The sequence below is a fragment of the Mus musculus genome, chromosome 8 (genome assembly GCF_000001635.26).
Source record: "Mus musculus strain C57BL/6J chromosome 8, GRCm38.p6 C57BL/6J".
In the NCBI taxonomy this organism is placed as follows: Eukaryota; Metazoa; Chordata; class Mammalia; order Rodentia; family Muridae; genus Mus; species Mus musculus.
Genome location: NC_000074.6, coordinates 90,700,707 through 90,772,795, shown reverse-complemented (window position 1 = coordinate 90,772,795; position 72,089 = coordinate 90,700,707). Strand labels below are relative to the sequence as shown.

The 72,089-nt window shown below is 42.7% G+C and overlaps 2 long non-coding RNA genes across 11 annotated transcripts, besides 1 other annotated feature; both read left to right on the top strand.

Annotated features, from left to right (window-relative positions):
• The first annotated feature begins 10,180 nt into the window (after nt 1-10,180).
• Nucleotides 10,181-13,583, top strand: Gm35963. 2 transcript variants are annotated; one of them, XR_387900.3, is made up of 3 exons: nt 10,181-10,264; nt 11,067-11,139; nt 12,047-13,583. It is a non-coding gene; the product is annotated as a predicted gene, 35963 (long non-coding RNA). The 2 variants fall into 2 exon arrangements; XR_387901.2 differs by having other exon boundaries at nt 10,197-10,264; nt 11,044-11,139.
• Nucleotides 30,385-34,192: an enhancer, noted in NCBI's record as "VISTA enhancer mm871". NCBI's record gives its function as "enhancer in: hindbrain (rhombencephalon)[7/7] | midbrain (mesencephalon)[7/7] | forebrain[7/7] | nose[5/7]" and the evidence as "EXISTENCE:transgenic organism evidence [ECO:0001131][PMID:17130149]".
• Gm35850 lies at nt 32,027-63,337 on the top strand. 9 transcript variants are annotated; one of them, XR_387899.2, is made up of 5 exons: nt 32,027-32,158; nt 33,749-36,222; nt 57,082-57,179; nt 58,411-58,573; nt 61,647-63,337. It is a non-coding gene; the product is annotated as a predicted gene, 35850 (long non-coding RNA). The 9 variants fall into 9 exon arrangements; XR_879078.1 differs by having other exon boundaries at nt 58,411-61,241; XR_001778618.1 differs by lacking the exon at nt 61,647-63,337 and having other exon boundaries at nt 33,749-33,899; nt 35,772-36,222; nt 58,411-61,399.
• The last annotated feature ends 8,752 nt before the right edge of the window (nt 63,338-72,089 follow it).

Sequence of the window (72,089 nt, the reverse complement as noted above, 5' to 3'; positions counted from 1 at the left end):
GGGTGGCCTATTGCTCTTATTAAAAGGAAAGGGGGAGATGTGGGGAGCCACCCTCACCTTTGCCATTATAAGATGGCGCTGACAGCTGTGTTCTAAGTAGTAAATAATCTGCACACGTGCAGGGGCAGTTTTCCCGCCACGTGTTCTGCCTTTCTTGTGATGACAACTGGGCCGATGGGCTGCAGCCAATCAGGGAGTGACACGTCCTGGGCGGAGGATAATTCTCCTTAAAAGGGACGGGGTTTCGCCATTCTCTCTTGCTCTTGCTCTTGCTCCTGAAGATGTAAGCAATAAAGCTTTTGCCGCAGAAGATTCCGGTTTGTTGCGTCTTTCCTGGCCGGTTGCGAACGTGTGTAAGAACCCAGCATGCCCCAAAGCTGGCCCTGTCCCTCCTGACCAATGTCTGACCTTTGCCTCCTCACTCCTCAATGCAGTCAAGCTGGCAGCTTCTGAGAACCTGGATCATCACTCATTCGCAACTTACACTATGGGTCGGAATCACTTCCTGGCTGCTTCTAGTAGTTATACCAACCATCTAGCTGTTAGGCTCATTGTGAGGGGACAAATGAGAAGGTGACGCCTCCTACCAGAGTGTCACCTTCCATCAGGAGGCTGGGTCTGGGGCGGGGTTAAACTCAGTACCCTCCTTCCTGCTGCTATCATTTGACTGGTGTTAAGGAGTTAGCTCTGCCCTCGTCCTGACTCCAATGAAGGCGAGCCAGCCCCTCGCACCCCGCACAAAGGGCTAATGCCATCCACCAGATTCAGAAGAACATTCTGTGTGTACACCCCTAGATCCCGGTGTCAGCCCCAGCTTCTCCTGGGCTGGCTTCCAGTTACTGGGGATCCCACAAGTAGTTTCAGGAGGGAGACTGAGTGTCAGTTGGCCGCCAGGGTCAGTGCTGGCTCCTGTGTGGTCCTCCTCCATTTGGGTTCCTCCCTGCCCTCCTAGAGTTTGCCTGAAAAGCCTGGAGCTCTGTAGAGAAGGGATGTATTGTGATGTAAGGAGCACTGTGCTAGTTTTTGGTGTGAAGTTTTCATGACATACACAGGAGTCATTAAACTCATTAAAGAGATTTAAACCAGTTTTTTTAAAGTACGTTTGTCAAGGATCTCCTAATTAATTAAACCAGCAACAACAATACAAAACAAAACAAAAACAAAACCCAAAACAAACAAAAATGAGGAGCCCAGAAAGACTGCTCAACTGTTAAGGGTACTTAGTGCTCTTGCAGAGGGCTTGGGTTTGATTTCCAGGACCCACCTGGTAGCTCACAACTGTCTGTAACTCCAGTTCAGGGGATCTGATGTCTCTTAAGGTCTCCCCCAGCTTCTGCACGCACATGGTGCATGCGTGCGGTGCACACGTGTACACCGAGGCACATGTAAAGCTAAGTAAATATTTAAAAAGAGGGTTTGAAGTGAGGAGGGAGACAGAGGGGGGGGCACTAAGTGAAGATGGAGGAGACAATGAACTGATACAGTGGCTCACAGTGGTCATTCCAGCGTTTAGGAAGCTTGGAGCAGTAGTCTAAGCAGCAGGTTTCCCACCAGCCTGAGCTGCATAATAAGTTCCAGGCCAGTTCAGGTACAGAGTGAGACCCTGTCTCAAAACTAAAAAAACAAATAAAAGCTTCAGCACTTGAACTTGGGAGGGGACACATTCAAACGTTTTAGCAAAAAGTAAATGAAAAAAAATGGAACATACACATAAATACCTATCTAATTCAGCAGAAATATATATAAAATACACATATATATATGTATGATATATATATATATATATATATATATATATATATATATATATATATATATATATATATATAAAATAAATCTTCACCTTGAGAAAGGAAGGGAATCCTCCAATTGTGACAAGAGGGATTTGTAATTTTATTTTTTTAATGTTTATTTTTAATGATGTTTTAAAAATGCTTTTAGCCCAGCACCCACCATAAGGAGTGGAAAAGAAAGGATACAGGGAAGTGGACCTGTTTAGAAAAGTTCTTTGAAGCAACTCTTGCCTGCGTTGTCTGGAAATCGGCAGTTCTGTTCACAGGTCAGCCGCAGCAGTTCAATCCATTCGCAAGCACTTTATGGATACATCAGTAGTTCGTTAGAGTCAGAATAGCAAACATGGATTAGTAGTGATGATACTACTTAGCAGAGACAAGTCAGCAGAAGGGACCAGGGCCAACAAGAACACCAGAAAAAGTTCTTGGCTGGGTGTCTTTCAGCAAAGCAAAGGTGATGTGAGACCAACCAGCACTGTACAGTCAGCTCTATTGGCAAGCGAGTTCTATTTATATCCCTCCAAACAACATGTGTCCTCTGTGGGTCTTGTCTCAGTATGTGTGTCTGTCTTAGTTGACATCTCTCTGCCAATCAGCCTGAGCCCGTGGAAGTGGCAAGAAACTGCAGCACACCACCAGAAACACAGAAACACGCAGGGAAGCAGGGATGGAAACACTTTTGAGATGGGCAGATACTAGTTTCTACTTGTATGCTTGAACAAGCAACTGGGTCCTTCATGGAATGTCACGCTAAAGACCCTTTACATGCTCCGACTGAGCGACCTGGCCATACCCCGTTTTTTCCATTTCAAAAACGTTTCGGATTTCCATTGCTCCGTGAAATGCATGAAAGCCCAGTCTGACCACAGAGACTAATGTGCTGTCTCCTCTATCACCAAAGAGAAGTCCTGATTGGTTCCAGGGAAAGTGATTTCCTCAAACTTGGCTGCCAGCTGTAATTGGCTTATATGTGACCCATCCATTTCAATATGCTCATTAGAGTAGGATGCTGGGGTCTTTAGTTTCTGGCTGGCACCTTTTCCAGCTCCCACATGCTGCTCCTGCTCCTTGGCTCTTTTTCACACATTCGGATTTCTGATTCTCTGATCACATCTCTGACTCTCTTGCTTTCTTTTCCCCACAGAAAGATCTTTGCAATTACATTGGATGTGCGTGAGTAATCTAGGCTCATTTCTTCAAGATCCTTGGCATAGCCCTGGTTGGTGGTACATGCCTGTCATTCTAGCACTTCCGGAGTCTGGGGCAGGAGGATCATAGGTTTGAAGCCCATATGGATTGCGTAATAATATAGGATTAAAGAGAAGATTCTCGATTTGATCATGTTGTGCAATGACCCCTTTGCTTTTCTTTCTGTGCATTCCATGTGAGGTGCCTGCAGAGGCCAGAGGCATGTGTTGGATCTGGATCTGGAGTTACCAGTGGTTGTGAGCTGCCTGATGAGGCTTCATCCTGCCTCAATTCAGGATGGTTGGTGCTATAACTCTACCACCCCACCCACCACAAGCCGGCACCTCTTGAGCTGCAGATTCCTAAGCAAGCCACAGAGGGCCCTGCAAAGCACATAGGCTGTTTCTCCTGGTGATCAAGAGGCTTGAAAGGAGCTGCAGTTCACGGCCCATGCCCAGCATCACAACTGAAGATCCTACTGAACACAGCTAGCCAGGAATAAATAAAAACCCAGAGTGCAAAGTGTCGTTTTCTCTGACTGTCTCTTGCTTTCACAGCATTGTAAAGACAAATGGGGCCATTGTAATTAGGGGTGTCTGTATAGTAGCAGTTCATAAATGTAGTAGACCCCTGAGGGGGAGGGCATTTTGCTGCCTGTCACCCCCTCATTCATTCTCTCTCTCTTAAAGATTTATTTATTTAATTTATATGAGTACACTGTAGCTGTCTTCAGACACACCAGAAGAGGGCATCAGATCCCATTACAGACAGTTGTGGGCTACTATGTGGTTGGTGGGAGTTGAACTCAGGACCTCTGGAAGAGCAGTCAGTGCTCTTAACAGCTGAGCCGCCCCTGCAACTCCCCCATTCTCTTTCTTTTAAAAATAATTAATTTAGAGATTGTATCCCAGTATGTTTCCTGGCTGGCCTTGAACTTCTGGGCCCAAACAATTGTCCTGCCTTCAGCTTCAGTAGCTAGGGGTAGGCGTGTGGAATCCATGCTTGGCCTGGTGAGTTCTTTTCTACTTCAGATCTGGGGTCATGGACCAAGAGCCTTGCACCTACTAAGCATGCACTTCACCACTCACACACAAGCCCAGAGCCTCTTACAGATCGAAGTATTAACAAATCTTTGCCGTGAAGAATTCTCATCTTGTATTCTGCAGTGCTTCTGGGTTTCTTAGAGCAGAGATCAAATAGGTTAGAGTTTTAGACCCACCTCCACTTCAACCAGGGCAGCTGTTCTGCTGTGAGTTTTATGTATTGGTTCTGTGGTTAAAAAGTGTTTGAGCTGGCTGTGGTGGCCCACACCATTTATCTCAGCCCTTGGGAGGCAGAGGCAGAGGCAGAGGCAGAGGCAGAGGCAGAGGCAGAGGCAGAGGCAGAGGCAGAGGCAGAGGCAGAGGCAGAGGCAGAGGCAGAGGCAGAGGCAGAGGCAGAGGCAGAAGCAGGTGGGTCTCTAAGAAAACAAGGCATAGTTTGAAAGCTCTGCAGTACTGATCTGTGAGATGCAGTGGGGGCTGAGATGTAGAATTCGTCTACATTCCAGCAAAGTCAGCAGACGCAGGAAGAATTCACTCACTCTCTGGTTTCTGGATTTTTAGCTAGCCTCCCCCCACCCCCCGTTGATATGGAATGTACCCATGGCACAGTATCCTTTGTTTGTAATCCAGTCCCTGACCTTGGAAAGCAAGGTGTTTGAGTGTTGTATCTCCTAATCATTAAAGATACTCCTTAGACCTGAAATTGGTTCATCAAAGGGGCAAACATTTATACATCGCAGAACATGCCCACACACATCCATCTATAAATACGTGTGTTACATGTCGTCGGCATCAGACCTCTCTATTGGAAAGCCCTACAATTACGGTTCAACCAACTTCGGATCAAAACTAGCTGAGAGAAAGAAAAAGAGATTGAACTTATCATGTATGGATTTTTCTCCTTTTCATTACTCTGTAAATGGCATCAGATAATGCCACAAACATTTGCCTAGTATTAGATATTATAAACAATCTAGAAATGACCTGAGGTAAATAAAAGGTTGTGCATAGATTAGATGCAAATACCAGAAGTATTTAATGTAAACATCCTCAATTTGGTATCCTTCAGGGCTCTTGGGACCATGCCTCTGTAATACTAAGAAAGGATTATGTTTTAAATGATAAAAATGCATGGTAATGAAACAGTAATAGCAGAAGAAAATGAAGACGATATGTAATCCCTGATTGTTCATTATTCACTTTTAGGATTTCCCATCCACCCATCCATCCATCCATCCATCCATCCATCCATCCATCCATCCATCCATCCATCCATCCATCCAGTCTATCTGTCTATCTACCTTCTGTATCTTTATATATCTTTATTTATACAGAGTCTTACCATATAGCCCCAGGTGGCTTGGAACTTGCTACATTGAGTAGGCTGGCTGCAAACTCATAGAAATCTACCTCCCTCTGCCTCCCAAGTGCTGGGATTAAAGGCCTGTGCTACTACTATTTGCTCCGCCCTGTATTTAAACACTACTCCTGTATTTGTAGCGTGTACCGATAATTTGAGCGGTTGGCAGGCAGGAGGATTACCGTAAGTTCACAGTCAGCTTTGTGTACATAGTTCTAGGTCATCCAGAGCGACATAGAAAGACCCTGTTTCAAAATACAAAAGGAAATCTTAAAAATGTCATTCAAAACATGTATGAAAAAGTGTTAGTGCAAGATAGGGAATGTGGTATATTTTGAATCTTACATGTTTAGTGTTTCTTGTGTTATTCCATGAACATCCTTCTTTGTCTTTAATTGAAAATATGATTTTAATGGTTATGTAAGACCATATATAGATATATTGTGATTTCCTTACCACCCAACATGTTGGACGTCTTAAATGTTTCTAATTGGTCATAATTATCAGTAAGATTCTGAGGACCTGTCTGTCCTCAGAAAAACTACTTGAGGTATAGTCAAAGGTGCCAATTACTGAACCAGGAGGTAGGAACATTTCTGCAGAGCCTCTTGACACATTTTACAAAAGTATCTTCCAAAATTTCTACTACTTTATATTTTCATCATCTCTACTGGAGTTGTTATTAATAGTACCATTACACTTTCGCTAAAAGTTAGGTGAGATGTTTAGTGCCATCTGGAACTGACTTTCATTCCTTAAAAAGTGATAATATAGCTTTTAAAGTAATCAAATATGCTATCTTCCCAAATAGAGATTTTTTTTCTGAAGAAAAACAAAAGGTGTAGAACTAAAAACAGGGTTAAAATAAGACAGAGTATTTACATATAAAAAGGAAGATGTGTTAAAAGAAGCCTTGCAGTTCAGATGTGACCTGACCTAAATGTGTTGCCCCAAAGCCACATATTAAAACTTAACTGCCCACGTGTAGTGTTCAGAGACAGAGCCTTTGGGACCTGATTATGTCATCATGGCAGAGCCCACAGCTGAGGGTCAGGGAGCAGAAAAAAGGAGGAGAGAAAGTTTGCTCTCTTCTGTTGCCTAGCCATGTGAGGACACATGGCTTCTCACCTCCAGAGGATACAACAGCAAGTGCCATCTTGGATACAGGGGTAGGCCCGAGCTAGCCTTTGTACCTCCTGATACCTTTCTCTGAGATGTCTCTGCCTCCAGAATCCAGGAAAAGCAAATATGTTTCTACTATTTATCAGTTAACCAGTCTGTAGTATTTTGTTACAGTAGCACAAATGGCCGGAGACATTCACTTTCCAACAACCCATGTTCTGTAATTTAATATGTAACAGAGCCAGTGTTTGGGGCTAGGCTAGTGGAAATATCAGGAGATGTATGGTTAGGGATGCCCCTAAAGTGCCTATGTTCAGAACATAAGCAGTAGTAAGCCATTTCTTAGCTCAAGGGTTGAAGCAGCTGGATCTACAAGTTCAGAGCTTTCCCCAAATCCTGTGGCAGAAAAATATTGACGTCATGTTTCTTTAGTAGAAAGAGGTCCCCAGGTCCCTTCCCACTTTTTCATTAGTTCTTAGATCCTCAGAAGGGCTACAACGACAGTTTTTTTTCTTGCTGTTATGACTCGGTGACCCTAGACTTACAGAGTAGAGATGATCCTGAGGCTTCTGTTATCCTATCTGCTCTGCTCAATAGTCACAGACATTTTTCCTCAGAGCATATTACAATACCTACAATTTCTTTGGAAATGCTTTATCATAACTGGTCATGGAGATTCATGATTATAATTCCAGTTCTTAGGAGCCTAAGACGGTAGAATATTGAGTTTAAGACAAGTTTGACCTAGAGAGCAAGTTTCACACAGATGGTTAAAAGCACTTGCTATTCAAGCCTGGCAACCTGAGTACTACTAGCCCTGTCGCCAACCTTAAGTCTATGATTTTCTTCATTTCTTTCTGTGGTCCCAGGATTGAAGCTAGGGCTTGGCATGTGCTAAGTTAGTGCCCTATCCATCAGCTACACCCTCAGTCTTTCCCTAGATTGGGTGTTTTATTTGAACCTAAGTAGTCAGCCTATCTCTAGAACCCCATGTTTTAAAACCAAATTCAGGGGGCTGGAGAGATGGCTCACATGTTATGAGCACTGTTTGCTTTTCCAGAGGACCTGGGTTTAGTTCCCAGCATCCACAAGTTCGAGACAGTTCACAACTGTCTGGAACACTGGCTCCAGGAGATCTGACACAATCACACAGATATTCATGCAGGCAGAACACCAATGCCTATGAATAAAAATAAATAAGTCATTTAAAATTTACTAAAAAGCAAAATTACTCTTAGTGTTAGGGAGTCAGAGGGCAGGTAGATCTTTGTGAGTTTGAGGGTAGCCTGACCTACAGAGCTAGTTCCAGGGCAGCCAGGGTTACACAGAGAAATCTTACCAATCAGAAAAACCAACCAACCAACCAACCACCAACCAACCAAAACCTTCAAGCGGTACCAACTCTTTCTTTTTGTCATTATAAACATCTTCATCATCTACTGACATTTACAGCATGATTTTGGGGGATGTGTTATTTTACAGCAGTACCACCGAGATTATAGTATTAGTGATTGTATTAGAGGAATGGATACAGAAAATGTGGTACATTTACACAATGGAGTACTACTCAGCTATTAAAAAGAATGAATTTATGAAATTCCTAGGCAAATGGATGGACCTGGAGGGCATCAACCTGAGTGAGGTAACCCAATCACAAAAGAAGTCACATATGTACTCACTGATAAGTGGATATTACCCCAGATACTTAGAATACCCAAGATATAAGATACAATTTGGAAAACTCATGAAACTCAAGAAGAATGAAGACCAAAGTGTGAATACTTTGCCCCTTCTTAGAATTGGGAACAAAACACCCATGGAAGGAGTTACAGAGACAAAGTTTGGAGCTGAGATGAAAGGACGGACCATCTAGAGACTGCCATATCTGGGGATCCATCCTATAATCAGCTTCCAAACGCTGACACCATTGCATATACTAGCAAGATTTTGCTGAAAGGTCCCAGATATAGCTGTCTCTTGTGAGACTATGCCGGGGCCTAGCAAACACAGAAGTGGATGCTCACAGTCAGCTATTGGATGGATCACAGGGATCCCAATGGAGGAACTAGAGAAAGCACCCAAGGAGCTGAAGGGATTTGCAACCCTATAGGCGGAACAACAATATGAACTAACCAGTACCCCCCGGAGCTCGTGTCTCTAGCTGCATATGTATCGGAAGATGGCTTAGTCAGCCATCATTGGAAAGAGAGGCCACTTGGTCTTGCAAACTTTATATGCCTCAGTATAGGGGAACGCCAGGGCCAAGAAGTGGGAATGGGTGGGTAGGGGAGTGGGGTGGGAGGGTACGGGAGACTTTTGGGATAGCACTGGAATTGTAAATGAAGAAAATACCTAATAATAAAAAAGAAAAAAGAAAAGTCAGTCCATATACTAATCTGTGGCTATCTGCCTGTGAGAGGAAGAACGGTAACCATGGGGGTTAGAGAGTTACGTCAGCTGTGATGAGCACTAACTGCTCCTGTAGCAAACCCAAGTTCCGTTCCTAGCAACCACACACACACACACACACACACACACACACACACACACACACACACACAGAGAGAGAGAGAGAGAGAGAGAGAGAGAGAGAGAGAGAGAGAGAAGAGAGAGAGGCAAAACATGAATATCTGTAAGATAACACTAAACAAATCTTTAGGAGGTTTAGAAAGATAATAAAGAACAATAACTACGCTGATTGAGACAATGCAATTTAGCTATTTTTCATACCCAACTCTAAGGAACTGTATTAGTCCTCTTTACAGACGAGGGAGAAGAGACTAAAATACTTACATAAATTGTTTTGTACAAAGTGGAGTTTGAATACAGGTCTGTGAGAGGTTTGGATATCTCCTGTTCTAAACGGCACTCAGACTCATTTCTTAAATTATTATTGTATTTTATGTGTGTGAGCGTTTTGTCTGCACGCGTATTTGTCTTAGTCAGGGTTTCTGCTGTTATGAAGAGACATCATGACCATGGAAGCTTTCACGAAGGAAAACATTTAACTGAGGCTTGCTCACAGTTCAGAGGTCCAGGCCGTTATCATCCTAGTGAGAAGCATGGTGACACACTGGCAGACACAGGTGACACTCAGGCAGACGTAGGGCTGGAGAGGTAGCTGAGAGCTCTATATCTGGATCCACAAGCATTAGGAAGTGACAGTCACACTGGACCTGCCTTGAACATCTGAGACCCCAAAGTTCACCCTCACAGTGACAGTTCCTCAAACAAGGCCACACTTCCTGATAGTGCCATCCTCTGTGTACCTATGGGGTCATTTTGCTCAGAGGCCAGAAGAGAGAGTAGGATCACTTGGAACTAGAGTTACAGATGGTTGTGAGTTGCCATATTGGATGCTGGGAATCAAGCTCAGGTCCTCTGGGAAGAGCAGCCAGTGCTCTTAACCACCGAGCCATCTTTTCAGTCTCTTGGTGACTTGGCCATTCTTGGTGACACCATAGCTGGCACACCTTCCATGCAGGCTTCCTCTGAGAGATATTTCCATTGTGAGGTTTCCTTGTCACTCCTGTGCAGGGGATGGTTCTGATGCTTTGACTGAGAATCTGCTTGTAAACGCTGAAGGTCCTGTTCCCCTATTGGTTCTTGATTGATCAATAAAGATACCAGCAGCCAATGACTGGGCAGAAGAGGCGGGACTTCCAGGTTCCCACAGGCAGTCTAGGACACACAGGAGGAGCAAAGAGTCTTCGCTGTGCTTTGGAGACAGAGAAGCCATCAGCCACGTGAGATCTCGGGTAGAGTGGTCATTGGCTGCTTTTCCACGTGGGCCTGGGGTAGCAGGCAGGAGATTAGAAATACAACTAAGCTGAGGGAAGATTTAGGGTGCTGAACTAGGAGTAAAGAGAAGGGCACGTTAGCCAAGGAAGGCTCAGAGGAGCCCAGCCACTGAGCCATAAGGCAGGTGCTAGTGTGTTTGTGTTTCTTTCATCCGTGGATCCAAGGGATCCTGGTAGGAGCTGGTAGCACGGTCTGCAGGGGAGCTTAAAGCTTAAAGTGGGCTAGTAGAAACTACACACCACAGTGCTGGTTGAATCTGACAGTGTCTTATCTGGCTGGAAGCAGGTCAGACATTTGCCATAGGCCTGCTTTGCCTTTCAGTGAATCTCGATTGGCTAGATTTGTAATGACACAGCTAATCTCATTGTTAAAAGCTCATAAGCCATCGAAGTCTCTGGGTAAGACTGGGCGGACTCCATCTATTTCATCCTGACTTGTATTAGTACTCTTACCAGTAATAAAAAATTAATTTCAGCACTTGAGCTAATTGGGATAAAAAATGTGACACCCAAGCCAGAAATAAGCTTAATGAAGCCCATTAAATAATTTAACGATTACTTAATTATGTTCATTTAAAATGCAGGAATTGATTACTCTCAAATTAATTTTGCCATCTCTATACCTTTTTGAGCACATTTATTTTGAACAAAATGAAAGATTAGTTTTATTTCTGATGGGCGCTCTGCCATTAATAATCATGTCTCATTGTAATGAGAAAATGTTGTGTTTTGAGTAGGTTCCCGTGACTCTATATTCCAGATAACAGACAGGCCTGTTCAGTGGAGAGAGTCAAGCCATTGAAAAGAGTCGTCCTAATTTGCATCATAAAACAGTAAGTGGAAGATTGGTGTGCCCAGTGAGCAGATATCTAGATGGTAAAACCTAGTATTATTCAGCTAATTAGGGGCCGGACCAGCATGCTCTGGATGGTCCAGACTCACTGCTAAGCTAAGCAGCTGGGATAAGAATGGTAAAGGCAGACACTTCATGGCAGGTACATGGAAGTCTTTTTAGAGTCCTTCCCTCCCCTTTCCTAACTAAATTTTATCTAAGACCAAACTTTTCCAAAGACTAATCTTTCTAGATTCCACAGCATTTATGGTCTATATGATTTTATTTTATTACTTATTTTTGTTTTAATAACTTAAAGCTATCTTCATGAGTTACTTAATGTGCTTTGAGCATATCTCTCTCCACAGTGGTTTGAAACTTTAAAAAAAATAATTCTGTGTATGGGAGTTTTGTCTGCACGAATGTCTGTGGACCGTCTGTATGCAGTACCCACGGAGGCCAGAAGGAGGAGTAGGATCTCATGGAACTGAAGCTACAGATCCTTGTGAGCTGTCTTGTGGGTGCTGGGAATCAATTCAGACCCTCTGGAAGAACAGCTAGTGCTCATACTGACCGAGTGTCTCTCCATCCCTGTAGTAGTTCTGATATTAAATGTCCTCCAGAGACTTGAAGGATGGTCCCCAGCTGATTATGCTCAGAGCAGGGGTGGGTCTGTCATGAGGTCGAGCCTGCTGGCAGTTTGCTCACTGGGCGTGTGCCCCAAAGAGATTTTTTGGGAGGATAATCCCTCCTTTGTCTTTGCCTACTGAATGTCTTGAGGTCAGCAGTTCCATCATGTTTGGGCCATCACGTTCTGCTTTGCTACAGGACCAAGTCATTGTGGGTGGAAAAGCCTGAGGTTGTGACCCCATATAAATCTTTCTTCTTTTTAAACTGTACTCTTTTAGGTAATTTGTCACAGTAAAGGAAAGCTGACTAATGCAGGGGCATTGCGCGCAATTCTACAAACCAACCAGTGTATTTCATCTTTCTGGCTATAGTGATTAGTGAAGTGAGCATATGACTTTGGGCCAGCCAATCAAAATGGACCCCTTGACCTTTTAGGGGCTTCTGGGAGAAGACTGTTCTCCTCTTTTTACAGTGAATGAAAAGAGTAAGTTGACAGCCATTTGGGACCTACAAGGCAAGCCAGAACTGGAAAAACAAAACCAAACAAAAATTACAACCAACCACCATCACGAACAAAAATCCCCTAACAACAACAACAACAACAACAACAACAACAACCACAACCACTACCACGACAACCACACAACAACAACAATGAAAGGCAGCAAGAAACCAGGTCTCGGTTATGGGTATCATTAAAGAAGGGGAGAACTGAAGACCGACTTGTTTAGAGAAAGGCACTGAGATGTGTTGAAGACACATCTTGAAGAGCTATGGTTCTCCGCTAAACATAGCCCTAGCAACATCTTGCAAAGCCTCAGTTTGTCCTCAGGTCTGTCTGATCCCAAAACTGGAGTTCTTTTTCTTGTCATAGTGACAAGTCTCAGTGTGTATCTCGGTTGTGCACATGTATGGAGGGCAGAGGACCACTTGCAGGAGTCTTCTCTTTCCACCATGTGTCAGGCTTGCTGTTAAGTGCTTTTACCTGCCGAACCATTTCACAGGCCCGTTTCACTTTATTCTCTTTTCAAGAGGGTGTATACGGATGCGCGTGCGAGTGGGAGTGTGCATGTGTGTGTGTATTTGTGTGTGCGCATGTATTTGTGTGTGTTTTACTGGGGATGGAATCCACTACTTTGCTCAGAAGAGGTAAGCTTTTTTGCCATTGAACCATAGCGGAAGTCCTCGGTTTCAGAGCTCAAGTGCCTGCTGTTGCTGCGAAAGTGCGATCTACTCCCTAGCCCTCTCGAGGATGGAGAGCATTTGCTACAGGCAGCTGCGCTTGAGCGACTCCAAACAAACACATAATCTTCCCACTGGGTAATTGCTGATGATAATTGAGAGAACATTTTAATTTGTTACCACGGATGACAAGGGGGAGAGTGTGCTTTGCTTTCAGAGATCACCAAAAAGAAAAAATACAAAACAAAACAAAACCCCAAAACACCTAAACAACGCCTCTGTTCTTGTCTACATTCTCATCACATAAGGTGCATGCTCCTGATCTTTACTGCCTTATTCTGACAGACACACATGAAGCGTCTCCCTGCATTTAGTGCCACATAGCAACATTAGCAGTTACAAATCCAGCGTGAGTCACAAATGCGAACCACAGAGACCATTTATTTACTGACTTTTTTTGGTTTTAGAATGGTTTTTTACTTTATAGTCCAGGCTAGACTGAAACTCACTGTCTCTCCTTCTGAAATGCTGGGATTACAGGTGTGTAGTACTATGCTAAGTTCTTTGAGACCATTTAAAATGTTCTGATAAGGAGCCTGGAGAGATGGCTTGGTGGTTAAGAGCGCTGGGTGCTCTTGCAGAGGAACTGAGTTCCATTTGCAGACCCACATGGCAGCTCACTGACATCTGTAACTCTAGTTTCAGGGGATCCAACAACCACTTCTTGCCTCCTTGGGTACCAGGCGTGCGCATGGTACACAGGCAAAACACCCCCACACATAAAATATTCTAAAATGTACTTTAAAAGAACAGAAGAAATTGGTAAAATTAACTGTAATGATTTATCTTGTAACCTAATCTATCAACATATTTCCAGCTCAATATGCAATCCATATATAAGTTGTTTGTGATAGTTTACATTCTTTGCCTTAGTACCTAGAGTGCATTTCATGCTGATGGCATATCTCCATGTGGGTCACTGTGTCTCAGGTACTGCCCCACCACGTTGACATAACAGGTTTCTGGTTGTATACTGCAGGCCTGAGGCTCATGTTAATATGACCATGCTAGCAATAAGAAGAATCATTATGGCTTGTAATACACGCACACACACACATACACACACACAGAATATATATGTAAACATATATGTTTTAAGATGAAGTTTTGAATTCATTCATAGAATTCAAGATAAAAACATGTTAAGAAACTGTATAGCAAAATGTCTTGACCCCAGTCACTACCCATTCCTTAATAACAAGACAAGAATAGATGTAGTAGAACAAACCTGAGATTCCAGCACCCAGAAGGCTGAGGCAGGAGGATCCTGAATTTGAGGTTAACCTAGGCTCCAAGAGCCTGTCTTAACTAACAACAAACAAAACCAAATAGGGAAGCAAACATGGCGCTCACTGCAAGCCTATAATCCCAGCACATGGGAATCAGAGATAGCAGGATTGCTGTAAATCTGAGACTAGGCTGGGCTATGTAGAACAACCCCATCTTGTTCTCCAAGCCAAGAAAAATGAACTCAGTTTTACAGTTCTCTTCAGGCAAGTGTGGATATATATTTGATATTTCCTTCTGTCTTAACCCACAGGGGTTATTTTAACTTGTTGGTTTTATTGAATGACTTAACTATTTATTTCTGTGTACATTCTTAGTTAAACTTTTGGGGTTGGAGAGATGGCTCAGCAGTTAAGAGCACTGACTGCTCTTCCAGAGGTCCTGAGTACAATTCCCAGTAACCATATGGTGGCTCACAACCATCTGTAATGAGATCCGATGCCCTCTTCTGGTGTGTCTGAGGACAGTGGCAGTGTACTCATATATATAAATTAAACAAATAAAAATTTAAAAAGTTTTAATGTGTACAGGAGAATGCCTGTATGTATGCCTGCATGTTTGTGCCACACATGTCCACATGCTTACAGAGGTCAGAAGAAGGAGTTAGCTCTCCCAGAACTGAAATTATAAGAACTGAGTTGCCTTGTGGATGCTGGGAACTGAACTTGGGATCTGTGTAAGAGCAGCAAGTACTTTTAACCACTGAGTCATCTCTCCACATCCCCCTGTCCCATTCTTCACATCTTGAAGTTGCTATGTAACTGAGGATAGCTTTGAACTCATTGTCCTGATCCTCTCATCTCCATTTGTCTAGTGCTGGATTACAGGGACATGGTGTCATGGCCAGCTATCGATTTAAAGATCTTTTTCATATTGCTACATGGCCTGTGTTTTTATTTCTGTCTTTTGAACTTGCCTACTCACTGAAATTTATTTGTAACCTCAGAGTCAGTATCTGTGGAGATTTTGTGGTCAGGTGTGGACATTGGCTGGGGAGCGAAAAGGTATGTTGTGCAGGGTTTGCTATAGGAGAAGTGGAACAAACTGTAAATGGGTGTGCTTTTTTAATGGCTCAATTAATTCCACATGCTTTGACATTTTTGCCTGTTTTGTTGTTTAAATGACCCTAGGCCTGGTGCTGAAGGACTCTCTACTATGTGCCACAATGCTGTGACATAACACAGGGAGAAAAATAGGTATACCAGATGCACTTCCTTCAGGCGTGAGTTGGAGTAGGGTGATGTTAGCTATCAGTTCAGTAGGAATGTCTGCAGCCTGTCTCATGGAAAATGACATCAAACACACACATACGTAAAGCAGGGCCCTAGGGATTAGGCGATGGTTTAGCAGTTCAGAGATCTGATGGCTTTTTTTCAGAGAACTAGAATTTAGTTCATGGTACCCACGATGATGGTGGCTCTTAACTGCTTTGTGACTTCATCTCCAGGGCATTTAATGGCCTCTTCTTGCCTCATAGGTCCCTGTGCATGCTGTGCGCATGTGCGTGCACGCACACACACACACACACACACACACACACACACACACACTCACACACACAAATGAAATAAAATAATGCAGGCGTCTATACCCATTGGTTGACAAGAATACTGAGAAAACAGGCATTCAGGACTCTAGACTATCATCCTCTCTAGGAGCAATGAGTTCCTGTCCATCTTGTTTATTTATTACCTTTTCAAGACAGCATCTCATACATCCCAGGTTGGCCTTGAATGTCAATGTAGCCAAGGATAACTGAATTTCTGATCCTTCCGTCTCTACTTGTTGAGTACTGAGACTCCAGGTATGCATCACTACACCTGATTGCGTGGGAGTGGAGATTGAACCTGTGATCTCTTCTGTGCTAGACAAATACTTTACCAACTGGGCTTTGTCTCTGTATCCAGCTCAGCAGTTATCAGTGCTAACTCTATAGAATGTGACTACTTAGCTATCATCTGCCATAGAGTAAGAGGTATATTGTTGGTTACCCTATAGCCTGATATAATAATATTCTCAAAGCTAGGAGTTCTACAAAGTAAATATAAACCAAGCTATGGTTCACCTCACTTCATTTAAATACCTGTCAAAATAAAGAGATACAAAAGCCAACAGAGGATTACGATGCACACTTAATAATTTCAACTGATGTAACCAGGATGGCCTCGGTTACATAGTAAGAACTGTCTAAAATCATGCAAGCTAGCAAACAGAACCTGAAGAAAACCATAGCCACCATCATATACACAGATGTTTTTACAATCCAAGGATTAAACATGATTCAACACATCCAAGTCTCACAATTGCCAGAGCCACAGAGGAGGAGAGACATTTAGAGCTGTGGCCTCCATAGCTACCAACAGGATCCCTTGGTTAGCCTCCTGTCAACCTGATGCAGCTCCATTCTGAGAGGCTTGCCCGGCCCCAGCTTCTGCTGATGGAGGCGGAGTGGGGCTGTCCCCCGCTTAAGCTGTGAGGTTGTGAGCAGTCTTTCCAGGCACTCATGGTCACAGTCTCAATCTCTGTCTTTCCCTGCTAAGGCAGGAGAATTAAAGATTCCCCTGTTTGAACTCCACCTTTAGGGAAGATGAAAAGAGTAAAAGAAATTCCACGTTGGGCCCTGGGGAAAAGAAACGAATAGCTCCATTACCGATTCTCTTAGCTTTTAATAGCACTATGACACAACAGTTTCAAATCTATGTATAGATCAGCCCATTCAAAGCCATTTAGAATCTAGGATAACAATGCCAAAATAATTTCAATGTGAGTCTTTGATCTCCTCATTATAATGCCATTACCATACCATTATTAGCTAAGATTATAATGACAAATCAATTTTAATTGAAGTCTTTGGAGATGCCATTTATAATGCTATTATCATGTGAATTTGCAGTGGGAAAGTTACTTGAGCAAGCTTGTTGAAACAGAGCTATATTGCCACTCTAATGGAAAATTTTGATGGTGAAATTATTCCAAGTCCCTAGGGACTGGTGATTATCATATAAAACCACCAGCCATGAAATCGATACCCAACCCCCCATAAATCATATGATAGATAGTATCTACTGATCAAAGAGTATGTTCCCCCCAGAGGACAAGTTCACACAAATCATAGAATCTTAAAGCAGGTAAGTACCCCTCTTTTCTCCCCCATTACTAGGGATTAAAACCAGGTCCTAATGCTTGCAAGATGGGCACTCTACCACTGAGCACTCCCACCCAGTGCGGGTCACCTTATAAACGAGGCACAGGGTGAGCAGCGTGGCAGAAGGAAGAGTAGGCAGCTTCTGCTTGAGTGGCCTCACTTTGACTCAGAGCTGATTTACACAGGTGCTGCTGCAGTTGACTGACTCCATTGCTGTCAGCAGAGCCAGCATTTCTTTCCACGGTTGACTTTGGACCAGCAGCTCTCCAGGAACCTCCCAGATTTTAGGTGCCAGATGAGGACTGCTGAGATACCTACCCTGGTGGACTGAGCAACTACTGGGTGCTTGGCCTTTCAGGTGTAAGGTGACTGTTGTTACTGTTTCAGCACAAGCTCCCTTATATATGAATTCATATGTTTATGAATTTATTAAATCAGATCACCCTGTGAGTTCTGTTCCTGTGGAGAACCGCGACTGATAAGCTGGCTTTTTTAATGTAAAGGATCAGGTTCACCAGATTATGTGAGTCTTGAGTAGATGTGAGAAGGGAGGCACTATTCTATGCTAAATGTGGACAGAAGCATTTAACTTTGGTGCCCAGTGTAAGAGAGAAACATGAACATTAGGGAGAGCAAATGCCAATTTTGAAGAGACAGGATTTGAGAGGATGGGGTCAACTCATTGCTCTCTCCCAGGGCACAACTCCAGGAGGCATCCCCAGGGAATCCTGCAGCTCCCGTCAAGCCAGTGGAAGAAGGTAGGCTAACTGCAGAAATTCACCCTTCATCCTGTTCCTCCAGGTCCAGTTTCCCAGTCTCGTCCCCAGCTCTGGAGCTGAGAACCTGCTGTGGAACCCATCTCCTTTCTGCCCCCAGCTCCAGCAGACCCCACAGCAGACTTCACAGCAGATCCCACATCAGGTCCCACCACAGACCCCACAGCAGACCCCACAGCAGGTCATACAGCAGATCCCACAGCAGATCCCACTGCAGATCACACAGCAGATCATACAGCAGGTCACACAGCAGATCACACTGCAGACCACACAGCAGATCACACTGCAGATCACGTTCAACCTTCCTCCCCACACATCCTGTTTTCTCAGCCCCTCCATTCCAGCAGGCATTCTTTGGGAATGTGGCCACCAAGCCTGACAGAGAAGCAAGTAGGCCAGTGAAGCAGGTAGGTGAGCTTCAGGTCATCCCCTCCCTCCTCTCCTCCATTCCTAACACTCCAGACTCCTTCTCAGCTCTGTTCAGACTCCCTGTTGTGGCCTCTCCCCTCTTTCTGCTCCCATTCCTATGGGACTTAGCAGATCCTAGCGGAACACCCTGCTTTCCTCTATCCTATGGACCCCCTCAGCCCATCCCCACTCCAAGCCCATCCCCACTCCTAACTGTCAGCTCCCAAAACACATTTTTCCTGGAACTCAGGGGCTATAACTATCAGGATCCCAGAAAAATTTCCTACCAGCTACCACACTCTCATAAGAACCATAGAGGGCAACAGAGATCAAGGAACAAAACATCTACCCAACGAAAACAAGACCAGATATCAGCACCAAGAATTACAATCTTCCCAATCTCAGATGCCTAGATGCCAGTGCAAAGACAGAATCAATGACATCCAGAATAATATGTCTCCACTAGAGCCCTGTAACATAACCACAGTAGGCGCTGAATATCACAACTTAGCTGAAGCACAAGACAAAGACTCTGAAATAGCCTTTGTGTATATGATAGAGATCCTTAAAGAGAAATAAATAAGTAAATACATCCCTTAACAAAAATCTATGAAAACACAAACAGATGAACAATGATGGCAAATAGCTTTAATCCCAGTACTTCGGAGGTAGAGACAGATGGATCTCTGAGTTCTAGACCAGCCTGGTCTACAGAGCAAGTTCCAAGACAGCCAGGGCTACATAGAAAAACCATGTCTTGAAAAACCAAAACCAAAATAAAATAAACAAATCCCCAAACCCACAAAGAGTGAAAAGAAATGAATAAAATATGTCAAGATCTGAAAATAGAAATACAATTGAGATTGAAAACCCAAACTGAGGGAAATCTGGAAATGAAAAATTTAGAAACTCAAACAGGAACCTCAGAGGCAAACCTCACTAACAGAATATAAGAAAGAATGGAGGATTCGATAGAAACATGGATTCCTTGGTCAAAGAAAATGTTAAATTAAAAACAAAAATCCTGGCATAAAACATCCAGAAAATCTTGGTGGTGATGTCTCACTCCTTTAATCCTAGCACTTGAGAGTCAGAGGTAGGTGGATTTCTGAGTTCCAGGCCAGCCTGGTCTATAGAGTGAGTTCCAGGACAGCTCTGGCTACACAGGCAAACCGTGTGTCAAAAAACCAGACCAAACCAAACCAAAAAAAAAAAAAAGTTGGAGAGACGGCTCAGTGGTTAAGAGTACCAAACTGTTCTTCTAGAGGACTCAGGTTCAAATCCCAAGACCCACAGGGCAGCTCACAACTATCCATAACTCCAAGATTTGACACCCTCACACAGACATAAATGTAGGCAAACACCAATGCACATAAAATAAAAACCAAAACAAACCAACAACAATAACCATCCAGTAAATCTTGGTTACTATGAAAAGACCATATCAAAAAATTTTAGGAGTAGGGGAAGGAAAAGAAACCCAGGTCAAAGTCACAGAAATATTTTTAACAAAATCATAGAAGATTATTTTTCTACCCTAAAGAAGGAGATGGCTATCAAGGTGCAAGAAGCATACAGAACACCAAATAGGCTGAACCAGAAAAAACAGTCCCCTAGGCACATAAAGGAGTATTACAATCTTCAAGGGAAAAAGGCCAACTAACATAAAGGCAGACCTGTTAGAATAATACCTGACTTTTTAATGGCGATTCAAAGCCAGAAGGGCCTGGACATATGTACTGCAGACTCTAAGAGACCACAGATGCCAGCTCAGACTTCTATACCCAGCACAATTTTCAATCACAATAGATGGAGAAAATAATTTAATAATTTAAGCAATATCTGTCTACAAATATATACCTATACAAGGGACTAGAAGGAGAACTCCAACTTAAAGAGGTTAGCCATACTGAATAAAACACAAGTAATAATTCTAGATAAGCAAGTCAAAAGAGGGGAAACACACCCACACACACCCACACACACCACAACAGCAAAATAACAGGAACCAACAAACCTTACTTATTGATATCTCCAAACATCAATGGTCTCAGTCCCACAATAAAAGGACTAACAGAATGGATGTGAAAACAGGATTCATACTTCTGCTGCATCCAAGAAACACACTCTAACATCAAAGATAGACATCAGGGTGAAAAGGTGGAAAAAGATTCTCCAAGGAAATGAACCCAAGAAGCAAGCTGGTGTAGCCATTTAAATATCTGACAAAACTGACTTTAATCCAAAATCTATGTACCAAACACAAGGGCACCCAAGTTCATAAGAGAAACACTACTACAATTTAAATCACATATTGACCTTCACACAGAGATAGTGGGAGATACCTATACACCACTCTTGCCAAGCAAGAGGCCACCCAGAGAAAAACTAAACAGAGAAATGGTTGAGCTAAATGACATTATAAACCAAATGGACCTAACAAATATTACAGAATACTTACAACAATATTACCATACACAGAAGAATATATCTTCTTCTCAGTACATTATGGAGCTTTCTCTGAAATTGACCACATATGAAGATGTGGGAAAACTCTGCTAATTAAGGCCAAACTCTACCATTGACCAGATAGCCTTCTGGAGTGCAGCATGCAATGGGGCACTCCCTTCATTATCAGAGTTTCTCCTTCTCAGACTTTGTCTGGGGTATTTAAGCCCCCACACTTGCCTCTACGTGAGGAATGTCACATAGCCTCAATTAGTTTATAGGATCAATTTCCTTTCTCCTGACAGAACTGGTTCAGTTAGCACCTGAGATTCCTGAAATGATCCCACAAGCTAATGAGTCATTCCAGGTATCCTAAAACTCCCAGCCAATGATTTTTGCCCATCCTGGATATCTCTACCTTCAGTCCCCCAAAATTTTACAAGCCTTCAATCACCCTGAGTAAAGTTGATCTGCCTACTGACAAGCAGTCTGGGTGTGGTCATTCACTGTAGGTATCACAGGGGTTCCAACTCCTGACCCATCTCTGCTCCCATTGCCCTTGTGGATTGAATCAGCCAATGATCCATGAGAGCTGGGAGACCCATACTCATACACAAACACATATTAACAGATTTAAGAAAATTGAAATAACAACCTGCACTCTATCTGATCACCTCAGCTTAAAACAGGATCTCATTGACAACAGAAACAAATCAAAGCTTCCAAACTCATGGAAACTGAGCAACTTACTACTGAATGAAAAAGGTGTTGACAGAAATTAACAAACCATAGAATTTTCTAGAACTGAATGAAAATGAATATACAACATACTCAAACTTATGGAACACAATGCAGGTGATTCTACGAGGCAAGTTCATAGCACTAAGCACTTACATAAAGAACTGGAGAGATCTCATACTAGTAACTTAATAGCACATCATATTCTCTGGAAGAAATAACAAAAGAAGAAATTACACCCCCAAAGAGTAAACTGTAAGAAATGATCAAACTCAAGGCTAAAATGAATAAAATAGAAACAAGAAAAACAATACAAAGAATCAATGAAATAAAGTTTCTTTGAGAAAATCAGTAAGATTGACAAACCTTTATCTAAATTATCTAAAAGGCAGAATATCAAAATTAGAAATAAAAGAGGGGACATAAAAATAAACACCAAGAAATCCAGATAAACATAAGGACATACTTTAAAAACCTGTAATTCATCAAATTTGAAAAAATAAACAAAAATAATTTTCTTGATCCATACCACATATCCAAGTTAGATCAGGCAAGCTGTTTAAACAGACCTGTTACCCCTAGTGAAACAGAAGCAGCTATTAAGAAGTGCCAAGGGTTGGAGAGATGGCTCAGTGGTTAAGAGCACTGACTGCTCTCCCAGAGGTCCTGAGTTCAATTCACAGTGACCATTGTACAAACTCCTGGAGACCTTCAACATAATAATATAAAGTAAAAGAAACATAATAATATAAAATAAAATAATAAAAACACCTCAATATAATAAAGGTAGTTCACAACAAGCCATAGCTAACAACAAATTAAATGGAAAGAAACTCAGAATAATTCTACTAAAATCAGGAACAAGGTAAGATTGTTCACTCTCTCCATACTTATTCAATATAGTACTTAAAGTTTTACCTAGAGCAATAAGAGAACTGGAGGAGACCAAGAGGATACAAATTGGAAAGGAAGAATCCAAAGCATCATTATTTGTAAGCAGTATGATAGTACAAATAAATGACTGACTGTAAAAATTCCACTGGGGAATTCCTACTGCTGATAAAACACTTTTAGCAAAGTTGCTGGAAACAAAATTAACACACAAAAATCAGTAGCCCTCATATGTACACAAATGACTTTTCACAATAGCCTTTAATAATGTAAAATATCTTGAGGTAATTCTAACTACCAATTGAAAGACTTGTATGATAAAATCTTTAAAACATTGAAAAAAGAAATTGAAGAAGATATCAGAAGATGGGAAGTTCCCCTGTGTTCATGGGTTTGTAGGATTAATATAGTAAAAATAGCCATTCTATTAAAAGCAATGTACAAATTCATTGTACTATCCAAATCCTCACAATTCTTCACAGATGTTTAAAGGACAATTAACAGCTTCATATGGAAACACAGACACACACAGACACACATGCACACAATCCAGAATAGCCAAAACAATCCTTAATAATAAAACTGCTGGAGGTATCACTATCCCTGATTTCAAGTTGTATGACAGAGCTATCCTGATAAAAACATTGGTATTAGCACAAAAGCAGACAGCTTGATCAATAGAATAAAATTGAAGACCTAGATATAAATATGTAAATCTACATACATACGGACACCTGACTTTTGGTAAAACAAAATGAAACAAAACAACAACAAAAAACAGGCAAAAATACACACTGGAAAAAAAAGGCAGTGCCTTCAACAAATGGTGCTGGTTAAACTGGACTGTGTATGTACAAGAATGCAAATAGATCCATACTTACCACTTTGCACAAAACTCAACTCCAAATGGATCAAAGACCTCAACATAAAGCCAGATATGCTGAATCTAATGGAAGAGAAAGTAGAGAATAACCTTGGACTCATTGGCATAGGAAAAAAAAAACCTCTGAACAGAACACTATTAGTACAGGCACTAAGATCAACAATTAATAAATGGGATTTAGGCTTCTGGTTTCCGTCTGCTCGGGGAGCTGATCCTGTGCCACAGCTTTCCATATCCACATAACATTGGGAGAGTTGACACACTGTGACCACCAATTCTGCTCAAATTCCTGGCCCAAGAGGGACCCTCCCAGAGCCATCAGGACACAGGAACCAACGAACAGCTGGGGATAGGATCATTCCAGTTTCTGTCTGCACTCCAGAACTGACCCTGTGCCACAGCTCTCCATACCCAAATTCCTCCTGGAGAGAACTGGTCTCCCAGGAGTACTGATACATAGGCTTGCAGGAGGGACAAGCCACAGTCAGAGACAGCAAGACTAGCTAATACCAGAGATATCCAGATGGTGAGAGGCAAGGGAAAGAACATAAGCAACAGAAACCAAGGCTACTTGGCATCATCAGAACCCAGCTTTCCCACCATAGTGAGCTCTGGATACCCCAACACACCAGAAAAGCAAGACTTTCATTTAAAATCACATCTGATGATGATGGTAGAGGACTTTAAGAAGAACATAAGTAACTTCCTTAAAGAAATACAGGAGAACATAGGTGAACAGCTAGAAGCCCTTAAAGAGGAAACACAAAAATCCCTTAAAGAATTACAGGAAAACACAACCAAATAGGTGGAGGAATTGAACAAAACCAGCCAGGATCTAAAAATGGAAAGAGAAACAATAAAGAAATCACAAAGGGAGACAACCTTGGAGATAGAAAACCCAGGAAAGAGATCAGGAGTCAATAGATGTGAGTATCATCAACAGAATACAAGAGATAGAAGAGAGAATCTCAGGTGCAGAAGATACCATAGTAAACATTGACATAATAGTCAAAGAAAATGCAAAATGCAAAAAACTCCTAGCCCAAGACATTCAGGAAATCCAGTACACAATGAGAAGACAAAATCTAAGGATAATAAGTGTAGAAGAGAGTGAAGATTCCCAACTTAAAGGGCCAGCAAATATCTTCAACAATATTATAGAAGAAAACTTTTCTAACCTAAAGAAAGAGATGCCCATAAATATACAAGAACTCCAAATAGATTGGACCAGAAAAGAAATTCCTCTAGTCAGAAAATAGTCAGAACACCAAACCAAACCAAACAAAACAAAACAAAGCAAAACAAAACAAGACACAAAACAAAGAAAAAATATTAAAAGCATTAAGGAAAAAAGGCCAAATAACATATAAAGGCAGACTTATCAGAATTACACCAGACATCTCACCAGAGACTATGAAAGTTAGAAGATCCTGGGCAGATGTTATACAGACCCTAAAAGAACACAAATGCCAGCCCAGGCTACTATACAGAAAAGTCTCAATGACCATAGATAGAGAAACATGACATGACAAAGCCAAATTTACACAATATTTTCCCAAAATCCAGCCCTACAAAGAATAACAGATGAAAATCACCAACACAAGGAGAGAAACTACACCCTAGAAAAAGCAAGAAAGTAATCTTCTTTCATCAAACCCAAAAGAAGATGGCCACACAAATAAAAATAACATCAAAAACAACAGGAAGCAGCAATCACTATTCCTTAATATCTCTTAACATCAATGGCCTCAATTCCCCAATAAAAAAGACATAGACTAACAGACTGGATATGTAAACAGGAAATGCACCTCAGTGTCAAAGACAGACACTACCTTAGAATAAAGGGCTGGAAAATTTTTTTTTCAAGCAAATGGTCCCAAGATTCAAGCTGGGGCAGCCATTCTAATAATGGATAAAACCGACTTTCAACCAAAAGTCATCAAAAAGGATAAGGAAAGACACTTCATATTCATCAAAGGAAAATTTACCAAGAAGAACTCTCAATTCTGAACATCTATGTTCCAAGTGCAAGGGCATCCACATCCTTAAAAGAAACTTTACTAAATCTCAAAGTACACATTGAACCTCACACAATAATAGTAGGAAGCTTCAACACCCCACTGTCATCAATGGACAGATCATGAAAACACAAACTAAACATAGACACATTGAAATAACAGAAGTTATGGACCAAATGAATTTAACAGATATCTATAGAACATTTCACACCCCCCCACAAAAAAAAAGAATATGCCTTCTCCTCAGCACCTCATGGTACCTTCTCCAAAACTGACCATATAATTAGTCACAAGGCAGGCCTCAAAAAATACAAGAAGATTGAAATAATCCCATGCATCCTATCAGATCACCATGGTCTAAGGATGGTCTTCAACATCAACAAAAACAACAGAAAGCCCACATACATATGGAAGCTGAACAATGCCCCACTCAATGATAACTTAGTCAAGGAAGAAATAAATAAATAAATTAAAGACTTTAGAATCCAATGAAAATGAAGAAACAACATACCCAAACTTATGGAACACAATGAAAGCAGTAGTAAGAGGAAAAATCATAGCTCTGAGTGCCTCCAAAAAGAAACTGGAAAGAGCTTACACTAGCAGCTTGACAGCACACCTGAAAGCTCTAGAACAAAAAGAAGTAAATTCAGGAAATAATCAAACTTGGGTTTGAAGTCAACCAAGTAGAAACAAAAAGAACTATACAAAGAATCAACCAAACCAGGAGCTGGTTCTTTATGAAAATCAACAAGATAGATAAACCCTTAACCAGACTAATCAGAGGGCACAAAGACAGTATCCAAATTAGCTAAATAAGAAATGAAAAGGGAGATATAACAACAGAAACTGAGGAAATTAAAAAAATCAGATCCTACTACAAAAGGCTGTATTCACCAAAACTGGGAAATCTGGATGAAATAGACAATTTTCTAGACAGATACCAAATACCAAAGTTAAATCAGGATCTAAACAGCCCCATAACCCCTAAAGAAATAGAAGCAATCATTAAAAGTCTCCCAACAACAACAACAACAACAGCCCAGGACCAGATGAATTTAGTGTAGAATTCTATCAGACTTTCAAAGAAGACCTAATACCAATACTTTTCAAACTGTTCCATACATTAGAAACAAAAGAAACACTGCCCAGTTCATTCTATGAAGCCACGGTTATGCTCCATATTCTCTTTTGGAGATGGAATGGTTTCTGTCTAATTAGGAACTGGTAACAATATCATTTCATAGAGGACCTCCTAGGAGATTTTTTTCTACTTCTATCATGTTTAATATTACAAATAGACTTAAAAAATTGGTTGAGTGCATATTACCTTTAGCTTCAGAAGATATCATCTATATTTAAGAGGCATTCAACTATTATAAATTATTTTGATGACTTAAAAATGTCAATACTGAGTTGTATATTTTAAATCAAATTTTATCAGTTAAAAAAAGTGTGATAAACAGAAGATCTGTGAGGCTGTTGTCACATAGCATAGTGTGCTTTAACAAAGGGTAGGGCTCAGTAAGCAGTGTTTGCCTTGCTAGCATGCCAACCTGACTTTGATACTAAGAACTCTCATAGAAAAATCAGACATAGTGCTGCCTGCTTATCATCTGAGTGCTAGGAAGGTAGAAATAATAGCCTAGCCCAATGAATGAGCTTCAGGTCAGTGAGAGACCCTGTCTCAAATATAAGGCAGACAGCGTTCCTGCGACCTCAGGTTATCCTCTGGCCTCCATAAACATGTGCATACGCTGGGCATGGTGGTGCACACCTTTAATCCCAGCACTCGGGAGGCAGAGGCAGTCAAATTTCTGAGTTTGAGGCCAGTCTGGTCTACAGAGTGAGTTTCAGGACAGCCAGGGCTACACAGAGAAACCCTGTCTCAAAAAAAATGTGCATACAAGTACATGTATAAACATAAATTTGGAAAAAATGCTCTAATATAAAGATTAAAAAAATATAGGAAATATAAAAAAATGGCATCTAACGAATCAGAAAAACTTCTATATGGCAAAGGACACTGTCATTCAGACAAAGTAGAAGCCTACAGAATAGGAAAAAAATTTTTTTTTTTTACCAACTTCACAGCTGATAGAGGACTAACACCCAAAACATATAAAGAACCTAAAAAACTAAATATCACGAAAAAATAGCCCAACTGAAAATTGGGTATAGTTCTAAACAGAATTTTCAAATAATAATAATAATAATAATAATAATAATAATAATAATAAAACACTTAAAGAAATGTTCAACATCCTTAGTCATCAGGGAATTGCAAATCAAAACTACGTTGAGATTTTTCTCTTACATCCATTAGAATGGCTAAGATCAATAAAGCAAGCGATAGCTCATTCTGGCAAGGAGGTGGAATAGGGGAACCCTTCTCCATTGCTGATGGGAGAGCAAATTTATACAGCCACTATGGAAAGAATCTTCCAGTTATCGGCAGCCACAGTTGGATTAGCTGGGCCACAGCCTCTGTGCTATTGTAACAAATCCTTCCCCCTTCTTTTTCTCTAAGTTCTGTTACTCTAGAAATCCCTGACTAACACAGTGTTCTTGGGCAAACACTCAAAGGATGCTTCATCCTCCCACAGAGACACTTGCTCAGCCACGTTCACTTTTCCTCTATTCAATTTGTGTGTGTGTGTGTGTGTGTGTGTGTGGTTTTTTCGAGACAGGGTTTCTCTGTATAGCCCTGGCTGTCCTGGAACTCACTTTGTAGACCAGACTGGCCTTGAATGCAGAAATCTGCCTGCCTCTGCCTCCTCCTCTATTCAAATAGCCAGAAACAACCTAGACATAACTCAGCAGATGAGTGGATAAAAACATATGGTACATTCACACAGTGGAGTATTGCTCAGCCGTCTAATGATAAAATAATAAAATCTGTGGGTGTATGGATGAAATGAGAAAAAGTCATCCCTAGTGTGGTAATATAACCCAGAGCCAGAAAGACAAATATGGCATGCATTTGCTTGTATGTGCTTATTTGCTATTAAGTTGATAACTAAACCACAATCCATAGAACCACAGAGATTATAGGTATAGAGTAAAGGACTAGGGTCAGACAGATAGATCTCTATAAGTAAGGGAAATAAAATAGATAGTTATGGGTGGATGGTGGGGATTGGGACAGGAGGTCAAGTAGAAAGAGGGATATAAGGGAGGCTGAGGGAGGAAATATCAGGAGAGACAGCTAAAAGTAAGGGACATTGAGGGGTCGTATGGAAACCTAATACAGTCGAAGCTTCCTAAAATATATATTTATATGAGTGATCTACATGAGATTATCAATAATGGGAGAGACAGAGCTCCAACTAGCCATCTCTTTTTTTACCAAATGAAGCTGGGATTGGAAGCTTCCAGTACTGAGATTGGGTCACACAGAAGTTGGTTGGAAGGATCCCAGGGAATCTCCAGACAACCCAGGCTGTTGCCAAGACAACTGGTGGCAAGGCTCCATCAGAAGTCAGCACCTACACAATTCACTGAGCATGAATAAATCAAACTGCTGGCCACAGAGAGCCTCTACTCCTACCTGCTAGTGTCTTTGGTACAGGATGGTACCCCACATGCTAACAAAGGAAAGATGTAAACACCAATCCAGCCACAAAGCTTTCGATCTTCAAGGCAGCTGTCCTGCCTGCAAGATAAGCTAGTGCAATGGTGGCATAGAGCTTGCAGGAGTGACCAACCAATATGTGATTTGATTTAAGACCCACTCCATGAGATGGAACCCGTACTGGACACTCCTAGGGTGACCAGAAACCTGAGACTAGATTATCCACGGACCTAGGGTAAAATCAAATATTACCTTTTTTTTAAAGTAACAATGAAATGACTCCTAATGGTATTCTGCCATACTCACAGAGCAGTGCCTTGCTCAGCCATCATTAAAGAAGCTTCCTCCTGAAGCTGATGGGAACAAATACAGAGACTCATAGCTCTACATTATGCAGAGAATGAGAGATCTTGGAACACTCTGCCCTAAATGGAATGTTTCCATCAAATCCCTCCCTTCACAGCTCAGGGAACGTAGCAGAAGAGGAGGTGAAAAGAATGCATGAGCCAGAGGACACCAAGGACACAAGGCCCTCTAAATCAGCAAGATTGGCACACATGTAAACTCAGAGATGGGTGCAGCATTAACAGGGCCCAAGTCTGCTCCAGTTGGAGCCCTCAAGCTGAGAGGAGAAGTGAAGACATGGCCCATTCCTAACCCAGAAGCATTGTCCAACTGATAACCACTTGCGAGTGAAGATTCAGTTTCCTCCAAGGGAGTTTCCTGGGGAAGCAAAGTACTCCTAATGGTAGGCTGCATACCCCTCAGGAGATGGCTAACCGAGAGTGAACTCGGCATCATGGCGGTTCCTTGCCTCAGAATGTCTAGTCTGGGCTATTCCTGGTTTTTAAAAATTTTTTATTTTTTAAATTTTATCTTATTATTCCTTATTTTATTAACATTTTTTTCTTCTTCCTACAGGTCCTTTGTGTATGTATGATGGCTTTGGGTTTAGTGTTTTTATGGCATTTCCAAGTGTATAAACAAGTGGCTCTGTTTAGAATGCCTCCCTGTGGATCCTTTTCCTTTGGTTTGCTTATTTTGTCCCATTTCAATGTGTTAGTTTTTTTTTTTAAATCTTATTATATTACATTACATTATATTTTATTATAATTCATTTTAATTATCACAAGTTTGCTTGTGATAGGACCTAACTCACTCCATCTTAGAACAGGCAGCCATGTTAGGCCTTAAGCTTCAATTTCCCAGAAGGCCTACCTGGAAAAAAAAACATAGAAAAAGGGCAACTGCCTTGACAGAAATGGAAAAAGTCCCTATAAGGTAACCCTCTTTCCCTTGAGGTATGAACCAATCAGAAGTGTACAAACATCCCATACCATAGCTCAAACAATCCTGTTCGAAGGTGACCTAGCTACAACTGGAAATTCCCTAACTCGCTTTAAGAGGGGCCCGAGAGCTTCCTTTGTGGTCTCCTTGTGGATGACTGACTCTGGTGTGCTGGCTGTTTCTGCATACTGTTCAAGTCTGGGGTCTTCTTGTAGTGATTATAGACGTATTTATTTATTATATTTATATAAGTACACCATCTTCAGACACACCCGAAGAGGGCATCAGATTCTTTGACAGATGGATGGGAGCCACCATGTGGTTGCTGGGATTTGAACTTAGGACCTCTGGAAGAGCAGTCAGTGCTCTTAACCGCTGAGCCAGCTCTCCAGCCCCCACACTTGTTTTTTAATGAGAGAAAGGCAAAGCTGGATGGGAGAGGAAGTGGGGAGGAGCTGGGAGGGGTGGAGGAAGGGGCAAACCTTAACCAGGATGCTAGGGGAAAAAAAATCCGTTTTCAATAAAAGGAAAAAAAATTAAAGAGAAAAAACCCAACCAAACAAATACGGACAGGCTCAGAGACACTCTAAAGTGAGATGGGAAACCATCTCCATAAAGTCAAGGCCCAAGTGTGGGTGATTACACAGCCGTGGGAAAATTAGTGTAACCAATTATCTTTGGAGGGGCCACGCTCAGTTAAGCTTCAGGAATCTCAGTAAGATTCCTTAGGCCCTTGTCCAGCACATCCAGTTGAAACAATGAGTTAGGAATGTCAGAATTCTAAGTTCTCAACTGAGCTTAGCCACTGCAATCCCTAATCCTCCCTCGGCCCCATTTCTCTGCCTCCCAAATGCCTTTGGTTTCTCTGGGTGATTCTAAGGGATAACCAACAGGAAGGATTAGGGGCCAACTGCCATCCAAATTGCTAATAAATGTGGTATTTTGTAGTCAATTATTTGCATCTGAACCTTTTATATTCTTGCTTGGCATCCTAAACCCCTTGTCCGTCTTCCTGGGTTTTTCTCCTGCTCCTTACTAAGGACCAAAGCTATGATGTCAGTGTGGTGACTGTGTCTTGGAGGTACAATTACAATCTGGAGGCAGAGAGAATTGGCCATGCTGTGAAATTTCAAGCAGCGTTGGTCCAGGGGAGAAACTCACCTAAGAGGTGTCCCTAGCTTAGCAAACAAAGAAACGGGGGAGGGGGGAACCCACAGCAGCTCTGAGCGTCACAATGTAGGGTGGGCGTTGGTTGGTGTCTGTGTTCAGGTCAGACAGTGCCTGGACAACAAAGATAATGGGGAAATTCCAAACGCTGAGAAAAACAATAAACAGATTCCCTGAGCATAAATAATGAACATAACATTGATGGAAGCCAATGATGTACTTTGCTTTATAAATGTTATTTGAATAACTGACATTGTACTTTGCTGGGCTAAGGTTTCACATACATTCGGTTATGCATTTTAATGCATCACCCCTCTCCACCTCCCCCGCCCCCCTCCAAAACAGCCTTTCAAATCAGTATAAATTGCTGTGCCTAGCAGGCATGTCTTGATCTTTAGCTGCCATGACAACAGGATACAGAGAGATGCATTTTCATAACAATTGCTAGCAGTGTTGAGAATCACTGTTACTTGGTGTCAGGGAACAGCTGGCTCTGGGAAGAACACAGCATTGTTTCTCTTAACTTGTAAGCTTTTGTTGTAATAATTGAAAAATAGGTAGAAAAATTGTTGTTTGAGGATGAAGTAGATAGGTGGGAACAAAGCCCCAAAGTGCAGGAGCTGGATAGAGGAGGGAGGGAGGAGAGACAAAGGAGGAGGAAAGGAGATACATGGGGGAGAGAGGGAGAGATGGACAGAGCACCAGGGGAGGGGAGAGAGGAAGAGGGAAAGAGGGAGAAATTTGGAGGACATTATTCTTGATAGTTTTTTGAGTGTATTTTCCTAAGGTGGGTTGTTAAAGGCATAGTCCTGGACTGGGGTTGTTATTCTGTGGTAGAGAACTTACCCACTGTGAGCAAAGCCTTGGTGACCATCTCCAGCATCTCACACACACACACACACACACACACACACACACACACACACACACACACACACACCAATGGAACTGCTGGCAATTGGTTGTGCTTGTAGGACACTGAGTGTATGCTTGTGAAGGGAACTGAATGGAGCCTAGTTGCTTCTATCTTTGTTTCTATCCTAAGGATAAAAGCAATTTTGCTTGCTGTTTGCTCTCAATGTGATGTGTTGCCTAGCCATTCCTGGACCCAAACCTCCACCCACCCTCTTTTTGTATATGCATGTGTGTGTGGTTTGTGTGAATGCGTGCCTGTTTGTGTGGCGGTACGAGGTTGCTGGTGGGTGACTTTTTTATCTCTTTCTACCATAAGTATCTAGGCAAGGTCTCATTGAACCCACTCTCATGGTTTTGGCTGGTTCTGGGATTCCCTAACTGCTTTTCTGAATACTGGGATTACAGGCAACCATCATGCCTACTTGGCTCTGATATGGGTTCTGGGGATCCAATCTCTGGCCCTTACCACATAGGCATAGGATTTCCTCTGTTGAGCCTTCTCCTCAGCCTATATTTCTCTTTAGGAATGAATTCTCTTAGGTGTTTTGTCCCATAGACAAGAGATTACCCTGGGTTACCTGGGTGGGTCCTTAATGCACTCATCAATGCCCTTAGACACAGGCTAGAGAGGGGTTTGATACATGGTAGAGAGAAGACAGTGTGAAAATGGAGCAAAGACAGGTTTGGAGATGCTGGCTCTATGTAAGACAGGAAAATGTTAGAAGGACCAGGAAAAGGATTCTCCCTAGAGCCTCTGGGAGAGCTCTGTTCTTTGATTTCAGCCTAGTAACAGTGATTTCACATGTCTGCGTCTTCTAGAACCGTGAGAGGCTTAATTTCTGGTGTTTTAAACTACCAAGTCTGTGCCATCCTATTACCATAGGAAACAAAGCATATCGTCACAGGCTGCTTAAGTGTTGCTGATCTTTCAATGGTTTATTTTTTATTAGTTGTTTTCCTTTCTGGCTAGCCAAAGAAGTCAGTGACACCAGTCTTGGGCATATACCATTTCTACCTCTTCTCCTTTGCTTGGGCCACTCTGTCACCCTCTGTGGGTCTCTTTAGACCTTGATGCTTCTTTGGGTTCTGTCTTCTTGCATCACATCTCCTTGGATAACCCTAACCACCCTTAGGACCTCCACAACCCTCCGCGTTGATTCCCAAGATCATTACTTACAGTTACCCCCTCCCTTTATTTCAGGTCTGTGTATGACTCCGCACTTGTGTTAGCATTCTGACGCTGTAACAAAATACCTAAGCTAATGAACTTAAAACAGAGGACAGCTTGAGTTTGGCTCTACGTTTGGAGTTCCAGTCAACGGTTGATCAGCCCCATTGCGTTTGGGACTGTGGTAAGGTAATATATCCCGGTGGGAGAGTATGGCTGAGCAAACCTATCCGTTCATGGCAGGTTCAGGAAGAAAGAGAGAACCAAACAGTTTAAACATGTATTTCCTCAGAACCCTGACTGAGACAGTTGAAACTAGAAGTGGTCCTGTAAAGCAGGCAAAGATTAGGGCCTATAGGCAGATTAGGGCCATCTGGCTAGCAATAAGGACTTTACTATTGGTGGCTGGTGGAGAGCAAATACTGTAACACAAGGTGGTTGAAACTCTTGTGGCTGATGAATTGGGATGAGGTGGAAGGAAGGGTACTAACGCATCACCTGGTACCCCAGTTCCAGTGGTTGCAGGGCATAAGAGAAGGTAAGAATGTAGCCGGTAGCTGTAATTATAGTGAATGACAGGGTTAGAGTAGAATCCCTAGGGACAGAATAAAAGTACAGGCAACACAGGCACCCAGCTTGTAGTCCTAAAAGAAATCGTGACTGGAGGACTGAAAGATGTCTGAGGCATTTAACTCAGTAGGAAACAATACTTTCTGGGGCTGGAGAGATGGCTCAGCAGAGGAATGCTCCCTGCCCTGGCAGAAGACCTGGGTTTGGTTCTCAGCACCCACATGGCGGCTCACAGCCACTTGTAACTCTAGTTCCAGGGGATCCCATGTCTTCTTCTGACTTCCTCTTGCACCAGGCTATTTTCCGGGTCCCCAGATATATAACCGAAATTCTTGTCACTTGATGCTTGGGGTCTTTTTCCCTTAAAAGGGGTGGCTTTCATTATATGTGTCTGAGTGCTTTGCCTCTGTGTGTGTATGTGCACTACGTGCATGCAGGACCCATGGTGCCCAGGTCCTATTAGAAGAGTGGTTCTCAACATGTGAGTTGCAATGACCCTTTCACAGGGATCTCCTAAGACTATCGGAAAACACAGATATTTACATGATAATTCATAACAGTAGCAAAATTACAGTTATGAAGTAGCAAAAAAATTTTTTTTTATGGTTGGGTGTCACCACAACATGAGGACCATTAAAGGAACATAAAGGGTCGCAGCATTAGGGAGGTTGAGAATCACTGTGTTAAAGCGGCACTAGCTCCCAACCACAGAGCCATCTTTCCAACCCCTAAAATATGCATTTCCATGTCTTTCATATTATGCCATCCTGTCATGAAGGAGGAAGGCAGCACCAGGCAGACTGTCTCCTTTGGGTTCTGGAGGAAGCTTCTTCTTCACACTTGGAAATCCTGCAATAGTTAAAATCCCGCCATACCTGGTGTCTACATAACAGGTTGTGTCACACAAGGCTGTCAGCTCCAAGATGTGCACAGTACAAGACAGGGTTCTACACCCAGTCCAGGCCGTGCTATAGGCAGCCCTATGATGATACGACCAGGAAATCCTTATCAGTGGTTGGGGGAAAGGTCACATTGAGCCATAGCTGCAGCTGCGGTTGAAATACTTCAGGCTCCTGTGATTCAGTATAAGACAAAAGGAGGAGTCACTTGTCATGAACAAATGACCTTGGCACTTGACAGTGGGCAGGGGTTGCTTTTATAAAGCAGGCAGGGAGAAATAGGATCACAGTTGGCTTGGTGTCCCGCTTGCATGTCACTTGGTCTGTCTATGATCAGCTATGATGCTATATGGGCCAGTGGCGTGCTCCTGATATGGGACAGGCACAGTGACCTAGAGTACAGGATCCTCAGCATCAGGGGCCAGTGTCGTGCCAGCAAATGACCAAAGAGACCTGTGCAGATGGTTGTTGAGGTTGAGTGTGTTGTTGAGGGGATTGGGGTAGAGGGGGCTGTGGGTAGTTATTATGGTTCCAAGGCTAGCTTCCAAATGGTATCTGTTGCTCATGTCACTAACCTTCCTCTTCAGATGTTGAATGTTTAGGTGACCAGCGTTCAGGGAACAGTGTTGAATTATTTCTACTCGGTGGTGGTAAAACCTCATTCAAAGGCTGCCTCACAACAGGTGATTGTGATTTGCCTCGGGCACTAGCAGGCGTGTGATCTTTGCCAGCTACAGAGAGTTTAATTCTGGGGACTCTGGAGAAGGGATACATGGAAGAGCCCGCCCCCAGGACCTGTGGCTGGTGGCTACTCCTCTGCTGTTGCTGCTGCTGCCACTGCCCAGCTGCTGCCCCTGCAACTGCCACCTGCTGCTGCTGCTGCTGCATGTGCTGCCAGTGCTACTGGTCTCTGCTGGTTCCTGCTGCTGCAGTTGCTGTTGCATTTGCTATGCTTGGATTGCTTGTTTGTTGAACTGCTGGCTCTCCTGACGATGAAGATTAGACTTGCCCCAAGGAACCCCATGCCTCTATTCAGCAGTAAGTGGCCCAAAGAGGTCTACAACTTATGAGAACTGAATAAAGTATCACAAAAATAGTGCCAACATGGGAAAGATCTATCTTTTGTGTTAGTGGCCAATTGGCCAAACAGACTCTGTCTACCTGTGATCAACTGATGGTATGGGGGGGTGGAAGAGTGGAGGTGGGGACGTAAACTGGGTTGTGTTCAGATATTAGTTCAAATTCTGACTCCTCTTCTAGTGTCTGTGTAACTGGGTGAGCTACTTTAATTCTCTGCTTCAGTTTCCTCATTGTAAGATGGACCAGTTAGCTGTTATTCAAGAGTTGCAGGCATTAGAATAAGTACTTGCTATGGATAAACCCCAAGCTGGGGTGTGTGTGTGTGTGTGTGTGTGTGTGTGTGTGTGTCTGTGTGTATGGTTTGTGTGCTTTAAAATTATATTCTTAGCTGCTTCTTTCCATTTTTATGTTTCCAGTCTATCCTTTCAGAGAAGAAAGCAACTCAGTCAATACTCTCCCATTAAGGTTTTAGAGACTTAATGTGTTGGTTCTTCCCAGGGAAATTGCAGTTTTAAAAGGAAGAGCTGTGGTGTCTGACCTAAGGACCGGCTTGCGGATGGGTTGCTGATGGATTGCTAGCATTTGGAGGGGACAGGGACCCTGAGATGAGAGCTGAGAAAAGGACACAGTCTTCACATTTGGGTGAAGCTGGCCTTCCCAGTTTTCAGTGAAGAGGGAAGATGGAGCTGTACAGGAGGCCCACCTCCCCATCCCCTCCCTCCTCCCTCCGGCCATGTTGAACAGTTTGCCTACAGCTTGCTTTTTTTTTTTTTTCCGAGTGGGACAACTGAAATATCTTCTAGCTATTTGTTCCAGTAGTTCAATATAAATTCTTGGTTATATCAAATATTTGATATTTTAGGAAATCAGTCTTGTTAAATTAAAGTGCATAAGATGGCATTTTAAGGTCACCTTAGTATGATCAAACATGACGCTGACATTTACAATCCATTTCCATCGCTTCCCACATGTTTCCTTGTCGGCTAAATCCAGACTTCTCAAGTTTAAAGGCGTTTAAAATCTAATGATACAATTATAGATACTGTACACGAATTTCTAAATGCTCACTAAGGTTTCCGCAATTACAAAATCTTCATATAGCCTATTCTAGTCATCTGAAAAAAACAAAACTGAAATGGTCGTTATAATATTACCCACTTAAGTATAAACCAGTACAAATATTCAATGTTCTACTTACTCCTTAATTTTATAGAATCTGCTCATATAAAAACTAAAATGGATTTACATAGTGAGAAAGGAAACGACAGTGAGTCTTTGTTATCAGGGCCCCTAAAGTACAGTGCTCAGGGTGGGGTGTCCGTACCCTGATCCCACACTCTGGCTCTGCCTCTACTTCAGACACATCTGATTTCAATCTCATATTCCCAGAAAGTCCCCCAGGGAAACTAAAGGTCTCCATGAGTGGAGGAGGATCCATGGCTCTCTTTCCCACAGCGCAGGTTAGTCCAGTTGTCCCCCCATCACCCCCAGTCTTCATTTCTTAGGGGGAGCTGGGAGATTGTGCACACTTACCTTGCATTGGAGGAGAGGTCAAAGTAGACCAGGCTTGGGTCTAGTGGGAACGAAAGCTCTACTCTGTTGAGTCCTACCCAACCTTCTCCTACAGCCTGCTGTCCACTCCTTTCCAGGAGGCAGGAGACATTTTAGTCTCCAGTGTTTAGAACGTCAGGTCAGACTCTGTCCACTGTCCTTCCATCCCTATCAAGAGAATGACCAGTGGCAGAGACAGACAGATGCCTCACAGCAATGGTTGGACAGGGATATTTGTTGCGCCCGCTCTCGACCAGCAAGAACGACGCGACCACCAGTCCTTCTAACAGCAGTTTATTCAGTCCTGATTCTTCTTGTTTATAACTCCCCCGAACCCTGGGCCTCTCACTCCTTTTATACTCTCTCTCATCCACGAAGCGCAGGCCACGCCCCCTCGCCAGTCACGAGGCTTCAGCTAATCAGGGCAGCAGGGGCAAATCTCCACCAAATTGGATTCACCTGTATCCTGGTACACCTGCGCAGCACTCAAGATGTTTGTGTCTTATATGAGGAAGTCAGGTGCAAGTCATATGACTTAGCTGCAGTCCCTGGCGCCTTTGGGACTGCCGCCACACCCGCTCCCCACAGATATTTATTTATTTATTTATACTACATAAACATATCTTAAAAGTAAATTAGAAATACAAATTTAAAGACTTGCCATTGATGCTGATTGAAGGCAAAGTAAAACAGAGCTTTGGGGAGACCAGTTGTCCCTTACAGAGTGACTTTTGTCGGCAGCGTGAGGTCCACTTGGTCTGAAGGTCAGGAGTTGTTCATTTTGTGTGGGCTGAGCAATAACTCAGATGGCACACAATGTGTCTCGCTGTTCCAGCTCCTGATGACGTGCCAGTCAGACACCCATCACTCTGACACATGCCGGAGGACATCATTTTAAAGGAAGGAAAGGTTTATTTTTGACCCATAGTTCCCAAGATTGGTTCCGTGTCCTTCCAGTCTGATGATGTTTATAAACAAGGAGTACCTCACGGGCACAGCTGCTTAACTTCCTGGTGGCCTAAGGAGGAAAGATGGAGAGGCAGGGTGCAGTCTCAATGTCTCCCTCAGATGAAGTTGACTTTTATTCTTTCTTAGATAGCAATTAATCTAGCGCTTGCCCCCCCCCAAATCAATATAGGCATAAAAGTTATGTGAGGATAACTAGGTCAGATATCTAGATGTAAAGTACTCAAAGTACAACATATCAGGGGCTAGGGAGATGGCTCAGTGGGTGAAGTGCTTGCCCTGCAGGCATGGGGACCAGAGTTCAGATCTCCAGAGGCAAATGCTATGGTGGGAATAGCCACGTTCAGCAATCCCACTCAACTCCTTTGCCTGTAGCCTTGCTATGTAGCCAGGATAGCCTTAAATTCAACCCCCCTGCCTCTGCCTCCCATGTACTGGCCTTACAGGGTTGGGATACCTTACCTAGCTACTTTGCTTTTAAATTGAGTTATTGCATTTTTTTTTAACTCTAGGAGTTCTTTGAATATTTTGGATATGAATCTCTTGTCAGATAACATAGTCCTCAAATATTTCCAGACACTCTGTGAGCTAGCTGCCTTTGCATGAGGCCGATAATCCCCTTTGATACATAATGCTTTTAATTTCAATGAAATCCAACTTACTTTTTCTTATATTTCCTCTAGTTTGGGTGTCAAAGCTAAGAGATTCGTCCCAAAGCCACAGTTAAGAAGCTTTATCCCATGTTTCCTTCTAAGCATGTTGTAGCTTTAAGTCTTCTGTTTAAATTCTTGATCCATTTTGAGGAGTTTTTGTGTATGGTAAGGCTAGCATGAGCTAGAGAGCAAGAATCGGATGGGTGGGGGCAATAGGAGAGAGAGAGTAAGAGGGAGGGAAGGAGGGAGAGGAAGGAAGAGATGGAGGAGGTGGAGTAGGGAGAGGAGGAGATGGAGGGAGGGGTGAGAGGTGGATGGGGAGAGGAGGGAGGAAGAGGGTTCAGTGCTTCTGTGTCAGCTTCCCAAGTGCTGGGGGGGACAGGCACACGCCACCACGTTAAGTCTGAGTATTCTTCTTTTGGGTTTATACTTTGGTTTGCGCACAGATCAGTCTCACAGTGACATTTTCATATCTTCTCTTTATATTCGGTTCTTATGTCCCCTACTGCCCATCCCTGACTCCACCCTCCTCCAGTACTCCCCTGGCTCCACCCCTTTCCTCTTATTGGTCTTCCGGCCCCACCCTTTCCCTCTTATTGGCTCCCTTCAAATCAGTCTCCCTTTTGCTTTCAGGACATAGTCTACATACTCCAGTAACACTTCCTCCCCTCACTTTAGATCCTTGTCTCCTCACTCAGAGACCCATTCAACTCTTTTTTTATTTTTTATTTTTATTTTTTTGAGACAGTGTCTCATTATGTAGCTGTGGCCATACTGGAACTCACTATGTAGACCAGGCTGGCCTCAGATTCATAGAGATCTGCTGTTCTCTGTGCCATCACACCTGCCCCCCCCACCCCCCCCCGTCTTAGTTAGGGCTTTTATTGCTGTGAAGAGGCACTATGACCGCAACAACTCTTATAAAGAAAAACATTTAACTGGGGCCACCTTAGCGTTTCAGGGGTTAGTTCATTATCATCAGGGCAGGAAGCATGGCAGCCTGCAGGCTGATATGGTATTGAAGGAGACAAGAATTCTACATTTTGACCCAAAGGCAGTAAAAGGAGACTGTACAGCACTAGGTGTAGCTTGAGCATATGTAAGATCTCAAAGCCCACCGCCACAGTGACACACTTCTTCCGACAAGGCCACATCCATTCTAACAAGGTCACACTTCTTAATAGTGCCACTCTTTATGGGCCAAGCCTTCAAAAACATGAATCTATGGGAGCCATTCCTATTCAAACGACTACACCACACACACACACACACACACACACACACACACACACGATATGTATGTGGAATGCAAGTTTAAATATATAGGAGAAAATGTGATCTTTATTTTGAGTATAGCTTAGTTTGCATAAAAACAATCTCTAGTTTGGTCCATTTTCATGGGAATGTTAGGATTTCATTTTTTTTTATGTCAATTAGCATTTATTTACTGCACATAATAGTTGGTTTCATCATTGCATCTCACATACATACATTTGTGTGTATATATACAAATATACATACGTATATAATACAGATGATAGTTTTTAATCCTCCTTACCACATCCTGCTCCTCTCCCATCGCTGCCCCTTCCTCTACCCCAGCCCCCTTTCCACTTTTCACGCATTATTTCTGTTTCCTTTTTCTTTATCATTGTTACATTTGCACACAGATGTAAATGTATAAACACAACCTAGTGAGTCCGTCTAGTGTTGCTTGTGCATGTATGTTTTTTGGGCTGACCACTTGGTATTTGTTTTTTACAGCTGAGTAAGAGTCCCTTGTCCCACATTTTCTTGTTTCTTGTCAATGTCATGCATGTATATAGTGCATTCTTATGACTTCCCATCCTTCTCTCTCAGGTCCCTCTTACCTTGTCACTCCTCCTACTTCCTTCCCTTCACAGGCTTCCTCTTAGCAGTCATGCCCCTCCCAACACCCTACAAATCCCTTTCTCATGTCCAACTCTTTGTTTGTTTCATGACCCACCCACTGAGTTCAGCCAGGGGCACCTGTGTGACTGCAGGTTTAGAACTATCCAATGGAGTCTGGTGGGCTGACAAACGGGAGACGATGCCACCTTCTCCCCAGAATCTAACAGTAGTCAGTGGGTTCTCAGAGAGGGCTCTGTGACTCCCTCCCTCATCCATGACTGACAGCTGATAGGGCCAATCTTCTGCAGGCCCAGTGCTGATGCTCCCAGCTGCTGTGAGTTCGTCTTCCGCATTGACTGTGTTATGCCTAGAGCAAGGTATTTCACAACCCCGCTCCCCATCTCTGGCTCTTACATTCTTTCTGCCCTCTCACCTTCCATGTTCTCTGAGCCTTGTGGGCGATGGTACTCTCTGTTTAGACTGAGCATTCAACTGTCTCTTATTCTTAGCACCCTGAGCCGTTATTGTCTCGGCAATCAAACTTGACTGTGCAGAGAGGATTCTCTGATTAAGGCTGAGAGTAGCGTTTGTCTGTGGGTACAAATAGATATTTAGAAGGCAGTTTGAAGCTGTGTAGTTAAAGAACAGTTGTACGTTGTGCCCTAGGGCCAAGACAACCCTAAGTATTAATAGGTTTACAGTATCGAGCACAGGCTCATTTTGGGGGCAGTGGGTCTCAAATCCAATTATAGAGTGGGACGGGGAAGGAGCCAAAGGGGGTTAGTCAGACTGAGAAGGAAAGTATATAGGTTAGAGATAGTTGAGCCATTAGGGAAAATGCTGTTTTTAGCTTTAGAGAAAGAAGGGCAGAAAAACTATTTCTAAAGAAATACGAGTTGCAATACAATTGGTCACTGAAATTTCAGAGATGAGCACATACACAAAATTACATAAAATAGAAAACTGAAGATCAAAAATAATACAAATGCAAATGAACCCCCCAAATGAACAGAAGGTGCTATGTTCAGAGACGCTGCTTCTTGGGAGAGATGCCTGCCCTCTGTTGATTTAGCTCTGTAGTCTGGATTCGCCATGCTCCACTCTCACTCTTTCTGTGATCCACATGGTTCCTCTCTGCTATGGCGGATGGGGTGTTGAGGGTCTCTCAGACTTAGTCTTCCTTCCCATTCTTCTGCTGCGGTCTTCAGAGTCTGTGAGGCATGGGGTCTGCTGCTCCCAGCAGGATGCGGTACCACGTGACATGTTCTTTCGCATTCTTCCTGGGGTCCCATCCATGCATTGCTACACGGGGCAATAGTAGATGTGTACGGGGTGGTGGTGGGAAGTGCTGCACATTTCTTAACCTTAGGCACCCGCACTCCCTCTCTGGAGCTGTAGTCATGAGGCGCTTACATCTCTGGTTGGTGCAGTGCATGTGCGTGGCTGCGGGGCAGTGCAGTGGCGACGGTATGGGTTGGAAACCTCTAGATTTCTGATCCCCGTACCTTTTATGGTGTGTCTGTGGTTTGTTGTGGTGCGCGTTCCTTTCTGGCCAGTCAGTTTAGCTTCTGATTTGCTTTCTGCAGTTCACTATATCTCTGTGGTTCTCATTGCACAGCTGTTTCAAGTCCTTAGCAGCACTTCCGGGGTGGGGCCCCAGCGCAGCGCCAACTACTTGGAGTGGCTGAGTGCACTTGCTGGATTCTTTGTGGAGAAAGCCCCATCTTAGTCTCATTTTTGCTTTTTGTAGCTTCCCCCCGTCTTTTTAATTGATGGCTTTATGAACATTTATTATTATTATTGTTGTTGTTGTTTGCAGTATTCATGTGAAAGTCAAAGGACAATATTATGGAGTAAGTTCTCTCCTTCCTACTGTATGTAGGTTCCAGGGATTTGAACTCGGGCTGTTAGGTTTGCCCAGGGCTTGGGGCTTTAGGGGTACATATAAACAATGAAGATCAATAGGACTTGGGTCTGTTTGGAGTGAGTGGAGGTGTTTTGAATGCAATGTAGAATAGGCAGATAAAACAGGAAGCTCTTTGTTGGTCTCCATATTCGCAAGCCTGCCATTTTACCAGAAACAAAATCTAACCGATAAAACCTTATTTCCTTTTGTTTTCTTTTGAGAAATTAGTGGGGGCTTTGGTTGTCAAAACAAGAGATCATAAGATACACATACAGATGGATTGTTTTGATAATTCTGGGCTCCAGGGTCTTCCCATGAAAAGGGAAGAATATTTTGAAGAAAAGACACAAGCAAAACAAAACCCTGCGTTTGAGACAATGTTCAAGAGAATGAGAAACAAAAAGCTCTTCCCAGCTCCCTCTTCTGAGTTCTGAGCTAAAGGTTTGAGGTTTGCATTGTAGGGAAAATTTTTTTTTGATTGCTTCTGTATTCCACATCCTTACCTCTGGTAAAATGTTTCAAATTCTGACCTGAACAAGGAATTCAAAGCCAGGGGTTAGAGGTTACAAATAATCCAGGAGGCTGGACTGTAACAGTAAGCAGCCTCCCCCCTGGGAAGTTTAACTGGGAAGTCCTTACCTATCCTGAGCTAGAAGACCAAGCTTCCTCTTTGTTAGCGAGTTTCAATCACATTGGAGTTAAACTAACTTGAAGTGCCAGAAAAGCTGTGTAATATTGGGTTTCCTAAAGATAAAGAGAGAAGGGATATGATTGGTGGATGTGTAGTCAGGTGTGGGGGGGAAGGGGGTGCCTCCGCTGGGCGATGCTGAAGCATCCCTTTCCCTGAAGGACCAGCCAGGGGCATGGAGAGAGGGTAGTAGAGGCAGAGGAAGGGAGAGAGAGAGAGAGAGAGAGAGAGAGAGAGAGAGAGAGAATGGAGGTGGAGGAGGGAGAGGAGGAAGAGAAAGAAGAAGAGGAGGAGGAGGAGGAGGTGGAGGAGGAGGAGGAGGAGGAGGAGGAGGAGGAGGAGGTGGAGGAGGAGGAGGAGGTGGAGGAGGAGGAGGAGGAGAAGGAGGAGGAGAGGCCAGTCATGAGTACATGGAGAGAGGGGAAGGAGGGGAATGGGGAGGGAGAAGTGGGGAGAGAGGGAGAGGAGGGGGATGGGGAGAGAGGGGGAACAGGAGGGAGAGGACCGAGCAAGAGAGAGGAGGGGGCAGGAGCCCCTTTCATAGTGAGTCAGGCATGCTTGACTGTTGCCAGGTGACTGTGGGGTGGAGCCTAGACAAAATGCTAACATGGAAGGCCTCTGTTTTTTTAGTGATACATGAAAGGATCATGTTGGGCCATCCCTTGGCTGTAGCCCAACAGGTATTAATTTATTGCATGCATTGAGAACTGGCTTCAGAACAGGGTGTTCTATTAGACACTATTCCAGCTTTAGAAAGAGGAATTTTTGTTAAGCCTGACTGTTAACTGTGTCTGATCTGCTCCTGCAAGACTGGCCTACCTACCAACACAGAGGAAGAAATTTAAGCCAGTCAGAGGAGAATACCACTCCAGGATTTGACAATGCTCGTGGTGACCTAGCCTAGTAAAAGACCTAGCCTGAGTTTTAAAGCAATACAAAATTTGATTTACCTGTTGTCTTAGTTAGGGTTTCCATTGCTATGAGGAGACACCATGACCAAGGCAACTCTTATACAGAACGAAATTTAATTGGGGCTGGCTTACAGAGGTTCAGTACACTATCATCAAGGTGGGAAACATGGCAGCATTCAGGCAGGCATGGCACTGGAGAAGCTGAGAATTCTTCATCTTGTTCCTAAGGCAACCAGGAAAGGGTGGAGCCTGAGCATAGAAGGAGACCTCCAAAGCCCACCCCTTAGAGACACACTTACTCCAACAAGGCCACACCTCCTAACAGTACCATTCTCTATGGGCCAAACATATTCAAGCCACCATACCTGCTAAGAAATGATCAAAATTCTAGTCTAGGAAGACCATTTACTCTGTTTTATAGAATGAAATGTTGTCCAATTCCTTAGGAAAGTCTTATTTAGTCTAAATGATACAAAAGCAGGTTAGTTTAATTTTAAATTAGCACAGTATGATATGGGTTCTTCCACATAACAAGAGCAAGATTTTCACTTAAAAAAAAAAACAATTATTTGGGGCTGGAGAGATGTCACAGAAGTTTAGGAACCCTGCTGCTCCTGTAGAGAAACTGAGTTCAGTTCCCAGAACTTAATCCTTACTCTGGGTGGCTCACAGTGACCTGTAGTATCCCCCAGGGATCTGATGCTGTTTTCTGGCTTCTAAAGTCACCTGCATGTGAGCATGCATGTGAACACACACACACACACACTCACTCACACACACACACACACACACACACACACACACACACACACACACACACACACACAGTTAAAAATAGGTCTTAAAAGACCTTATGGCCAGGAGTAGTGGCTCACAGTTTTAGTTCCAGCACTTGGGAGGCAGAGACAGGTGAATCTCTATGAATTTGAGGCCAGCCTGGTCTAAACAGTGAGTGAGTTCCAGAATAGAAAGAGCCACATAGTAAGACCCTGTCTCAAAATCAAACCAAACCAAACCAAACAAATAAACAAAACCTTTTTTTCTGGGTATAAAACTCTACCTTTTCTATTATGGATGAAGTAACTCTTGAACAAATACTTGCTTTTATTTCTATATGAGAATATGATAGTTATGATATATCTGTTTATTTCTATATGAGAATGTGATAGTTATGATAATATCTGTTTTTGAAAATTATCTTTATGAGTATGTGATCCAGGTTTGTTCAATGGAGGAAAAAATGGAACAATAATATTCCTTATTTACCTTAGTAAGGGAATTTCTTTTAAAATTTTATGAATATTTAAACATTGATCAATATAAATATTCTTAAAAATGAGATCATATTGTATACACAGTTATGCGATGGTTTTCTCACTGAGGGCTTTACTAAATTCTTTCTATCTCAATAAGCAGCCACCTGTGTCATTGTTAGTGTGTCATTGCCTCCTCACTCCTTAGCAGCAGTGACTTCCGAGCAGGCAGCACTCCCAGAAACACAACTGTGCCTGTCTCTTGTCTGTTGTCTGCATCACCCTGAGTGCTATGGGTTTCCTAGACTCAGGAGAATCAAAAGCATCCTGGATTAGCATTTGTGGCTAATAACCTCTCACTGATTTTTAAAATTAAACAACTTTTTATTTATTAGTGTATGTCTGTGTTGTGTGTGTTGTGTGTGTTGTATGTGTTGTGTGTGTTGTGTGTGTTGTGTGTGTTGTGTGTGTTGTGTGTGGTGAGTGGAGTGCTGGTTCGTGTGCGCCACAAGAGAGCATGTGAGGTCAGAGGACAATTTTATGGAGTCTTTTCTCTTCTTTCTACTTGATCTGGGGATTGAACTCAGGCTGTCCCACTTTTGTGTGGCAATTGCTTTGCCCTGAGCCATCTTGCCAGCCTCTCCGCATTGTTTTAATATCCCTAAGCTGATTTTGTAAGATCCTTTATTGGAATGTTCAGGTCCAAGGTCAAGTGTGTGCAGCTGTATTTTCCTGCTATACATGCTGCAGTTCCTTGAAAAGCATTGAGTTCCTGTTAGGAAATGTGCAGTCATGTGCTGACTCTGCTCAGTCAGGTGACATGGCTGCCCACTGTGGAGTGTTCATGTTCATGTTGGTGCTGTTCCTAATCTCCATGTTCACCACGTCAGTTTTCCTTCCTCCTTTCTTCCTCCATCTCCTTCCGTCCCTTTTCTTTTCTTGATCTCTTATATGCCCTGACTTTGCTTTTTTTGAGACTGGGTCTCACCAGATAGCCCTGGCTGGCACTTACAATGTAGACCAGGCTAACCTCAAAGTCACATGTCTAAGAATCATCCCACTGGAAAGGGGAGCAGGCCAGTGGAGGAGGGAACACAGGAGAACCCGGATATGCTTCACAGACTTGCTTGAGCTTGCTCTAAGAGAATGTCACTAAACACAGCTGGAGAACACAGGGCCTTCTAGCTTGGGAGGCCCGATGAGTTCCAAGGACCACTTAAATAGGGCCCTGATGAGCCAGGTAACCCTTGTATCAGCACTGTAAAGACTCTTGCACAGAACTCCAATTTGCGTAAGAGTTTCTTTAAGGTAAACAGCTAGATGTGGGATTTCTTCTGATCTTAATCTGTTGTTACTCTACAAAGATCCGCTGATTTATTTTCCATTCCTTAACCTGCATCCTGTCAGGACTCGACATTTTCAGTTTGGATGCTCAAGGAAATATTCGGTTTGGCTTTGATATTAATTTGTCTGATTATTAATGAGACCTGTTCATTTCCATTTCTTCCTGAGCTGCCTACTCACATACTTTGGCTATTTTCCAATCAAGTTTCTTCTTAATGATTTATCACCATTGAGACATGTTCATGATATTAATCACAAAAAATTCTATTAAACAAAATTAGCATGAAAATGACTGCATTTCATTTTGGTGTGTTCATACAGTCTTGGAAGAACTATTGCTTTTAAATGCATATTCACTATGCATCAAGTATCTCTATCTAAAATTTCAAAATTACATTTGTGTGTGTGTGTGTTGCTATAGTGCATGTGTGGTGGTCAAAGGATGACATAGGAATTGGTTTTCTCCTTCTACCACTTGGGTCCATTTGATCAAGTTCTGATGGCCAGTCTTGATGGCAAGTGCCATTACCCACTGGGACATCTCATTGGCCCTGTATTAAGTATCATCATTAAATTTTTGTGATAGTTTTAAGAAATAGATTGTGAATTCTCTTGGATTTCCTACATTGATAATTATTATATCATGAATAAGTTTGTTTTTTTTTTTGTCCTAGCTATGTTCAAGTGGATTTTATTGGTTGCAATAGTTGAGTTTGTACATTTCCCTGTGTCCACATTGCATGCATTCTGGCCTCAAGAGACACACTGATATATTATCACACTAAGTCGATACTTTGTATTAAGGCACACCTGTATATTCCTTTGGTTTGGCCAAACTTGTAGTGATATGCATCACCCAGTAGAACCATACAGAGTAGTTTTACTGTCCTCAAAGTCTACTATGCTCTGTCTACCCTCCCACCCCCTCAGCACAAGTCTTTCTACTGTTTCCAGTTCTATCTTTGAGTGTGGCCTGGCTGAGGTTATACAGTGATTACTCTTCAGCTGAGACTGTACACCATCTAGTCTTCAGCTTGGCTTCGTTCTCACTTGCTAGCTTGCACTCAGGGCTCCTCTGTGCCTTTTTTTTTTTGTGGTTAGGTAGCCCATTTCTTTTCATTTTCAGTCCTGACAGTGTTCCTTTGCCTAGATGTACTACAGCTTATCCATCAGTCTGTACATCCACTGAGGGCCATGTTGGTTGCTTCTGAGTTTGAGCAGTAAAAAAAATACAGACACGACAAACATGCATGTGTAGGTCTCAGTGTGAAAATAAGTTTTCAGTCCACTGATGACTGGATTATATGGTAAGATTATATGATTTTTTTGTTTTGTCTTTTTTTTTTAAAAGAAATGACAATGTTCTTCCTCTAAAGTGGATGAGCCAGTTTTCGTTCTAATCAGTAATGATGGAATGTTTCTATTGTCCCACTTGGCCAGTGTTTGGCGTTGATAATATTTTGGAGTTGGAGCATTTTAAGACATGTGCAGTAGTATCTCATTGTTTTAGTTTTTGTTGCTCCGGGGTCATGTAACACTGAGTTAACCTCCCCTTCTCCCTTTTCTTTGGAGAATAGCCTTTCATCATCTATTTCACTGGCTATGGCCACCCTAACTCCCAAGCTTGTCTGATGCCAGAAGCTAAACACGGTCAGGCCTGGTTAGTATTTAAATGGCAGATATATTTTTTATAAATATTTTCTCCCACTTTGGGGCTGGCTTCTAATTCTTTTCTGTATGCTATATTAAAGTTTTGGTTTCACATTGTACTAGCAAAGCTTGCAGTGGCATGTGAGGTTTGAGGGCGTGACAGACATCTTTTCCCCCCTTAACATTGTAACATGTATGTAATGCCTTCACATTTTTGTAACACCTTCACACATGTATGTAATGCCTTCACATGCATGTAATGCTTTCACATATATGCCATATCTTCACATGTACATAAGACCTTCACATCTACGTGATACAATCCATATGTGCAATGCCTTCACACATATGTAATGCTTTTGCATGTATGTAACTCTTTCATATGTATGTAATGTCTTTGCTCTAAACGTTATGTTTATTATAAACTTTTGACAGGGAACTTTTCCAGCTCAAGGGAACTTTCTTTCTATTCCAAGTTATTAAGAGTTCTTTCTCCCCTGCATTTATCAACATGCTCATACAGTTGGATCTATTAATACAATGAATTATGCTGATAGATTTTTCAACAAAGTAACCTTGTATTCCTGGGATAAGCCTTATTTGGTGTAATGCTAACTATTTTGTTTATTCCTGGATTTGGCTTACTAATACCCGGTTTAGGACTTTTGTAAGTGACTCTGGCATGGAGCCCCCTTGTTTGCAGTGTTCTGCTGCTCACGTCGGCTACACTAATCCTAGGAAATGAGCCGAGAGCTCTCTTCTTCTGCTGTTCTTGCTGATTATTGCAGTGTTTCAGCACAGTTTCTAAATTTGGAAAATGGGATACCAACCACACAGAAGTCTTTTGAGGATTAAAACAGTCAAAACAAGTAGAGCGATTAGGCCAGTGCCCACACCGCTGAGCAAGCTTTCTGTCTTAGCGCCGGTTACTCTTATTCAGCTTCCTGGGAGTGTCTTAAACAGAGGGTGGCCATCTCTGGAGCCTGGGTGACATTTCAACATACATACATATACATACATATGTACATACATACACATGCAGAGAGACACCGACACACATATGCACACACAAGCGCACACGCACACACTATAATGCTAGGTCTCCAGCCTTGGGATCCTGCTCTTCTAGGCAATCATACGACCACTGAACTACACAGACCTTGGTTTCTTTCTTTCTTTTTTTTTTTTGAGACGGGGTCAGGCTGGACTGCAAGCCCCAGGGATCCACTACTTTACACCCTTTGTTACTGAGATTACAAGGATGTACTATGGTGTCCGGCATTCTTATGTAGGTTCTGGGGACTGAATGCAGGCCCTCATACTTGCACACAAGCATTGTACTGGATAAGTTCTCTTTCTAGTTACCCCATCTCCCAGGATTTCTATGTAGCTCCTTATTGAATTTTATTGTTTTTGAAACATGTCTAGCTATGTAGCCCAGGCTGGCTTTGAACTTGTGATTCTCTTGCCTTAGTCCCTGAGTGCTGGGATTACAGGTGTTTGCCACCTTACTTGGGTTGAATTCTATTTTTATTATGTTGTCACAAGACTGTGGTCTGTGTACTATCACCGTTTCAATATCTGTGATGCACTGGTTTGCTTATTGTCTATGTTTCTGTCAGAAGGTGACTCTCAGAAAGATGTCACTTTGTTTGAATCTCTAGAGAGTTTTGCATATATGAGATGGTGATTACCATGACATATTCTACATCCATTTTTGTTGAATATCAGAATGATTGCCAGAGGCCAGGTGTGGTGGCACACTCCTTTAACCCAAGCACTCAGGAAGGCAGAGGCTGGTGTATCTCTGTGAGAGAGTCTGTCTCCCCCATCCCTACAAAGAATGATTGTTAGAGATGTCAATCTTTGGTGGTCATAATGAGTTTATTTCTTAGTGGTGGTTTTCTTCAACCAGTTAGAAGAAGTTGCAAATTTCCAAAAGTTCTAGAATTGGCTTCATATTCATATAACTATATGTAGTCATAATCTCTCTCTCCCCTCTCTCTCTCTCTCTCTCTCTCTCTATATATATATATATATATATATACATATATATATATATGTACATATATATATATATACATATATATTCAAACATCAGTATTTCCTGACTGCTAAGCATTTTGAAGGACTGTCTACTCCTAGACCAATTTGATTCTAATTTTCCCACTCCTAGAACCTCAGCAATAATGTGAACTCTCCTTTCCACAAATGGAAGAGCCTGTCTTAGTCCATTTGTGATACTATAACAAATTACTAGAGACCAAGAAGCTTATAAATAAGAGAAATCTATTTCTATGTGTTTGGAGGGTGGAATTCTGCAATCAGGGTGTTGGCATGCTTGGATCTTCTGGATCATATGTGTCTAACTTCTGTCTGTGTCTCCACTTGGCAAGTGAGTTTCTTTGGGTAGGGTGGGTTTTTTTTTCTCATGTGGGCATGTGTTGTAGTTGTGTGGACTCTGCACTCCCTTAAAACTCCTCATCTAGATATATCTATCACATTGGGCATTAAGATTTCAGCGTATGAGTTTTTAGAACACACAGTCATTGAGGTCACAGCACAGCAAAGCTGGCAACCCTCCTAAGATGCTTTTGTTTCCTGTATTTAATGTCTTCCACAGAATGTCACTCATGTATTCTGTCAAGCAGTTACAGAGCAGGGACAGCTGGCCATCACTCAGCTTGGAGTATCAAATAGATACTTTTGAAAATATACAATCTTTGAAGATTTTTATTCTTCAGACAACTTTGGCTTTGAAAACTCTGTATATCTTAAAAAGCAGTTTTACAATGTCAGTGGTTTCCTGTGATTGATAGTCACAGCACACTGAGCTCACGGAGACATTAAAAATGTGGCATAGGGAAAGAAAAAAGGGACTTTGCAATATTGAACCCCGCAGCAGTTAGTAATCTGCTCTTGGCTCTTCTTTCCCTTTACTAAGGATTTTTTTCTTCCCTTCTGAAAGGCCTGTGCTTTATTGCATTCCCTATATGGACATACAAATCAAAATACATTCCCCCCCTTGTGCTTGGCAGAGTCTTATTTCTCGGCATAGTCAGAATTATTGGATAAGTACTGTAATTCTATTTTTTTAAAAGTTTTGAAACCTCAAACTTAAAAAAAAAACCCTCTCAAAACACTGCTACTAATTAGGGCTCTCAGGGAGGACATTCAGGCCAGCACCAACATCATCGCAATCTCAAAGAAGGGAGGAGGCAACTCCTTTTCAAAGCCCGAAGGTAAGGGCTGCGTGATATGGAGAAGCAATGAGGTTAAAGGAATTGTTTTTGGGATGCAGAAAGAGGTAATTTTTAGTGAGTGTGGAAGAAATTTTTCCCTACTGAGGGACTTGTGAATAAGTTATACTACGTTAGCAGCTTTAACAAATGTACCATGGAACATAATAGCACAACACTGAGGTTTTATTTATTTTTTTGCTCAGTAACTACCTAGGGTGGGTATTCATATTGACAGGGAAGCTGTCCGTAACTGTTCTTCCAGGAACCCAGGCTCCTTTAATCTTGTGGCTCTCAGCATTCCCTAGAGCAAGAATATATAATTGGGAGCAGGGTTATATTAGACAATAAGTATTTTCTTCTTTGTGGATTATCTTGTCTGTCACATGTATTGGATGTTGGCATTACACTGTGGAAACAGCAAAGCCCATGTGTGGATTATAAATGTGGCTGTGTTCAAATAAAGCATTATTTACAAAGAGAAGTGGAGGCTGGGTTTAGTCCCCGGTGTGTGATCTAGGGATCTACCTATCCTAAAGACTGATTGTGCTCTTCTGTATTCTGAGAAATAAATGGAACATGAAGATATGGCTGTGGACAATGTCTAGGGGCTAGATCTGGAAGTAAAAACGTGTTGTTTTCTAAGCGTTGGCTGGAAATCAATCCTGAGATGGTAGTCAGCTTCTATGGGAGATGTAGTCTCCATGAGTATCCAGGGTGAAGGGGAGTGTATTGGTGTACATGTGTCAACCCTACCACACCGAGCCCATAAACATGACCAAATGCAAGGTCTATTCTCAAACGATCCTATGTTAGAACACATAGAGCTTAAAAGCCAGGACTTTGGCTGGGTGTGGCAGTGCTTGTCTTTCATCCCAGCACTTGGGAGGTAGAAACAGGTGGATCTCTGATTCAAGGCCAGCCTGGATTACAGAGTGAGTTCCAGTGTAGTCAGAACTACACAGAGAAACCCTGTCTCAAACAAACAAACAAACAAACAAACAAACAAACAAACAAACAAACAAACAGAAACATGACTTTATAGTCAGGCAGCTTGAATCCTGAGTTTAAATCCTAGCTGACCACTTTCTAACTATGTACACGTTGGATAATTTGTTTCAACTGACTCAAGCTTTGAGTTCTTTCTGGAAAGTGAAGGTGGTTGTGTTTCTCTTAGGGTTGCTGCAAATGCCAGATACCGGAAAACTATTGTGATGAGCATCTTTAAAAATGTCTGATTAATTATATAATACAAATGTCTTATTGTTATCTGGATAATTTCTTTCTTTGGCAATACACTGTAATGCCTAACACTGTGTGAGGCGTGACAAGCTAGTTAACCTCTCTATGCCTCAGTTTCTTCATCTATGAAATGATGATGATAGTAAGTCTATCCTAAAGTACTTGTGACAGGTAGATGAGTCAACATGCACGGGACCAGAGGTGCTTCCTCTTGGTAATTTATACCTTAGCTCAATAAGTGGTGTCAGAAATTACTATTTTGATACTTATCCCTAGTATCTAAGGCAGATCGTAACATAACTTAGCTCAATAATTGGGGTCAAAAATTATCATTTTGATACACTGATCCCTAGTATCTAAGGCAGATAGATGATAATTAAGTTAGACTAACAGTATTTGTACATTAATTCATTCCCCCAATAGTGAGTGTCTAGAGGGCTGGTTCTGTGTTTGGTTTGAAGACTTCAAGTCATGGCAACGTCTGGCAGTGACCTGGTCTTTATAGGCTCACACTATACTTGATAACAGATCATTTTTTTTTTTAGCAGTTTCTACACTGAGCCTTTTTAGCAAGCCATTTAATTTTATCATTTGCAGCAGCACTGTGAATTAGATTTTCTTGTCACTATTTTACAGACAAAGTAACAGATGTGTAGAACTTAAGTAATTTGAGCAAGGTCAGAGAGCTGATAAATGGCTGAGACGATATTTGAAACGATGTCCCTCGGACTCAGATGCCAGCTCTGTTAACAGTTGTGCTGGGATGTCAGATCTGGCCACATGAAGATATTTGCTAAGCAAAGTGTATGCTGTTTAATGGGAATGGAGACTGGAAGCAGGGGAGGGGGATGGGTGTGATGGTGATGGTGGCCTTTCGCCTCTTTGGGAATTCAGTTCCATCTCTGGACCATTTATGACAGCAAATGCCCTCTCTACTTGGATGACTTCAAACATTCCCCCAGGATTAGAAACATGTAATCTTATCAACCAGGTTTGCTTTCCATCCGCAGGAGAGCTGGACTTTTCAATTTAACCACTGGCTTAAAAAAATGGGAAAAAAATAACACAAAGAAATCTACTGTCTCTAGCCTTCTTTAAAATGATGAATGCTTTTTAAAGGCAAATCCATCATTGGTCACTTGAGGGAGGAAATGTCAAGGAAAGTGATGGTTTGTTAGCTTTTACTTCTTGACATTATACAAGAAAGTAATTGAAGCACAACAAATGCCATGTTGTTTCACCTCATCTATTTATATACCATCTGACAAGATGAATATATATGTAACCACGGATTTGGAAAAAAAGTGACAGAGACTCTGAGACTCGTTCCATGGTGTTATCAGTACTGATCAAATGTGCTTCCCCTCACCAGAACTCGTGGCAGAGATCAGGATACTCTCATGTAGATGCCTAGATATTGAACAACTGCACTCACTTTAAGCGCCTCAGGCACGTCGTTAGTCTCTTATCTCCAGTTCTCGGAGCCTAAACATGATGTATAGTAAAGCATGCACAAATTCGATTCAATAAACAACTATTTATCTAGTCGTCTCTGTATATAAGATACTCTGGCGAACCGGGATGCAATTAACCCCAGTCTGTGATAACTGCAAAGCCGTCTGGACTAAATGTTACTATTGTTTCATTTAGGAAGAAGGAACCCAAATCCACCTGTTAGGGAAACCAGCAAAGTGTATCTTTCTCTGTATTGTGGTATGCTCCAGAAACCCTACAAGTAAATTATATTTGAAATTCACAAAGTGAATTTGCTGCTCAAAGAGTCTTATAATAGCACTTTCAGAGCATATGTAACCATTGACAGATACAGATTTTTTTTTAAAGTTGGCTGTTTATAAGGTGAATGGCCACTTTACCGAAGGATATTGTGTGGCTCATACTATGAAAAATCCTAAGGCTTGTTTCTATGACACCCACGATCTCTTTGTGGTTGGATAGTCTGGTTGTCAAGCAACTTAAATAGAAGAGACATGTGAAATTATTATTATTTTTTTCCCCTCTGAAAGGCGTGAGCTACAAAACAAAGGCATCAGGCTGCTTATTGCACAGAAAAAAAAATCTCTTCAGGTCTCAGCATAGATTGCTGGGGTAAAGAAAGAGGCACAGAGTTGTATTTAATAGGGAGAGGCAGGGTGAGCTTTCTGTGTGCCTTAACGTTTTTATTTCCCTGAAATTACATCAGCAATTCAGCCGGGGTTTCAAGTGAGCCTGTCCAGGGGTAGTTTTGACCAAGTCTCTGGAACACAGGGATGGCATTATTGTGTGTTTTTGGTTGCTGGCTTTTACAGTCCCTTGTTGAGATAGGTCCCTGGCATATGTTCTTTTCTACATATAAATGGATGGATAGAACTGACGCCAGAAAACCTGAGTTATGTGACTACCAGTTACGTGTCTGTACTGGGTGGTAGTAAAGAATTTGACCTTGACCAAAGAGATGCCTGGCTTTGCTTTCCTTCTGGGAGGTAATTTGTGTTAAACCAGATAGAAGTGTCTTTGTTTTAAGTGGGTGCTGGCCACGTTGAATCTTAGACTGGGGTCAAGAATACTCAATAGCCACATCAGAAAGGTCACCCCGTGATTGATTTTATAGTTTAAGTTTGGGTCATGTGGTATCAGGTGACATGAGGCCGAGTTCAACCACTTGGGCAACCAGTCAGTCAATCTATCATGCTTATGTAATAAGGCTGCAATGAAAACTCTGAGACTGGGGTAGCAATCCTTTTAGCATAGTGACTCCAGAGCAGAAGACAATGGAGACCTTGTACTCTCTAGTATCCTTTAGTAACCAAAGCCATAATAATATTTTCAGCAACTGCTGCCTGTCCTTCTGGAGAGTTATTGAAACGAGTAGAGTTGAGAATCTCCACAAATTTGTAGCTGTTGTCAGAAGTGAAGGCACTTCTGTAGGTCTATTATTTCAAATCAGAGTAATTTGGCTACTTTTGTGCTATGACTGAGAGGGGCCTATAGACATGCAGATGTGTCTGACTATACATTGCAGCGACAGCAGACCTTAAAACTCCAAGACCAAAAGTTTCCCTTGGAGGTGCTTATAGAGTGAGCCAATTTGATATGCTTAGAAAAAACAGCATTAGATAGATAGACCGCTTTTTAGCGCTACCCTTTGAGTTAGGACATTCTGAATGCTTTTTAATTTGTTCATGGGTTACAACCCAAATACATTAAGGGTCTGTAAAGGAAATATAAATAGCTAGTAGGTGTGTTATGTGGCAAATCATGGGACATATGTTCAGATAAAAGCACTTAGGGTTAATAAATATGACAATTCAAAATATTTGTACCAGGGCTGAAGAGATGGCTCAGCTGTTAAGAGCACTGGCTAGATCCTGAGTTCAATTCCCAGCAACCATGTGGTGGCTCATAACCACCTGTAATGGCATCCAATGCCCTCTTCTGGTGTGTTGGAAGATAGCTACAGTATACTCATATACATAAAATAAATAAATTAAAAATATCTGTACCAGCAATTACCCAGAGGCTACTCATTCACTTTTACTTTACAGTTTGAGCTAAAGGCTCCATCTGCAAATCACCTGGATATAAATGCTTGAGACCATTCGGCCTTATGGATGTGGAGCGCCCAGTCCACCATGTGCCTAGGGTGTGTATAAGAAAGCAAACTGCAAGTGGGCTATGTTCTTCTAGCTGGGCTGCCTCGTCTGGCCTCAGTGGGAGAGAAAGCATCTAGCCTCGCAGAGAGTTGAAGCGCCAGTGTGTGTGTGTGTGTGTGTATACCCAGGGGGCCCCTACCAGCTCAGAAGAGAAGAAGAGAGGGGATGGGGGAAGGATTGTGTGTGTGTGTGTGACAGGGAGGGGGGCAGTGAGTGGGATGTAAAGTGAATAAGTAAAGAAAAAATTAAATTAAATTAAAAAAAAAGAAAGCAAAAAAAATGACTATCCAGCCTTCTATCATATCTCTTCAAATGTCAGATTTTGTTTGAGTTTGTTGATTTTAATTGAATTTTCCTTACATTTATTGGCATAAAATTATTCATAATGACCTTTTATGATTGTTTCAATGTAGGATCTGCAGTAATGACTCATTTAAATTTTCTGACATTATTTATGCCTTTTCTTGGAGCTTCATTTAACATATAATAATAATAATATAATTTCTCCTAGAATCAATTTTTGTCTTTGTTTTCTCTACTGGTGTATGTTTTGTATTTTGTTAGCTCCTATCTGTATGTACAATATAGTAGGTTCTTAAAATTAAAAGTATAATTATTATATGAACTGGTAATTGCACTGCCAAGTACATTTCTAAAGGAAGCCAAATCAGAGTGTGGGCGAAGAGAGCAGCACTGTCACCTTACAGCATTTGTCATAATGACCACATGACATCAACTCATATGGCCACTGGCACGTTAATGGTTATAGAATGTGTAAGATATACAGGATAAAGCAGCATTCAGCCATTAAAAGAAGGAAATCTGGTCCCGTTCAATATCGTGGAAGAATGTGGAGGACATTCTTAAGTAGTCAGTTAGTCACAGAGAGAGGAACACACAGTGTACTTACGTGTGGAATCTGACGTAGTCAAAGTCTTAGGAGCTGAGCGTAGAGCGGTGGGTGCAGGCGCCTGTAGGGAGGATGGCTGAAGAACTCTTGGCCAAAGAGTGCAGGACTTTAGTTAGACATGAATGACTTGAGTGGTATTGGTCTGTCGTTTATTTGACAGTTACCAGAACAACACATGGTTTAGGTGGGCATCCTGATTATTTCTTTCGGATCACTGACATGATTGACCCAGACAGTGCTCTCATCCAGCCTGTAAGAAGGCTTTAGGCTGGGAGTCCGGGGATGAAGACTAAGTCTGCTTTTCTCTTTAGCACGAGTTGTATCCTCCTCACGGAGCCCAGGGCTGCCAGGCTTACATCCTTACCTTCCAGCTCCGAAGAGGAAGAGCGTTCCTTCTCCCATCGATTCCAAAAGCTCCGTTGTCAGATGGAATCATGCCCTGAACCATTCCTGAAGGGATGAAGTGGGATTCATGTAAGTACAGTTCAAGCTTTCCGTTGGAGGCCCACTCCACACAGAAGATGTATCTGAGCCTATGGGAGGGAAATGCATCCAGAAAAGGCAGAGTCTTCAGACATTCATGAATTATTTTGTCACTTTTTTTTTCCTTTTGGACAGGATCTCACCAAGTTGTCCATGCTAACCTGGAATGACATTGTAGCTTAGATGGGCTTAAACTTCACTTCTTTGTCTTAGCTGTCCAAGCACTGAGATTGCAAATGTAGACCACCACTCAGTCACAAACTCTTTAAGGTTAGACTAGAGATCGGTGTGACTATGGAAATGAAGGGCTCCCCAAGAGGCTGATGCAGTGAATGTTTGGTACCTGGCTGGTGATGCTATTTGAAAGGGTCTGGAAGTGTAGGATGGGTCTCAGGATGCTTGGGAATCCTTTATCTCTGTCTATCACTGTCTGACTCTATACTTCCTGTCCAACTGTCCACCCAGAATTAAGACCAACCTCCAGCACATACTCCCTACCTCTGTAATGTTCACTGAATCCCCTGAAAGTGTGAGCCACTACAATCCACTCTCCCTTAAGCTGTTCTCTCGGGTACTTTGGTTGGAGCTTTAAAGAAAGTGACTTTTACTCCCAGTGTGTTTTTCTGTTATGGATGAGAGCAAGCATTGTAGGCTTTGGCCATATGGGTCTGTGCCATTTTCTCCCAGACTGACTTTCTGTAACTTCTAAAAGATACAGCCCCCCCCCCCCCTCCGCCCTCCCGTGAGAGTTGGAACTGGTCCTTGGGTCATACACTATTACGTCCTGAATTAAACTGATTTCTTTTTTTTCTGGTCCCAGTGTTATATTTTATGCACAGAACTTTCAAGATACGTTGGAAGACAGAGCTCTAATTTAGAAGTATATGAGAGCAGAGGCTGCTCATTTCCTCTTCCCCCTTTCCCTTCATTCCCCTCTTGCATTCCTCAGCCCTCCCCAACCACCCTCACTTTATAAGCTCCATTCTCTCCCTTCCCCTTTAACCACTCAACATCCAGCCACCAGAAGAAAGTCTGATTACTAAGTACTCAAGAAGTATATATTGCCCAGCCCAAAGCTATTTCTCGAAGCTTCCATTTCCTCAGGTGTAGAAGAGAAAGACCTGCAGTCGCTTTTGAGTGATTCCAGACAGGAGGGCAGAAGAAAAAAAGACCAGGCAGAAATCGAGTAAGCTAATTTTTTGTCCTGGCTTCACCATGACTTTGGGATTTGGGACAAATGACATCTTTGCATCCTTTCTGTTTCCCCCTCTTAGGTTAGGAAATGGCCTGCATCTTCCACAGCTCAAGGTTAGATGGCAGAAAGGAAGCATCACAAACCAGCCAGAGGAATGGAGATGAGGAGGGAACTGTGGGTAGTGTGGCTGGACTTTGGACAGGAATTTTGTCTGGGAAGCAGTCTAAGGATTGCTAAAGACCAAAGCTGACTTCCAAACACAGTTCTAATGGAAGGAGATTGGCCAGCTCATTGTCTTCAAAAGTCATTTAGAGGCCCTCTCCTGCAGATAGGGAGACTCCTAGCTCTTCTCTAGTAGGATGGCATGTCACTATGTTTGTGTTAAGAACTGCCTTTCATGAAACACATGGCAGACATGTGGAAGGAGAGAAATTATCCTCTATGTAAACATTGTCCAGTAAATTAATCAAACTTCTACTGAGCATTTGCTAAATGTCAGGTGCTTAGTTATACGCCTCAAAGATGGAGAGCAGATGGCTTCCTCCCTCAGGGAGGTTTAATCTGGAGATTTGAATGGAGAATCATTTAAAACTAACCAGGAAAACAGAAACACCTCTGTTTAAAATGAAGGAATTTTAATGCAAAAGAAATGGCTACACGGGTGATAGTGATGTCGAGAAGCTAAGAGGTAAGGAAGAGGAGAGGAAGAGAAGAGGATGAAGAGATGAGGATGAAGTGACCCAGGAGACGGCATGGTCCAATTGCTATGGTGACTTTTTAGAGGCACAGAAAAAGAAGTCCCAAAGTAAATGGTGGTAATGTTGGAGCTTATGTGGAAATGGTGGGAAGAGGATGGAAGGACTCAGAGTGAGGCCAGAATCAGCACCAGGTGACTTTGTGCCAAGATGTGGGAGGAGGTCTTCATTAGTAAGGAATCACATTTGATGGTGAAAGGGATGGCGGCATCACTGTAAATGTGGTCAGTGGTGGCTTCTCGCCAGGCCAGGGCCAAGTTCAGGTGGCATCATGACAGAATAGGTTTACCTCAGAGAATCATTGAGGTGACTATGAAAACTACAGTTCCCAGGGAGAAGACAACCAGCCGACTGTCTTAGTCAAGAGACATTAAAGGAGATAGAGTGATGGCAAGCGACTACCACAGAAAGGGACCATTCCTTACCTGTTTCTTTTGCCAGAGGTGAGCAAATTTTCAAATAGGAGGTGAGAACTGGCTTTATGCAGTTCTAATGAAGGAATGTCTTTGCAGCATCAAAACAAACACACACATGAAGCCTAGTGATTCCTCTAGGCTTCATGTGCAAGTCACCTCAAGGAGACTCAGCCAGCTACAGGAGTAGATCTGTGCTGAGTGGTAAGAGGGTGCCCCAGGACTCCAGTGACTGGTGGGCAATGGATCTTAGCTGACAGTGGCATTATGGCCCTCTGTTAATGGAAAGGAGCCAGGTAAGAAGTCCTGGCTACACTACTACAGTACAACTCATAGTGGCTTCATGATGTGTGTGGGCCCATCTGGTAGTTATATTTGATGCTTTCTCTCTCTTCCTTCCTTCCTTCCTTCCTTCCTTCCTTCCTTCCTTCCTTCCTTCCTTCCTTCCTTCCTTCCTTCCTTCCTTCCTTCCTTCCTTCCTTTCTCTCTCTCTCTCTCTCTCTCTCTCTTCCTTCCTTCCTTCCTTCCTTCCTTCCTTCCTTCTTCCTCCCTCCCTCCCTCCCTCCCTCCCTCCCTCCCTCCCTCCCTCCCTCCCTCCCCTCTCTCGATCTCTCTTTCTCTCTCTCTGTCCCTCCCTTCCTCCTGTTTTTTTTTTCTTCCCTCCCTTTTCTGGTTTCTTGCTTGTTTGTTTTTTTTGGCAGGATCTCACTATGTAGCTCGGCCCATCCTGGCTCTCACCTGATCACTATGAAGATCAAGCTGGCTAAGAATGGCTTTACCATGGCTGGCACGTCTGAAGTTCTTAAGTGTGTAATGGGATGGACAGTCTTCATGGCTAGCTTGGAGTGTTACTTGTCTTGTGGGTCAGAATTGCCACAGTGGGGAAATGTAAGTGAAAAGCAGACCCTCTCCTGCCACCGCCCCTGCATCTTCAGCACGGTAAAGAGTCAGCTAAGGAAATGGAAGAAAATGCCAGTTGGCAGAAGCTAAGTGTGCTGAGCTGGCGGCCCCAGTTACATTGTCATTCATTTTTGATGAATGGAGAACTCAGGCCTCTGTGAACCCAGATGGATTCTGGTAGATGACAATGGAGTTCTCTAACCTTAGCTACGAAGCAGCTACTACACCAGATGTGGCATCTTCACTCGAACAGATAAATAACTAAGGACATTAATCTGCTTCCAGAAAAAAAAAAGACTTTCCTCCAGCACAGTCAAGCATCAAACACTAATAAAACACAGGGAGGGTCTACGAGGATGAATAAGAAACCTTGCAAAGCAATCAGAAAGCAGTAAGTTCTGTTCTAGAAAGTTCCATTCTAAAAGGTCAATGTCTTCTTCTGTGCAGAGACCAAACCATAGTCCTGGATGAATACTCGCAGTGGCACACTCTATACCATGTGACCCAGTGCCTTTGGCCAGCTCAGTTGCACCAGAGGGTCTGATCCACGGTAACTGACCTCACGGGGGGCCAAGGGATAGGTGATCTGGTGTGGAAACACGACAACGCGTCAGATCTCATTCTCCACTCGGGAGCCTGGATTGGGGAGACGGAAGCTGAGCTGGCTAGCTGTCATGCACAGGGGAGTCAGTGTGAGAATGTCACTGAAGACGCATTGAAACAGGGAGAAGAGGGGATTGTGGGAAGAGAGGGAGGGGACTCTTGATGCTTCCTGGTCATCCTGGACAGATTTCTGGGGACCCTATGTGCTTTTGTTCTTACTTTTAGGCTCCGTGAAAGCCCTCTGAGGATATCCCCTGGTTGAGTTAGAGTGAGTGGATAGGGAGAGCTTGCCTAGCATTGGAGCCTGCGGGGTACCACTTCTTGTCTGACTTTACCACTAACTCTCTAGTACGATTAGATATTTTCTATGTATTGCTTTCATCTTTCTTCTTAGGCTATGAGGCAGTGTTCTGTGTAGTTGAGGAAAGGTTAACCTTGGTAGTAATAATGTTATGAATAATAATAGTTCATATTAACTCAACTTTTACTGCGTGCCAGGCACAGTGTTGGGCACTTTACCCTCGCTATGTTCAGCAGGAAGGGACTCCCCTGGGAATTGCTGCTGTAGCCATTGTTGTCAATGTGACCTGACTTCCTCTGCTCTGACTGTACAGCCACAGGAAGTGACCTGCCACACACAGCTGGTGGAAGGACAGAGGTATCCACTCTTGGGGTAGTTATCTTTTTCTTCTCAGCAAAAGTGGTTCATACACACTAGTGAAAATTTGAAAACATCTAGAAGCAGAACTACAAAAACAGTCCAATATTCTGTCCACTACAGATACGTTGTCAATATTGTGCTGTCTGTTCCCCCCCCCTTTGCTTTGAAAGCTTTACAACGTCAAATCTGAACCCTTTTCATGCCATTAAATGTGCTTCTCCTATGTAATTCTTTTGGGTAGTATATTTTCCTTCTTTCTAAAAACATTTTATTATATATGTATATATATATATATATATATATATATTTTTTTTTTTTACTGTATAAGTTAACTTACAAACAACAGGCTTTGCATGGGACTTCATGCATATTTCATTTTGGTCAACTCTCCCCTAATTCTTCTCCTCCCTTTTCTCTGCTGCCCCTCCTCCTGGCAGGAGTCTGCCTTCTGTTTAGTTCTAAAGCTTTCCACGATCGCCTTCTTTAAACAGTTACTCTCCCTCCCTCCCCCCTCCCTCTCCCCCCTCTCCCTTCCTCCTCTTTCGTTGTCTCCCCCTGACGGTTCCCATATTCACTCCCAACCAGGTATGCACATTTAACAGCTGGAGCCAGGAACCATATAGAACAGACACTAAAGGATATTTGCCTCCAACATAATTTTTAAAGGACGGTGCAGTACCTTTTATGTGACAAGTGTAATGGTTCAGGTGTTATAATCAGTGGGGCAATGCATCCTGGGAGTGTGCATCCTGAGACTGTGAGACTATGAGCACTCTTGCCAGCGTCCTGGTCTGCTGGCTGTTCTAGAGTTTTTTCCTCTCAGAAGCTCTGCAGCTTCTGATTATTGGTGCCTTCACATCAACCTGCACTGAGTCTCCTGTTGTGGGACAACCCGGCAATGCCTTATCTCTACCAGACCCAATTCTGGGTTGGATGCCTTTTAATTTCTCTGCACAACACTGGAATCTACCAGCAGATGGCGCTGTGAGCAAGTGCATCTGCTGGGTGTGATTTACACAAACCCTGGAAAGCTTTAAATATTTATCCACAAAATTCAATAAAGCCGTTCATCAACTCTAATGCTTAGAATTTGGTCAGCCCAAGAGAATATTTTAATATCTTGCCCGAAGTTCCACAATCCTCTGCTGCACAGTGGGTCCTTTTGTGGGTCAGATTCCTGTTTGATTCTTGTCCGTGGGAAGGATTTCCTGTAGCAGGCCTAGGAACCAGCTACAACATCTTGCTAGGTATTGTAGGGATGAATCATCTTCCCTGCTTGACAGGTCTTCAAGGTTAGATAGTAGGTCTGATCTTTTTCCATTTCTTCAGCCTTCAGTAAGTGTTTGATGGAAGGAGGTCTTCCATGAATATATCAACTCGTGTGTGTGTGTGTGTGTGTGTGTGTGTGTGTGTGTGTATGGTGTGGGGTGGCATGTGTGTGTGTCTATGTGTGGTGCATGTATGTGGCATGATATGGGATGGGGTATGTGTGGTGTGTGTCTGTGTGCATGTGCATGTGTGTATGTGTGCGTGCACATGTGTGCACATGTGTGCATGTCCCTCCAAGGATACTGCAGTCAGGATATATGATGTGCCCTAAAGGCTCATGTGTTAATGTCTTGGCCCATAGGGTGGCATTACAGGGACATAGGACTTGGGCCTTAGGGATTTGTCCTGAGGTCCCTGGGGTTTGTCCACGAATGGGCAGTGGAACCACGGCCTCTCCTTCTTTCCCTTTGGCCGCTGATTGATGAGGTGATCAGTTTTGCTCTCTCATGGGCTTCTGCCAGGTTGTGCTGCTTTACTGTAAGCAATAGAGCCAATAGGATAAGCAATAGGATCATGAGCCAGAGCAAAGCTCTTCTCTTATGTTAACGATCTCGGACATTTCATTATAGCGATGGGAAGCTGAATCACATGGGGCGGGGTGATGGGGGTTGGGAGTCATCTGGTTGTCACAGCGGTGGAGTGTGTTGATGGGCAAGGGTGCTGAACATGCAGGGAATAACAACACAAATAACTGTCCCTATCGCCCTTTGTGTCTATGCACCTGCTTGGCTTCTTCCTGGCTGGTGATGTCACACAGACCATAGCCTTTTTCTGAGCCTCAGGTTTCCTCATTGGTAAAAGGAAGACACACACTCTCTCCAGATTAACCCAGAATTGTTGTGGGTTTCAAAGAAGTGACATACATTGAGTCACTTTTTGCAGCTCACACAGCATATCTTACATACGATGTACCAATTGTCTTTTGGTCCATGCTAAACCTGGTTTTGTTCCCTTTGACACTGTCCCAGGCTAAGGCCTGAGACTCACAGGTGGGACTTACACTTGCTCTGACACACTCATCAATACCTCAGATTGCAAGCTCTACTGTCGTCCTGGTTGTTTGTAACCCGGATCAGAACACTCACTCCTTGGCTCCTTATTTTCTTCACGTCTATGTGCAACAGATGGCCGCCCCTACTGAAAGTCCCCTGGAGACCTCCCAGCTCCCATGGCGAGAGAGCTGTTGGCTTTGAGGCCTTGCATACTTCCATCTAACACTTTCTCATACTTTACACAGCGCTGTCTCATTGCTCAGCATATAAAACTACCAGGCTGTTTCCTAACTTGTTCAGTTAGCTCTTGCTTTTCTCTCTAAGCCAGAGTTCTCTTTGCCAGGTATCATGTATCTTTACATCCCAGTTGGGATGCCCCATCTCAAGGAAGCGTCTCCTGTGCTCCTTGTATAATTTCTCCTATTACCTTGTATGATTTTTTTTTCATATGTCACCAGCACTCTCTGAAAAGGTTCCTTTTAGTTCACTGTGTTTCTCCATTTCTGGTGTGAGGATGTTTCTACTGTGAAGGTAGAGTTGTTACTGTAAGGTCCCTAGATTCTATGAGCTTAGCCATGGTTTGCTAATGGAAAGAGAGTAAGTAGTTCACTTTCTGGGTTTCTCATGGCGCTGCAGTAAACGTTCTGACCTGGCTCTATCATTGGAGGGTTTGACTAGACCTGGAAGATGGCATCCAAAGGGCTCACCTCTAACGTTCCCAGAAGGAGGATAGCTTAGTTCCTTGTCATATGGGCCTGTCTATAGAGCTCACAACACTAAAGCTAAGTTCATGTAACACATTACACACACACACATACACACACATACACATACAACATACACACATATACATATAACACACATATACATATACATACAACACACACATACACACATACACACACATACACATACAACATACACACATATACATATAACACACATATACATATACATACAACACACACATACACACATACACACACATACACATACAACATACACACATATGCATATAACACACATATACATATACATACAGCACACACATATACACATACAGACATATACATATACATACACACACATACACATACAACATACACACATATACATATAACACACATATACATATACATACAACACACACATACACACATACACACACATACACATACAACATACACACATATACATATAACACACATATACATATACATACAACACACACATATACACATACAGACATATACATATACACACATACACACATACATACACATATACATACAACACACACATACACATACACGCATATACATGCACACACACACACACACACACACACACACACACACACGGCAAGGAGAGGGAGGGAGAGAGAACAATTTGATGCTATCTTGAAGGAAGGCATGCTGCAGAACTGGCAGATATACTTTACAGCTACCAGGACATCAGACCCGTATATGAAATGTCTGCCATTGCCTCCTGTGATATTCTTGGTTCCCAGTTGGTGGAACTGCTTCAGGAGGTTCATGAAGTTGTGGGAGATGGGCCCACCTATGTGGGCATGACTGATATTGGATCTGCGATCCCTTCTATCACCGTCCTAGGGTGATCGGTTCTGCCTCCACCCACTGCCACAGTGTTCTACCCTACCCAGCAGACCTCCACACACTCACTGCCACAGTGTTCTGTCTCACCCAGCTGTCCACAGACTGAACCTCTGAGACTCTGAGCCAAGATGAAGCCTTCTCCTTGAAAAGCATCCACCTCAGGTATCGGCCATGTCAGAGAAGAGTCTGAGACGACACGAGGTTCTGGGGTCAGGGTTCTCATTGGGATACAGTCGTCCCATTGGGCTTCACCTAACCATTTGTAGCTCATCAATGGTATCATGGAGGCAAGAGGTGAAAACGGGGTGGGGGTGGGGGTGGCCACACGCACCTTTGAACCAAACAAGCCTGAGGACAGTGGAATCGGGCCAGAAGCCTCTCTGCTGTGGAAGGCGGGCAGCTTGGTTCCTGTGTTCTTCTCTCTCCACTGACTACATCTCTCTCAGCGCTGGTGTTTGAGACTGAGTGGTTCAGATACTGCTTGGCCCTCGAGCTACAATCAATGAGACCCCAGTGATAACAGCACAGAGAAACCAAAGCCAAGGGAAACTCTTGCAGAATCCTCGTTAATTGAAGTAATTAAATCAGCAGGAAGCCATCTGAACAATTATCACACTACAAGGAAAAACTCATTTTTGAGCCTTAGTATAAACATCCAAATAAATAGCTATTAGTTTATATTTGTAAATACCAGCAGCCTATCAGGAAATTTGCTAATAGATTTTTAATTAAGGGGAAAGGCTCACTTATAGTGGAGCTGTACGGTCTTTTCTTCGGACCTTCTTGCTGGCTTGAGACTGGTGTCTCGGACACTGGCTTGGTCTCTCTGGCTTAAGTAGCCCATAATGTTTTGGGACCATAGTCTGGGTTACTCCACTGGGATTTGGTTCACTGAAATTACCATGTTAACAGAGGTGGAGGAAGCCAAGGGCTCACTGTTGTAAGAGACAAGCAAGTCCATAGACCAATGAGATTCCTTTCTGAGAGGACGGAATGGTGGGACACAGGTATCCTGAATCAATGCGGTGTGCACAAGAACACACGTGGGCTTCTCCCCTTGGAAGCTGAAAATACATTTTCAAAGGAGAATTGATAACTGAGGTTTTTTGTTTGTTTGTTTGTTTGTTTTGTTTTAAAAGGGATTTAAAAATAATCTTTCTTGAAGTTCTTTCCAAACACAATTGCATTAATCCTTACCAAAAGCTCAAGAAGTTTACCACACAATCACTCAATCCACACATAAAGCAGCAGTGACTCATGTCGCCCAGCAAGTCAGTGGCAGGGTTAGGGCTAGGACTCAGGGTCTCAGCCATCCCTTATCTTGCTTGAACTTGATATTTCCTGATCTACTATAAGGTTTTGTTCATGAGACAGTGTCTCATTATGTAGCCTAGGCTAGTCTCAAACCCGAGATCCTCCTGCTGCAGCTTCTCGGGTGCTGAGCTTACCACCATGTGCAGGAGGCCCGGCTCCCTGTTCTGCTTTTAATGACCTGACTTGCAAGAATCTAAGGAAATTTTCTGAGGAAAAAAAAGCCATTTGTGTGCATATAGCTGTATGTGCAAACGCAGGGCTTTGATAACCCCCCAAACTCCACAATGGAACCTCTAGAGCTGTAAACAAACCCAAGATAAGAGCCCAGTCATTGACTCAGCAAGAGATGCAATCTACCACCCAAGGCTGCAGTGCCACACAAGAACTAAAGAGCTGATCATTTTGAGTCAAAGATGAGATTCCTTTGTCACGGGCTCCCTTCAGATATGCTGCCCGTAGGTAAGATTTGGTGGAGAGGATATCCTCATGGAAATGACAATCCTTTTTGGGACTGTTTCAAAAGAAATGTCAGCTTGTCCCTTAATCTTTAGTAGATCAGCTATCTTAGAACCAGGTAGCCTCATAGGTCTCTCTCTCTTCTCCCATCCCAGCGCCATACTTTTTCTTTTGCTTGTTTCTGCTTGGACTTGGTATTCGCTGTCTTATGGGCACCCTCACGTTCCCACCTTCTCTGAAACATCAGAGTAATGTGATAAAGTTCTTACTTGACACACTGAGTGTTCTGTAATATGCTAACATTTCTATATCATGTTAGCCTTGCATTAAGCTAATATGACACTAATTCAAGATGACAGGGAAAATGACTAATACAATAAGACCTTCCACGAGTTCCCTGGGGCGGCCACACGTGTCTGGTTTAATTCACCTGAAACCACACATGGATGGGCAGTCCTCAGGTGCAGGGGATGCTCTGCAGTGGAAGTTCCCGAAAAACAAAAGCAACAGATATTCTCCACCTGCATTTTCCTGCCCTCCCTCCACACGCCCACAGCTCAGCCCCTAGGATGCAGCCGTGCAAAGGAAGACTTCCTGACTGCATTAAGCTTTGGAGCTGCGGACGTGGGCCAAGGTCTAAACTCCGTCAATTATTGATGCTGGGCAAGTTACTTAACTTTTCTGAGCTTCAGTTTCCTGTAAGAAACACTCCGCAACCTTACAGGGTGGCGGGGGTGGGGGGGGGATGAAGTGCTGTACACTTAAGAAGTTATCTAGGACAGGATGGCGACGTGCTGATGACAGCAACATTTTTGCTGGACCTACCTAGAAAAGGAATCTTTGAAAATCTTTGGGGCTCCAGATACTCTCAAAGTGAAATGGTACAATTATGATCATTTGTTCTTAGTATGGCTTATCTCACCCAGGATAATGTTCCCAAAGCTTGTTTATATTGCAACGTATGTCCGTTTCTTTCCTTTTTAGGGCTGAGTAGTATTCTACTGTATATGGCATACTTTGCCCATTCATATACTGCTAGGCGTTTGGGTTGCTTGCATCTTTTAGCTGTTGTGGATTGGCATACAGATATTTCTTTAGAAGCCTAGTTTCAATGCATGTGTCTCTGTACTCAGAAGTGGAATTCCTGGGTTGTGCAGTGGTTGTTTTTGGTAGTTGAGGAAATACCACATAGTCTTCCATAACAGTTACAGCATTTTGCATATCTACCATTACCACACATGCTTTCTAATGTTTCGCTATTCTGTCAAAATGATTTTATTTCTGTTTTTCATTCTGGGTATATGTATGTGCCCTATGTGTGTTGTGTATGTGAGCACAGTGCCCAGAGTACAGAAGAGGTCAGCAGATTCTCTGGAGCTGGAGTTAAAGGGTGATGTGGGTGCTAGGAACCTAATGCAGGCCCTCTGAAAGAGCAGCAGGGGCCTCAGCTTCTGAGCCATCTTTCTAGTCTTTAACTTCTTCATATTCTTGTCAATACTTACTATTATCCATTTTCCTTGCTTATCATTACAATATCCATTTACGTTGGACTCTTACATTCCATCTTTTGTGAATTTTCTAAGTCCCATGCCCATTTTTTTTTTTTGAGGTGCTGGGAATAGAATTCAGGACCGTGTGCGTGCTGGCCAAGCACTGTGGCACTGACCCCTCCCCCTAAACCCTGTTTGTTTGTTTCCATGTTGGTGAGGTTTCAGAGGAGCTGACATGCTCCTGGAGTTCGCCTTTTGCCAGGTATAGAGTTTGAAGATATTTCTCTCATTCCGCAAGCAGCTTTCTCACCTTGATGACTTTATCGTTTGATGCAATCAAGTTTTGTTGTAGTACAGTTTTGTGCTTTCTTTGTTTGTTGTATTTATTTATTTATTAATTATGGAATTTTGGCGTTTAATCCAGGAAATTCTTGTCAAATCTATTATCATCAAGTGTTTCTTTGGTTTTCTTCTGAAAGTTTTATAGTTTAATTCTTACAGTTAGACCATTGATCCATTTTGTGTACATCTGGGGACATGGTGTATAGTAGGTTTACTTGTTTTGTGTGTAGATATCCAGGTTGTTAAAAACACTGCTTTTCACAGTGAACGCTTTTGGTTTTTCTTCCTTCCTTCCTTCCTTCCTTCCTTCCTTCCTTCCTTCCTTCCTTCCTTCCTTCCTTCCTTCCTTCCTTCCTCCCTTTCTCTCTCCTTCCTTTCTTTCCTCCTCCCTCCTTCCCACCCTCCTTTCCTTCCTTCCTCCTTCCTTCTACACTTCCTTTCTTTCTTCATTCCTCCCTCTTCTCCTCCTCCCTCCCTCTTCCTTACTCCATCACTTCCTTCCTTCCTTCCTTCCTTCCTTCCTTCCTTCCTTCCTTCCTTCCTTCCTTCCTTCCTTCCTTCCTCACTTCTTTCTCTCTTTCTCTCTTCCTCTCCATCCCTGTATTCTTCCCTTCTTGTCTTCCTTTCTTTTGGGACAGTGTCTTACTATGTCACTCGAGCTGCTCTTGAACTCACTGTGCAGCCTTGGCTGTCCTTGAACCCTGGATTCTTCTCCTTCAGCCCCATGGATGTGTGTAACTACTGTCTTTAAAAGAATTGTTTGTTTCTTTCTTTCTTTCTTTCTTTCTTTCTTTCTTTCTTTCTTTCTTTCTTTCTTTCTTTCTTTCTTTCTATTTGTGGTTCTGTAGCTTGCACTCAGGGGCTTGGGAGCCTAACCACTGAGATATACTTTCACTTTATTTCGGTTTTATTCCACTTGCCTATTTCTTTTAAAATGTACTGCTCATTAATTAATTAATTCATTCATAGACTCACTCTGTAACCTATAATGGCCTCAAACCTACTACATATCTCAGGCTGGCTTCAAACTTGTGATTCCCCTGTCTCTGTCTTCCAAATGTTCTATTCTTTGTGCTACCATGCCTGACTTGACCAAGCTTTTTTTTTTCTTTCTCAATATTTCTACCCTCTGGTATTTCTTTCTTTTTAAAAGTTTCTTCTTTTGGCATGTAAACTGGTGCGTTTGCTGCTCAGATTGTCATTCCTATTTATCCTCTCGTGCTGGTTTGATTGCCATTGCCCTATAATTTTTTTAGTATTGGAGAGCATGAACTGTGTTCTGCTTTTCTGAGACTGATGGCTATTTGGGACACTTTGAGAATTTGTATGTTTTTCAGGATTGGCTTTTCTATTTACATTAGATCACCCTGGATGCTGCTGCTGAGGACGCATTAGAGGTGCAGGGTGGCTTGGGTGGCGTAGGCATCTTAGGGATGTGGGT